The following is a 60,948-nucleotide window of genomic DNA, read 5'->3' on the forward strand; positions in this document are numbered from 1 at the left end:
AGACGAATTTCCAGGCCAAACTTAACACGGCACCATGCTCAGCAACCCCTTTTGCTTCGTGCTGCAGGTTAGTTATTATCGGTATACGAAATGTTACCGGAGTGATGACCGTTTTTTGATTCTGCGGCCATGCCCACTTTGTGTTAAGTGCATTTTTCGCTGCATTCTTGGTTTCCCTGATGACTTATTATCTTGCGGCGACATAGAGGCTAATCCAGGGCCTTCGAAAACAGATAGAGATATACTGTTAGAACTGGTAGAGGGACAGAGTAAAATGACTGCAACAATTGAAGCCGTACTCTCCGCGGAAAACAAAATCGAAGATAAGCTCTCAACCTTAACGGAACGTCTGGATAGATTTGAAAAACAGTTGACTGACCTAAATGCTGTTACTAATCAAGTGAAGGTTCTGGAAACCTCAGTGTCTAAGTTTGATGAACAGATTTCACAGCTGATGCTTAAGGTTGATGATTTGGAAAATAGGGGACGTCGGAACAACCTCATCATTTATGGTTTAAAGGAGCCTAACAAAGAGATGTACGAGGAACTGGAGGCGACAGTCAAAAATAACATTTTCCGTGAAATATTGGGTATAACCGTGAATGGTATTGAGAGGTGTCACAGGCTCGGACGAAAAACGTCTGAGAAACCTCGACCTGTTATCGTAAAGTTTGTCGACTACCGTGAGAAAATGGCGGTACTAAAAGCTTTTCCTCAACTTAAGAACACCAATTTTTCACTCTCTGATGATTTTTCGAAAAGAATTCGGGAAATCCGGAAGCAGTTATGGAGGAGTGCAGCTCAAGAAAAAGAACAGGGCGCTAAGGTCAAAATACTCTTCGACAAGTTAAGCGTAGACGGTGTGCTTTTTGGTAGGAACGAGGAAAAGGCGACACGGTTTAGGCTGAATAAGAAAAGAGCATGACAACATAGTACTAAAAATCAGTCATTAAAAATATTGAACATCAACTACAGAAGTGTAATCAATAAAGCTGCTAAACTCGAAAGTATATTACTAGTACACGATGCCGACATCGCAGTTCTCACTGAGACTTGGCTACATGAATCAATATACGACAGCGAATTCGTTCCTGCCGGATATACTATAATTCGAAAAGACCGAGGCAGCAAAGGAGGAGGTGTTTGCATTCTTTTTAAAAAACGTTTGCGTATAGTGAGAATGTCTGACTTGACTGACGTTGAGTGCATATTCTGCAAAGCGTACCACGGTAAGGTTAAATATGTAATAGCAGTCATTTATAGACCCCCTAACTCGTCTATTGACATGTTGGAATCGTTAAAGGAGTATCTACATTCGAATATAAAACCTGGTGACAAAGTTATTCTGGCTGGAGATTTCAACTTGCCGAATATAGACTGGCCGAATTTCTCACTCAATAATCCAAATGATGACTTGGGAGAAGCAATGCTAAACATTGCTTTCACTTTTGACCTATTTCAAGTTGTAACAGACTTCACTAGAATCCAAGAAAATTGCAAATCAGTACTAGATCTTTTTCTAGTAAGTGAATCCATTAGTGCCAAAAGCTACTGCGAAGTAGCTCCGGGAATTTCAGACCACAAGGCCGTGTTGCTTACTCTAGCCAATACTTATATAAACAATAATCGTACAATTTTGTCCTTTCCGAATTTCTCTCTTACTGATGATGTGTCAATAATTGACCTGCTTTCCTTTATTTTGATGATTTCTGCAATAGCACTTGTGATGTACACCACCTTTGGGACAGATTTAAACAGATTGTGAATGAATGTATCGATTGTTTTGTATCCAAGATTACACAAAAATGTAAGGGTAAAAACCCATGCATTTCGAGGGAGACATATCAATCTAAAAGGTGACTGAAGCGCTTAAAGAAAAGGTTAACAAACAACAGAACATCATTTATAATGCAAGAAATATCGAAACTTTCTTTACAAATTAAAGACCAAGTAGCTGCTGATAAAAAGCGCTATTACGGTGAATCATTACCAAGCTTTATCGCCACGTCTCCTGAGAAATTTTGGCGTTCGATTTCTCCACACTCTGCTGAATGTGATACATTTGAAGTTGATGGCCGCCTAACTCACGATAGCGCAAAAATTTCCCATGCCTTTAACAACCATTTTAAATCGGTGTTCACCCAAGATAATGGTATATCCCCCGTGTTTCATGCATCCCTACCACCGATGTCTGATGTCATTGTTTCTGAACGTGGTATATTTAATCTTCTGCTAAGGCTTGATGCCAAAACTCACCAGGGCCTGATAATATTCCTAATAGCTTCTTGAAAAGGTACGCTGAGTGGGTGTCAAAATACCTTCATGTCATTTTTTGCAAGTCTTTACAAAATAGAGAAATACCAAGAGACTGGGGAACCGCTAGAATTAAACCAGTTCACAAGACCGGAAATAACTCCGTTAAAAATTATCGTCCAATTTTATTAACATGTACGTTATGCAAGATTCTGGAACATATCATTTACAATCACGTCTGCGAATTTCTAGACAACTATAACGTTCTTACCAAATTCCAGCATGGTTTTAGGAAAGGTTATTCGACAAACACTCAGTTAGTTGAAACAATACATCACTTTGCCAAATCAATAAATAGTAGAACACAGACTGTCGTTATTTTTATGGACTTTTCGAAAGCCTTTGATAAAGTATCCCACACTAAACTGATATATAAGACAGGTAGAATAATCAATAATTCCCAAGTAGTTAACTGGATTCCTGCATATCTCACAAAACGCGAACAATTTGTTGTTTTTGCCAATTCCTGCTCACATAGACAGCTTGTTGACTCTGGCGTTCTTCAGGGCTCAGTGCTAGGACCACTTCTTTTTCCCCTGTTTATTAACGATATTGTTGATGGCATCCCTGTTAAAATCAAACTCTACGCTGATGACTGTGTACTTTATAACGAAATATGCTGTCCTGCAGACCAACACGTGTTAAATGATGCTCTACAAAAAGTGTCCTCCTGGTGTGATGAATGACAAATGGCTATTAACTTCGAAAAAACAGTGTTTATGCAAATAACTAATAAAAGGAATCCTTTAGAATACGAGTACTCACTACCCATACTAAACTTTCCCAAGTCCCACATTACAAGTATCTTGGCATATGGATCACAGATGACCCAAATTGGACGAAACACATTAATAGAGTAACTAACACTGCGATGCCTAAGCTGTTCTTCCTCAGAGGGCATTGAAACTCTCAACCCCCTCCGTCCGCCTTCTGGCTTATAAAACAATAGTTATACCGACTATGGGTTATGCTTCCATTATATGGGACCCTTTTACCAAAACTAATATCAACAAGCTAGAAAGAGTACAAAAAAAGGCCATTCGATTTATTTATAACAGCTTCGGGCGCACTTCAATCACGGAACTTTCAGCTCGAGCTAATCTACCAACACTAACAGAAAGAAACCGCGTATCTAGACTAAAATTTCTATATCAACTAATAAAGGGACATAACAAGATAGAAATTTCTGAAATTCTTTTATTTTCGTCTGGATATGCAACTCAACAAAGGCATGAGCGCACAATAACACCCTATGCAACCCGTAACAACTGCTTTAAATATTCATTCTTTCCACGAACTATAAACGACTGGAACAAAATAACCAACACCGAAGTTTTACAGCCATCCTTAACACTGTTTTCTTCTAGCCTCGATAACAGTGTTTAATATAGCATGCCAATTAAGCTCTGTCCCCATAAACATTCGAATTTTTGCATATTTAGGTTGCTGTGTGCGTACTTTAGTTTCTGTGTGTTTTTATCTTCCTGTTTTGAAAATTTGTCTGCATATTGAGCATTCATGTAATTCATGTAACCCACTCTGCGAAAATCCCTAGTAGGGATTGCAGTATTCATAAATAAATAAAATAAAATCTTTGTTTCGGTGGCCAACCACCGAAACTTTGTTTTGTGCACACGGGAGAACTCCGTCAGAACCACTGGCAAGGACAAACCCCACATATCGATCGATATGTGGGGTTCAACGTGCCGAAACCGCCATACGATTATGAGAGACGCCGTAGCGAAGGGCTCCAGAAGTTTCGACCACCCGGGGTTCTTTAACGCGCCCCCAAATCTGAGCACATGGGCCTATATTTCCGCCTCCACCGGAAATGCAGCCGGGATTCGATCCCGGGACCTGCGGTTCAGCAGCCAAGTACCTTAGCCACTAGACCACCGCGGCGGGGCGGCAAGGACAAGTGGATGGAGGAGTCAAAATTATGTAGCATCATAACCATACCGTACAGCCTTTGCTATTTCTGCACATTGGGTAAGCAGAAGCCAAACAACAAAAAAAAAATGAGGGAGAATACAGGCTACCAAACAAGTCAAATATTGTTTTATTTCACACTAATGCAGGCAAACATGACTCGGAAAAAGAACAGCGATTGATAACAATACTTGTATAACAATAAATACAGCAGTGTCACTAGCAATATTCAACACAACAAAGTTTAAGGGCTCCGTCAGATGTCAGTTTCGTAAACAAATTCAGGTACTGGACGGTTCCACTTTGAAACTGCAATCAATGGCAACGTATTTAAATAACACTGAGAAAATTATAATGAAGAACGAAAAGTGACAACACACATTGCATATATAGCACTCTCACATTGCTGCAAGAATGCTGCAATGTGAAGGTGTGTCTTTTTATTTCCAACATACATCTCATCATTTCGTCTTGTCTGTAAGTGAAGCCAGTAGCTTTCCAACTTCTTCGAGAGCATTTCTGGGGAAAAAAAAGAGAGGTTTACTCATGTGGCACTGGCCCTCCTAGGTGCCACCAAAGTATTTAAAGAATGCTTGTTTGTAAAATATCACATGCAAAAGAGCTGGCATCCTACAGTCATTTCAAAGAATTTTTTGTTCAAAACACTTGCCACATATATACCTTGCATGCATATCTGGTCCCAGGTTGGAAGAACCAGAGACACCCTCCAGGTGTTGCAGGTAGAGTCGTAGAAAGCGTGTTAACAACTCCAGCTGTGGAAGCTGGCTCTCGCGCAGCCATGGTGTCGGCAGCGTTGACACCAGCTGCATAAGCATGTGACACAATTGCAGTCAATGGACACACTTCAACTGCTGCCGAACTCTTCTTTTTTTTGCAAGCCAACTTTCCATGAAGCCATTCATTTAATTTCTTTCATCCAGCTAGAGGTCAAACCAAAACATCACTGAGTAATGCCTGCACTGGCAGACTTGGCCCAGTGCAGTTGCTTCCCAGGACATTTTATTCAATGTGAACCTCCTAAAGTGCAAAAAATATCAAACAATTTTCACTAAATACCATGAGGATACGTTCCTTGGAAAAAATAACAAACAAAATAAACTACAAATGAGCCTTAAAATGGCCACGGAAAGGCAAGTCACTCACGCGAGTGCATTTTTCAACTGTGTCCCTTTGAGAGAGGCCAGCCTGGAGGGCCACAATGAGATAACGGCTCAAGAGGCTGCACAAGAAGAGCTCCTTGAGTGGTTCTTCAGCCAGCAGACCTTGCCAGCTGGCACATTCTTCATAAGGTGCAACACATCATGAACATTCATCTTTTATGCTGTTGTGATGACCCCGCAGTTATGGTGCATGGCTACTCACTCGAAAGGAATGGGTTCAATCCCAGCCATGGCAGTTGACGGCAACTCGCATAAGCTCGGTTGATAACAGACATTAAACTCCATAAACCAAACTAATCATAGAGTTTGGTCACAGTTAGCCAGCTAACTAAGAGAGTAAGTGCAGTTTGAGATCTGCAACCTCATTTTCTAGAGATTGTTTTTTGAGCCGTGAGCACAATATGTGAGCGGTGGTCAGCTAGCTAACTAGCCACCTTGGCAGGTGCACACACTGATGTCATTAGTGTACATTTATGCAAGCTTTGTTTTGATAAGATGAAAGGTTGTTCGTCTTCTCGCTGTCAATACAAACCTTAAGGCAGGACCAGAACTGGCGGTGAAAAAAGGCTGCAGGTGTGCCCGGCCTGTTCTCCAACACCCTGTAAAGACAGCAGAATGTGTGAGGCCACAACAGAAAAGACCAGCAGTGTCACTTACTCTTTAGGGTATAATGGAATGTAGACATCTTCATCTAGAGCTCGGCCAATGCGTGCAGCCATCTTGGCCATGAAGTTCTGCAAGTTGTACGACAAGGAAAAAAAACAAGTTCTTCAGAATCATTTGAAAAAAAGAGATTAGTAACCTGGATTCCAGGTTGTTCCTGATTAAAGATCACGCAAATTTTTGTATTGCGCACTGCATTTTTCAAGGCCAGCTTGTGATGAGGCACTAGCTTGCACCTTGATAAGAAAGCACAGTAGAATGATGTACCAGGTGCACAGGAAGACACGCACACAAAAACAGCAAAGAAAAGTGAGGCAAACCTGTAAGTGCCGACTCTGGGCATTGACAGTTGGGTAATCCTCAACCAGCTTCTTGGCTGTCCACACCAGGTTCAGTGTCTGGGTGCTGGACATGCGGTGCCAGACATTTTCGCTAGTGCTGCGCACAACAAACTAATTTACAACTTCCATCCGTCACTTCCAACCTTAGTAAGTACAACAATTAGGTGTGTTTAGTAAGGTCAAATTCCACACAGTCTCTCAGTTATACTCTGGCCAACATGTTTTAAAACAAATTTGGTAGCCTTGTTCTATGCTTCACAAAATGTGCATCAAGATGAAAACTGTTTTGTGTTTCACTAAAGTGCATCATGAGACAACACAGCGACAGCCACGAGACACATACTATATGTTGTCACTGTGCTATCAATCTGTTTTTGTTTCTACTTGTCTAGCCTTTTTTAGCACATATATATATTCATCTAGCTGTCTTGTATCAGTCCTAGAAAAGGTTTTTCCTTTACTTTCTTTATAGAGCTTCATCGAAAGAGTGAGCTTCCCACAAAGCTCATTAAAAGTTTCAGAGCTCATGATCGAGACCGCTTATCGAGACCTGTAAAATCTGTTCAATGCAGCAATGACCTGAAGACAACCACAGGGGTTGAAGGACAGGACTTCTGGAGCAAGCTCAACACAAGCTTGATATAAAATGGAAACTTAGCTGTTACAAATTTACTCATATGCTCCTTGTTTTTCATTTCGAGCACACAGCCAATTCGGTTGTGCACCTTTTACTCCAAGTGTGCTCACTTGTCACGGAACAGTTGCTTCACAAAGAGAAAGTTGACAGACCAGCCATCTTTGGAAGGAGGACACGCTCCACAATGCGGGGCAGGAGGCACAGATCAGGGTCTTCAGGTGTGTCTTCACCACAGAACAGGAGTGCATTATACCACCCACAGCTTTCAGGACTCTCGGGCTTCTGCACAAGGTACTGCCACGCAATTAGATGAATGTGGGCAGGTGAAGAACTTCCAAGGACAGAGTTCTTGCTGATCAAAATTGGCAGCTGCAAAAAAACGTACAATATGGCAGTGACCACGGCAATACAGAAAGCACAGATTATAATCGTTTAAGCTATACTGATTCTGGTCATCCCAAGTGGTTTTAAATTAAAACCAATCATTGTCCATTGCCACCATTCCGAATTGTGCTCGCTACCTCTCATACACCCGCTAAAAATAAGCTCATCGTGCTGGAACCTACAGCATCTGCAAGACAATATCAATTTGCTCCCAAAAATATATCTTGTGCAGAAGCTGTAGCTTAGAACTTTGAGAATTGACAAAAAGCAGACATAACATTTACAGCACGGTAAAAATTTGACGTGGAATGTGAGATAGTGTAGGCCTCCCACTATTTCAAAAAATAAAAATAAATAAATAAATAAATAATTGCAAAGTGGAGACAGTTGAGGAATGGAAGTTTAGGCAAAGTGCAGCTCACAAGAGAACACAATGCAGACTCTAAGAAATGCTGGTTAAATTCTACTTTTCTCAATATACACAACATTAAAACTCAGACTATGACATTACCAAATCAAAGATGATAATTAGGGTTCTGGCCCTTGAATGTGAATGGGGGGGGGGATGAGCCACCAGAATATCACAATAGCATTGAACAATAGATGCCATGTCAGGTCTTTGGCATGCAGTGCCATTTAATGTAACATTTCTTTTCTTCTGCCAAATAAACCTGATGTACAAATAAAAATAGCACACTGAGCTAACCTACTAGTCTAATTGGCGGCATGAAAATACCCGTGATCACAATGACGCTGCGCTTACTGCTCTGAAAAAAGGGGGGGGGGGGAGGGAATAAAAAATAAAGGAAGCCAATTTAATGTTGGTGGGTCCGGGCCAGTCCAAAACTCCACAGCTGGCAACCATAATGACAATACATCTCCCATATCACTGAGCTTTGAGTGCACACACTGACACTTCATATATTTAAGCATTACTTTGATCTGGCAAACAACAAACTTTGCTCTATAATCCCCTTTTTGCTACTGAGTTTTAAGTAGAGAAACATCGCTTTAATGAAATGCTGCAAAGCAATATGTAGAATAGAACCCTTTGGAGACAAAAGTACTACACTCAACAAACTGTGCTACAGTTTAACAGAATGAATCCACCACCAAGTCGCATAGAACAGACAGGAAGCAGGTTGCAGAAGTCTATGACAAGCTGCATCTTTGCTATCCTTAAACAAAGACATTGATCAATAAGTTTTATTTAGAAGACTATTTCATGTGGACACACTATAGACAGAAATCAAATATTCCAGATTTCACAATAACAAATTTTTATTGATCTTGTTATTGCAAGAAGTGCTCCCAGAAATCACTTTCAGCAGCAATTTTTTTTTACTTAGTTTTATATAGTTAGTTAGTTTTATTAAAGCGTATTTCAATGGTCACCTTAAAGATACTTGGATGATAGCATTATGATTGTAATTAAATCCTGACTGAACTGAATGTCACTGAAAGCAAGCACTGTTTAGATGTTTAGACAGACAGACGGACAAACGGACGGACAACCAGACTAGTGGACGGACAGATGATGATATGTGGGGTTTACCATCCCGAAACCACCATATGAATATGAGAGACACTGTAGTGGAGGTCTCCGGAAATTTCGACCACCTGGGGTTTTTTAACGTGCACCCAAATCTGAGCACACGGGCCTACAACATTTCCGCCTCCATCGGAAATGCAGCCGCCACAGCCGGGATTCGATCCCGCGACCTGCGGGTCAGCAGCCGAGTACCTTAGCCACTAGACCACCGCGGCGGGGCAGACGGACGGACGGACGATCGGACAGACAGACAGGCAGGCAGGCAGGCAGGCAGACAGACAGACGGACGGATGGACGGACAGACAGACAGACAGACAGACAGACAGGCAGACAGACAGACAGACAGACAGATAATGTTGGGTTCAACGTCCCAAAACCACCATATGATTATAAGAGACGCCGTAGTGGAGGGCTCTGAAAATTTCGACCACCTGGGGTTCTTTAACGTGCACCCAAACCTGAGCTCAGGGGCCTACAGCATTTTCACATCCATTGAAAATGCAGCCGCCGCAGCCGAGAGTCGATCCCGTGACCTGCGGGTCAGCAGCCGAGTACCTTAGCTACTAGACACCGCGGCGGAGCCAAACATTGTTTACACATTTCACCTAATTAAGAATACACCCTCATGGCAAGGAATCAGAACTTGACACCAACAGCAGAACCACATACGATTGAGCTATTGCTGTAGTCCATTCATTGAATTCTTCACCCCTCTGTTCCTTTCCAGTGAACAATGCAAAAGTACATCTGAAAATAGAGAACCACATACGACTGAGCTATTGCTGTAGTCCATTCATTGAATTCTTCACCCCTCTGTTCCTTTCCAGTGAACAATGCAAAAGTACATCTGAAAAAAAGTCCCACCTCAATGGGATTCCAAGCAACCATCTGAAGTCGCACAAAGGACACCAGGAGCTTGACCAAGCACAAAGGAATGTATGCCTGCTCGTAAGATTTACCGAAGTCTCCCTTCCAGCGCTCAAACTTCTGCTTCAGGGCAGTCACACTGCTGAACTGCTCAGTTACATCTTCAAAGACGTGCCTTGCATCATCCAGGATTAGCTCTGCAATCCCAGACCCACCGATTAGCTGCTGAAAGGAGACTGATAAGCAAAATGGCAAATCGGTGCTTATTCATTTCTCGAACAGCATGTGGAAAGTGAATACAGGAGAGAGGGCAGACACACAGTGTTGCCTCACTACTGAAAAACTATTTGGGCCAAAAGCGTGAACCTATACACACAACTGCACATGTCAAATTAGGCCAACTGCAGGCAAAATTTGTTTTCTGAAGTAGCACACTAATTATTTTTATGTGTACAACATCACTGGAGTTTGCTTAACACAAGCATCAAGTAGACTTACAAATGTAAAAAGCTTTGCACACGTCTTGGCGAATTGATCGTAGCTTTTTGAACAGAAGAATGGTATTCGAAAAAATGTGTGTACGACTGCACAAGGCACAGTGAGATGCTGAATGAGAATGTGAACCAATCTGCAATTAAGATAGTGTTTGTGCAGGCTATAATTGAATAAAATGAGCATAGTATACAAAAATTGAGGATAAACGAGAAAAGAAGGGTCACGTACAGGAAGAATTGTTGTACGCTCATTTTAAGAACTAAGCTGCAAAGGAAATTCATGTAGATTTTTTAGAAAGCTTTGCACAGAAGGCGAACTAGTTGGTTTTTGCTGCAAAGTGATACATTATGGGCAGTACCAGCACACACACTCATGGGATGATGAGAAGAGACAAAAGCAGCGCTTGTTTGTTTCTCTTCTCGTTGTCCCGCGATTTTGTGCACTGGCACTGCCCATAATCACCAACTAGCCCAACTATCAGTCCTGCTGTAAAGTGATAACCAAGAAACTGGCATTCACTGAGGTGTCAGGCTGACATCATGGCAAAGTATTTTACAACCGCTTTAAATCAGCTGCCAAGGAATAAGCCACGCCCAGTGTTTCTGTTCTCGTGTCAGCATTATTCTACCCCGGGCTGCCTGGCCAAAAAACTAGGCATACCTACAGGATTATAGTTATAGCAGTTTAGATGAGTTATGGCAAAACAGCATAAACAACTGGAGAGCAAAAGAAAAAAAAAAGAGGACAAAGCACTAATCGTTGACACTATTTTGTCATAAATTACAGTGCTCAGGAAGTCAAATTCTTTAGTATAATGATTAGTGTATGCAAGAGCTCAAGACAACAGAGTCATGCCACTGCAAATATGGCTGGTAAATGTTGGCTCTGATGCAAGTATTCAAGTCTAATCTACACAGATATGAAAGTAACTGAAAACAGAAGAAACGAAAGTGTGCATGTGCATCACATATCACTAAAATGTTAAGTTTCAATTTTTAGCAGTGTAAGTAAACTGACTAGCTGAGCTAAGAACTCGTGTATTTAATTTCTTCACTTTTTCCTGTTTGTTCTCTTGTTGTTCAGCCATTCACACTATTTTATCATAAAGTTTTACAGCTCAAGAAAGGTTAAATTTGGTCTAGTAACTTTTTACTTGGCTACAAAACTTTCACAAAAATTAATATGGGTTTGATTTGTAGCTTTGTGGAACACACAGGCAGATGACAGTTTTCCTTTTTGAACAACTAAGCTAAGTTACACTTCTGTAGCAAAAAATGAAAACACTTTGCCGTGCCCGCATCACAAATTAGCAAACCCACCTCGCTCCTTGTCGAAGGACAGCCTGTCGGCATCGAGCTGCTCATCATCGGTGGACATGCCACCGTGATGCACCAAATTCCGTGGTTGTGCTAAGCTTTGATGCTGGGCCTCACGAGCCTTGTGTCTGCGCACTCTACAAACAACACATCAGGTTACCTGGCCATTCTGACAACCATTTCTTGATATTAGTTATTGGCAATTCATTAGCTATGTCAATTGAAACATATAAATACATTCAGCACAAGGAGGCATGGACTAAATGAGACCACACTAAGATGCGAGGTCAACACTGAGCAAACTGCATGCTACATGAATGACTGTCCATGGGTTTATTAGCAAATGATAAAGAATAACTGGCTAATTCACCAGTCGACTGTTTTGCCTGCAAGTGAAGATAAGAGGGCTCATAGGAGGATAGCACATTTGGAATAATGGTTTTGACCGTGGGAGCAACTATTAAACCCTGTACTAGGGCTATTTACCATTGTAAACCCTTCCTGGTAATGCCCAGATAGTCTCTGACGCGTGTATATAAAAGCCTTTTCAAATGTCTGTCTGTGCAATCATAGTGTACTGTTACATTGATTCTGTTCCAAAGTAGACAATAAAATTATCTGGCTAATTGTACTTGCCCTGTTTACGTAAACTTGTGCAGCTTGTTCTTGCCGAATTCGCCAGGCAACAGAAATACACTGACCAGCTCACAAATTTCGAACTGGCGGGTAAATGCACTAGCAATGACGGCATATTATTGTCAAATGTGATCTCAAGAAGATAAAACCCACCTGCGGCCTTCTCGTTCAGCTGCCCGCCAACTTCGTTGCTGGCTGCCTTGATTATTAGCCTCTACGGGCTGGCCTCGCATCGCCTTCACTGTAGAAAGAAAAAATTTTTTTAAGAAACTCTGACTTCAGTGACTTCACTAGACAGCAGGATAATGAAAAGGTAAAAACAGGATGATACACAGAACAGAGCTGGTTCTTTTCCCCAAAGATCATGTACATGACAGGAAGAAAAAGGGCTCATGTTGATACTGTTCAGTAGTTTGCTATTTGAAAAGATGTACCAACCAGCCCAAATGGACACATGGCTGACATCAAGTGACTCTCCTATTTCAATCACTGAACCCTGTGTGCTTATATTTAAATGCATGTTAAGGAACCTCCCAGGGGGCCAAAATTTCCTGATCCCTCCACTATAGCATTCCTCATAAGTATATCTAGTGGTTTTGCAACATAAAACCCAAACAATCATGTTATTAGGGAGTTTTGAGGGAGGCTCAAAAGTTTGGGGAACCAAAGCCGTATGCATGCTTTGGGTCAAGCCGGGGAGTGAAGAGTTTTCGAATTGGGTCTGCGGCGCTTTGGACACTCCCCCTATATTTTATGTCATTCCCGTCTTAGCTGAGAGCCGTCACTTCAGAGGGTGCCATCACGTTTGTCTGACGCAAAGCTTTTGGGGCAGGCTTTGGGGCTGCTGCTTAATTCGAGAAATAGCGTCCCCAATGCAAAACCCAAAGCCTGTTTGGGTACCGCGCATGCACAGTGGGCTCGATGCTATTTCTTTGGGTCCCAAAACGATTGGAGCCCCCACTCGAAAACTCTCTATTATTGCCTGAATTACTACAAACACCAAGCTTATAGAAAAATACTATACATTTCTAGTCATCATGGCAGGTGCACAGTGACCGGGCAGGCATTGTAAATATGCAAGCAGCTATGTCTGTACATGCCAGTGCTTAACATCTGGTAGTAAGCCTGGGATGCAAATAGCACCAGAAGTGCTACTGCGCTCATTGCTTTGTGTACTGTGTCCAATTCAATCCCAGATGTACTCTATCCATAACGTTGTGGAAAGTCGCAGGTGCTGAGCAAAAGACCTAAGACCTTGAACTCAAAGAGGCTGTCTTTTGTTGTAAAAGCAGTCTTCTCACATTACCTCTCGTCTAGGCTTGTGCAAATAGTCAAATGCTTCAAATATTCGAATGAACAATGCACCATTCGAATTTGCTTAGAATCGAATACAAATTATTGAAAATTTCAAATTATTTCGAACGATCAAATACATGCATATTAATCCGCATGTAACATACTGTAAAAGTAGTTTCACTTCAGTGAAGAAAAGCTAAACCGTGAAAACGCCTTATGTAAAAGTAGTTTCACTGCAGTATTGTAGTGATAAGCCATGAAAACGCATACCTAGAAGAAATCCGCTCTGCCACGAAGCCTCACTTCAATATTAAATAAAAATATTACTCTCACATTGATTCATTTTTTTAAGTTCGAAAGCTTGTTATACCGACTTGCATGCTAAAGTATAGCAAGTTTTAAAATGTCACTTATTTTACAGTTCATCCCTTGCATTCTAACGCAACTCAAATACTGCTACTATTCAAAGTTGTTTCCACTTCTATTGATGCAAAAATATGAGAATTTGCACAGGCCTTCTCCCTTTTTTTAAAAAACATTGTGCTGCTGTGTCGGGCCATGACAAATATGCCCATTTTACTTTATAATATACGATATATATACCATTCAAATTCAATTTAAAGTTGTTTGACCAAAACTACTATTCTTCTTGACTTTGCTTTGAACCTAAAATCATCACCTAAAATCATCTCACCATTTGCACAAGCCTACTCTCGTCGACTTCGATTTGATAATAGGCGGCCCTGAGGTGCATCGATGAAAGATACTTCTTGCTGTAGAGTCAATCCAGGGCATCGTATGTCCGCGAGAGAAAGTACAAGTTCTTTTTCATGATAATACTCAAGCAGCAATAATCGATGCAGAAACATAAGAGTCCCATCCTCTTTCACTAGCACCACGGGAGATGCCCATGAACTGGATGGATGATGATGTAGTGCAGAATCTCGCCGACTTGTTTTCTTACAGTCTCATGTTCTTGCTCTAAAACTGTACTGGCTCTGACGAAGTGGTCTGGTGCTTTCCGCTGTTGCGATGCGGTGTTTCGCAACTGGAGTCTGCCAAATACTTGACAATGAGAAGAAGTCCTTGTATAGCAAGAGCCGGGTTTTAGGCTGTTTTTAGTTATGCTTCGGATGTCTGAGATAAACATCAAAAAAGTGTTGATGATCTTGACATTTAATTTCATTCATGCTATGTTTGCATTCATTTGTCTGATTTTTATTCATCCTATGTCTTAGCGAACTATTGGAGATGAATCAACACCAACTAGCCCACCTTATAGCTCCCCTGGGGCGCAAAGTTTCCATAAAGCTTTTGCCTTACCCACAACATATCGCCACACACTGCCCTTTCTTTCTCTACAAGTTGTACGTTGCTGGCCTATTGCACTTATTGATAATGCCTTACTCAAACCACGTCAGAATGTCTGACAGCATTCCAAATTACGCATTGACAGCCTTTTTCGGCCTCCTGTTCACTGAAGAGCCAATACAAGTGCTTTCTTTTCACGCATTCATTTAGTCCAAATTATCGGTCATCGACTGTATTTCAGGATCATCTCATAGGCTTGAGCAAGCAAACACAAAAAGTTTAGTTCATTCTCAAACAAACACGGCCACCAGTCAAAATACTTGAATGTTATCTGCCGCATCTATAAATGCCGACACGCCCCTTTGCAGATCAAATTATCGATGGCCGTGCCCTGCACGCTGCAATCAGTGCCAATGTATACTGCTGTAATCTAACTTTTTATTTACCAGCCACAAGTTCAGCCAAATTAACAGTTTCATTTTGGACTGCCAGCTGCTGCTTTTGTCAACATCTCAACCATGTGACAATATATACATGCACAACATGAGTAAAAGAGCGACAGAGAGTAGTGTGTTACAATGAATTTTAACAAGTCACCACCTGCGATGTTGCATTCTTCGGCCTGGTCTTTGATGTCCTGGTGCCTACGCTGCACAAGCTTCTCACTGCGCTGACAAAGCAGAGACATCATACACTCCTCCAAGGCCAGGATCACGGGTGTCTGCAACGTGTGACAGAGGACACAATATGCACCAAACTCTCTTCTGTGTGCTTCCTTAACTAATAACATGAAGTGTTAGGAGGATCATGTCACAGATGTCAACAACAGAAAACCCCACAGACCTACATTAAATCGGTTTATACATGGGTGAAATATGATTTAAAAGCTCTCTTTCTAAATTCCATTGGCTGGAAAAAAAATTCCAACAGAAAAAGACAAGCTCAACTAATGTTTCCTCGCTGCAATATCGTTCCAGAACCTCTGTGATGGAAATAAAACTGGTGTCACTGATTTCAATATCATCTCTGACAGCTTGGCCTATCTGACATAGAAACATTTTTTAAAATATGAGTTCCAGTCCTCCTTTCTGATCTAAATATTATCATAGAAGAGCAAAATGTATGTACACACGTCTGCAGGACAACCTTCAAGAAAATTCTTACTGAACTTCATAGTTAAAAAATCTAAGAATTTTCATATGAACCCAATCTTTCCTAGTAGCATACCATTTTTATAACTTTTCAATTCACAATGATAATGGCATAAAACTCTATGCTGAAATTGAGCAAAAATGCTATTCTAACACCTTTCTATTAAACCATACCTTGTGGTGGCTTATACAATTTTGCAAAAACAAACAACAAAATAGCCGGCTACTGAAACATTACAAAAATATAAAAAATCGTTGCACACCACAATAAACCCAGCTGCCTTACTTTTTCTTCCTTGCTCACAAGTTAAACTAAACATAAGCGGACAGCAGCAAAGGAGTACCATGGGATAATACTTGTGATTACTTCATTCCAGGAAAGCTTAACTTGATCATAACTGTCCTGAATCAAGCAACATTTCATCTGAGTATCGCACATTCATATCCTGGTTCTTCCGCAGCAGCCCCCAACTCCCAACTCACTCTCTTACAGATAGTTGCAGCAGATTTTCCTCAAGGTACACATACTGTAAAAAACCTTTCTACAGAAATTTCGTAACACTAAGATTGTGTGAATATTTTAGCACTTTGACTATTTGAACGGATGTTACATTATTAGAAATTTATTTCATTAAAATTTATATTATTAAAAATTTTAAAGCATTAAAATTAAACTAATTAATGTACAGTATATTAGTCTTCATTTACCTCCCTGTAAGAGTGGTTTCACTACAGTGGAGGGGTGCTATACCATAAATAAACTGAAATAAAACCCTCACTGCAAAGCCTAACCTTATGGTTAAATGAACACGCTAGCCTCACACTGATTCAACATTCTTTAAGTTTGAAAGCTTTTTATAGAAGCTTATACAGGTTTTTATACAGGTTGTCACTTGCATTTTACCGAAAGTCAAACCCTGCTACTACTATTCAAGGTTGCTTCCAGTTCCCTTTGAGACAAAAATAATACGTTCACACGTTTGTCTCTTTTTTTCTCTCTTTTTTTTTCTTTTTTTCGTTTTGGAGGGCTTCAAACTCTGATGGTGGCCCTCTGCTACGGGAACTTGTATCATATCGCTTAGCTCCTCTGAAGAAGGCTGGTCCACCGGCCGAAACTGTTAGGATTAAACAGACATTTTATTGTTTCGCTTTCTATACTGCACAATTCTCGAAGTTTATAACTATATATATATATATATATATATATATAATGAAATCTAACAGACAGTAATGCCAAGGAATGTACAGGGGAAGTTATTAGAACCAAAGGAATGTAAATAAGAAGAAAGAAAAGTGGATGAAAACATAACCAGCCGTGAGCAGGAATCAAACCTATGACCTTCGAATAACCCATTCGATGCTCTAACCACTGAGCTACCACAGCGGCCTTCCCTCCATCCACTTTTTTGGGTTTTATATGTGAATTTAGAAGTAGGAGTGTCAGTCAGCACCATCTATAAGCCAAGCGACGAGTGTGAAAACACTCTTTTTTGCGCATGTTTGGCGTCACGTAGCACGTGAACTTATTATGAGCGGGCAGCTGATTAACAGTCCCTCGTATACAACCTAACGACACCAAGTCTGCCAGTACGAGACCCTCGTTTTTTAACGAAATAAGGGAAAGAAGTGTATACCTAAGGGCTCGTTTTTCCGTGTTTTAAAACAATATTAATGAGATCTAACAGACAGTAATGCCAAAGAATGTACAGGGGAAGTTATCAGAGCCAATGGAATGTAAGTAAGAAGAAAGAAAAGTGGATGAAAAAATAACTAGCCGTGAGCAGGAATCGAACCTACGACCTTCGAATAACGCGTTCGATGCTTTAACCACTGAGCTACCACAGTGGCCTTCCCTCCATCCACTTTTTTGGGTTTTGTATGTGAATTTAGAAGTAGGAGTGTCAGTCAGCGCCATCTATAAGCTAAGCGACGAGTGTGAAAACACTTTTTTGCGGATGTTTGGCGTCACGTAGCACGGCGCATAAGCACCGGCATCCACCAAGATGGCTGCCAGGGCGCCTCTTGGTCTGGGCCAGCAAACCGTCGGCTTCTTCCCGCACTGGCATGTGCGAGAGTCGTCGCGCCCTAGGCAAGCGTACTTGCTCGGTCTTGCGGAGTTCCCTATACAGCCTGCAGTTCCCTATACAGCCTGCAAGCCCATGAGTGTCGCACTATGCTGCATCTTGGGTTAATAAACACGTTGTCGTTATCCTGCCTCGTGCGTGGTTTCTGCGCTGTGCCGGAAAAAACGACGAACCCGGCCGCAACGTCTTCGCACGCAGCGACAGTGGAGGACGTCGCATCCCTACACGGTTGCGCATAGTAGGTAAGCCTAGTGCAAACCCATCTCCACAAGGCAAGGACCTTGCCAGCAAAAAATGTACTTCAGAACTACGTAACATGTGAGCCACCTCTTGGGTATGTATACACACCAAATAAACAAAATTATTGAAGATAAAAGCTGCATCATCTAGGCGAGAAAAAACTAAGACGTGTGAGCTGTTGCATGCGTTCCACCCTTTCCACCATCACCCATCACCATCCATCACAAAACAATCGGTTCTAGCATAAAATACCTTAGTCGAGATGGCACCAGAATTTTTATGCTGAAAGTTATATTTTCTATGAGTACTTGAAAGGCAGCACACATTTCGTGACTCAGTTGCTCGAAGTTTTTCGGTATGACGAGAATTCGTGACACTGGGCAGTAAAGGTTTAATTTTTGCTCGGAAGTCACTGAAGCTATGCGTACAGTAAAAATAAACAAAAATGCAATATAAGGTGACATCAGAATGCTTTCAGTTTGCCTTGCCCACTTAGATTTATGCACGCAAACATGGCCGCAAGAAATTAGATTTGCAAGAGAGTGTCTCACCGATCTGTTATTCGCTCGAGCACAGCCTGTGAGCTGAGGTTTTGCCGGTCCTGGACCGACACAGCAGTGGGCTGCTCTGTGAAGCATGTTGGCACCACACACTGTCCCTTTGGTGTTGGGACGGCTGCAACCTGCATACGAGAGCTTGTTGGCATTGTAGCACACTGTTGGATGCAATTAGACATGAAGACACAGTGTCAAGCTACAGTAAACGTTCACAGTAAAGAAGTACTTATCCCCCTAGGGCAGGAAATTTAAATTCGTTATAACCAGTGTTTCACTAACAGTGAAATAGTTATATAGAAGTCACACAGTTGAAACATGGGGCCACGAAGAACTTCGAATCGAGCACTGTTCGAAATAACAAAGATCTGCTAAAATCACTGTGATTTGAAGTTTACCCATCAGAAATGAAACACGTGAATCTATCTTTCTCACGCTGGATTATAACCATTCAAGAAATAGTGTATCTGTTCTTTTTATGTTATTTTGGCAGTGCACATGGGCATTTCGTACTGAAGAAAAGCAAGGGGTAGTATGGTAGTTTGATACTGCTTTCCTAAAATGGCTACATCACTTTGACACTAGCCCTTCAGTGAGATTTCATCACTTAATCCAAAATGATAATAAAAGGCTAATCATTCAAGCACTGCCCTATATGAACGAACCTCAGAAAGTAGAGATTGCAATGTAATTAGTTCACAGAAGTTGTTCCCATTTGCGTTCTACAGAGTGCACAGATGTGGGACACCTTTCCTGTCTATTAGATGCTATTGGTTCATAACTCAGCAAGCAGGAAGATTTTCATACTTTTTAAATTTTCCTTTCAAAACCTTGCCCTTAGGGGCAGTACAACCGAGCATCATAGATACACTAACAAATTTGCTTCATGCAAAAATTTGAACAGCCAGGAATCAAACGGTCCAAAAGTCATACAATGAAATTCATGACTTAAAGGAGCAATGACACAAAATTTCAAAGGCGAGATAATGAGCGAGATAGATTTGTGTGGAGACATACACAACATCTACGAGATACCAAGGGCAAATATAGCCTAGACCATATTCAAAATTAATATAAAAGTGCACACAGTGCAACCCAGCTGTGTTTACCTTGCCCCCGGCAGTGCTCCTATCTAGCTCGATGCTCTTTTGAAAGCAAAGTTGAGATGGGCACTTAAAACCTCACTAAATAAGTAACTGTCGCGCACTCGCGCAAACGAGGTTTCTAGCCGCTATAAGTGGGTCATAACCTACCTATTCCAACAAAAAAAACAAAAAAAAAACAGGGTGCAATATTTTTGTCTAAGTGCTTTTTTAAGATGATATTTAGGGGAGAGAAATGAGAGTTTTCTTTACAGAAACATGGTCATAGCCGAGCTATTTGAATCCAACTTTGCGCAGCAAGAACTGCAGCTGGTGAATAAAAGAAACACTCTCAACTTACCGGTGCAGTGCTGACAACCTTCTTCATCTGCTCCTGCTCCCAACGCTCCAACTCAGCAACATCCTCACGAGCCATCTCATCACCACTTTGCTCTGCAGAAATGGCATTCGTCAGCACAGTTTCGTGAGCCTCTTAATACCGATACACTGGTACAAGAAAGGCAACTCATACAACCAGAGTAACGATGGAAAGAATTTTTTCAAGTCACCAAAAAGGCTTCATTCGACCTCACCCTGGGGGTGAAAGCTAGTATGTAGTTCCAAAAAATATAGATCACGTCAACTGCATCAACTAAAGTTAACTGCAGCAAAACAGGTTATGTTCATTTATGTTTTAACTTGATAGTCTTCCTGGACTGTCGAAAAATAATAGAGTAAAGGTCCACATGCTGTTAGTTCTTCAAGATAAGATTATTAACAAAAACATCTCATTGTAGAAGCCCACTGTGAAAGCAACGTGTGATTAATTACACTTTCACTGTCTACTCTTGACTTAAAAACTCAAGCATCTGCCAAGTCTTTGGTGTTAAAAAGAATTGCGTACCTGTCTACCATTAATAACTTACCTACCAGCAACCCCACTTGGCCCACTGAAAGCTGCCTTAGCGGCACTGCCACTAGCGAAATTGAAGTGGGTCCGAGTGCACTTACAAGTGATGCATACTGACCTAGTCACAAGGACAGCCAATGCGTGAATGAAAGGTTTCAGAGAGGGTGGGCAACATGAACTGATAATCATCTTTTTTTCTTTCAGTTTAATTTAGAGCCCCCCGATGAGTTGCTGAGCAAAGTAAAGGTGGTCGTTGTTTGCGAAGGTGCTGATAATTTGCTGCTCAAATTCATCCCATAAAGACAACATTGCCCCGTGGTTCTCATACCACGTATGAGCACTGTCTGCTAAAGCAAAGTAGGCGCGTGAAAGCTTTAGCTCGGTGGTCCAGCGGTTTGCCTTAGTGACTCGCTCATACTGGGCTAACCAGTCCTCGACGTCTTCATACGCCTCACCATGGAATGTCTCCGGAATCTGAGGCTGCTCAAAAGTCAGCTGGGAAGCACCTGCAGTTGCCATTTCTCCAGGCAGAGTGCTTTGCTGGGAAAGTTCCAGGGGAATCACTTCAGGACTAAGGCCTCCCTGTCGGCGACTGTAGTGGTGGACGGGGGTATCCACTGAAGGAACAGGTTCCGGTGTCGGACTTGAAGTGCCGGACCGTGGAGGAGTCTCGAGCATCAGTCATAGAAGCCCCGCACCTCCCCCAGTGTCGCAACATGCAAAGAACAGGACACAAGGCTTCCTTTCGATGTTAACAGCAAGGCTCTATTCACATACAAAAACAAAGTGCAAGAGCAGACGCGCAACGTTGTCTTCCTCGAAAAACGCCAGAGACTGCCGCTCATGATGCTGGCTTCTTCGTCCTTTTGTGTTTACGGCTAATAACCGTGACAATATCATGGTTTGAGTGTATTGCAACGAACACAAGAGCAGGTGAAGAAGGCAGAAAGGAGGCATGCGTCCCCGAAGAGGAGACAACGGCTCCTTCAGCCATATTCAAATATTAACAGCTCCACAGCACACCTATTCACAATTATCATCTGCATGTTTCAGTGACATTTTTATTTATTAAGCATTTTATTCTTTTAAATTGATAAAGTTTAGGGTACCGCACGATTGGATGACAGAGACTCTGTCGATGATCCAGAAGAAGATTGAAGCGATTTGGTGAGTGGTGGATTCAGGCCACTCTGAAAACAAAGAGAATTTTGTAAACGACGGGCCATAGTTAAAACCCAGGTCATTATCAATTATTAAATGTCATCTTATGTCAGCTTTTTAGCACAAAACAACACAAGTAATTCAACAGTATAAGGAATTTTTCTTTTACTGAATAACACCCATATTTCACAGAAAATCAGATCATAGGCAGCCATTACTAGCATGCATATAAAGTTATACAAACTCAAAAACAGCTTTGTCAATTTTAACGATTCTTATAAATAATGTTGCCCTGTGATTACTAAAAATTTTGTATATTTCGAAATTTCTCAGAAAAATTTTGTCTGAGATATTGCTTCATATTCAAATAAAATTTTTGAAATTTCTTCATTTTGTTTGTATACAAATTTTTTTCACCAGATAAATTTTCTTTATTGTTTTAAAATAAAAAGCTTTCAAAAGTACATTAATTCTTCTTCATTTTGATGTATTGCATGGCACTGTAAATCTAGTAGCGACGGCACAGAAAATTCCTAGCTGCAACATACAAAAATAGGCCAATTTTCCCGTGGTAAGGAAAGAGTTAAGAAAGTGGAGTAAAGAGGCCGAACAAAATCGAGTGTCGCGCAGGAATTCAGAATCCCTTTGCCTATGCTTTCGACGGTGCTGAGAAACAAGCAGAAGGTGCTGGATAAACTTTAGCAGAGCTTTTTCAGCCAGCGGAAGCGGGTTGACAAAGAAAATAAGGAAAAAGAAAACTCGCACATAACAGAACCCTCAGCAGAAAGACTGGAGACACACAAATTGAAACGTTTCAATAGAGTGAAAGGAAGCATTGCATACAGAGCTCCCATAATAAACACAAAAATGAAAAAGCTATTAGGGTTGGTTCTAGAGAACTGAAGGAACCCATCTCCTTCATTCAAAATATAAATTGATCGATAAAGAGCTGAGCATAGATTAGATATGTTCATTTATTTGAAAAAAATTAGAAAAGCAAAAAGAAAAAAGAGCAACGTACACATAACAATTATATGTACATGATGAAACTTTCCCATAAACACATCGTGCAATATATACACATCGTGCAATATATATATATATATATATATATATATATATATATATATATATATATATATATATATATATATATATATATATATATATATGCATATTGTATCGGCCACCAGCACTATAACAAATATAACCACTTTTCTTTGTATATGTATATGTCGTGTATACTATTCAAAATCGACTTGAAATCATTCAACCAAAGCACTATTCGTTTCACATTTGCCTTGAACCTGAATTTCACTATTTACACAAGCCTAATTTTCAGTAAACAGCTATCGGGGCTGCTCTCTTGACATGCGCGGTTTAGTAAACATAAGAAAATATACATGGGTTGGCAGGTCTGCAACAATATCGAATTGAAGAAGCTGAATGAATTTACCTGTTGTCACAAAACGAGCGCTCAAAAAAGGGGGCGCCGCCAAATTCTTGCGACGAAGCGCTGGAGAGACACCTCAAAGTCAACGATAAAGAAGAAAACAAGCATCGAAAGACTCCCTGGGTGCGCCGTCCCTCTCCCCTCGGAAGCATAGGCTCGCCGACGAACCTTCTTACATCGGCGGCCGAGCAAGCCCTGGAAGGTTCTCGAGGAAAAAGGGCGTGGTGATGCAGAGTTGCGTTATCTGTCGCGGTCGGCCCTCGAACCGTTTCGCGCTTTCTCCAGCCTTCGCTGCGTATCGCGCCAACGAAACGATGAGAATTTTCTGGAATGTTGCGTGGAAGGTATTTAACCGAGCAGCAGAGGTTGGAGATTAGGAGAAGAAGAAAGTATGCGCCAGAGTGCGTAGGGTGTTCCGCCGAGTAGTCGGCGAAGGTTTTGTCCTCAGTGACAAAGCAGGAGAAGAACGAAGTTAGCGCTAGTGTGCATAGGGTGTTTTTGCCTTGTCGTCGGCGAAAGTTTTGTCCTTAGTGACAAAGCAAGAGAAGAAGGAATATTACGCCAGAGTGTATAGGGTGTTCCGCCTTGTGGGTGAAGCCTTTTGTCTTCAGTGACAAAGAAGGAGAAGAAGAGGATTTCCACCTAAGGGGTGAAGACTCGTGCTACAGGCAATAAAGAGTGTGTGTCTACCGCCAGCGAGCCAAGACGCGGGGCAACAGCTGCGTGTGGGAAGCCGACGTGTTACCGGCGAATAAGTTTGGTGCTTGGTGAACGGCCAATTGAAGACGCGAGGTTTCCTGGAAGAGAAACTTCGAGGGCAGCAGAATGACAACAGCGCTGGACTTTGAATGATACTCTTCCGAGAATCTTTCACTCAGACTTTTGTTCCAAGAACTTTGGACTGAATAATTTTTCGAACTCTTTAGTCTTCAAGTGTCTTGGTTGTTCGATGCATGCGACTGCATTGTAGTGTGTATTGTTGTTTGTGTCCGTTGTTTCGAGTGTGGCTGATTGTACTGTGTAGCACGTTGCTTGATTGGTGACGTATCGTATTCATCTATTGTCGAGTGTGCATATTTTTGTATCGATTTGATCTGCCATAATTGAGAATATAATTTTGTTCTGTTTATCAACTCTCGGCTCTGACTTTTTCTTTGGGCCACAGCCGGCGTCCGCTGGTGCGCCAAATAGGACCACTTCTAAATTGTCCACGCTTTCGTGGTGCGGTTCGGGGGGCCGATACTTCGGCCCTTGAAATTAGCCCTGCGATTGCCTCCCTAATTAACGGGACCTGTGACACCTGTGCATCATTCAATATTTGATGACAAAAATTTATTTCAAGGAAATAACCCTAGCAACAGTAATTCACAATGTGCATGGCACAAGAAACTGTCCTATCACCACAGTCCTTAACACTGTTCTGTCATAGTTAAGCTGCAAGGCACTTACCAAGCGAGCCACCCACGCCACCGAGGACATTCCGCTGAGAAGCAAGCCGTTCGGTGAAGCTGGCTTCAATTTTACCAAAATACGAAATCAAGGTGGACACAAAGGCAAACTGCCGCTCCTTGTTCGCCTGGTGTATGGCGAAAGTGTGCTCAAGCTTTTGCTGTAGCAGGTCAATGTCAGCTGTAGTGGTTTTTGACACACCAACTGGAGAACAAAGAAAAATAAGGCACCATTGTGTGAACAGTTGTAGCAGCAGTGTAGATGGGCCACAACAAATGATCACTGATGGTTTAGCCAGTTTTGAATTTGGAGAAATTTTCGAAGCAGGAAAAAAGTTATTCAGAAGCAGATTTGTACCAGAAGAAACCGTGTTTAAGAGCAGGTTCAGAGCTGGAAAGATTTGCGTTTCAAAGCAGGTTAGGAACGACAAAATGGAGTTCGGGATCACATCACTTGGAGTTGTACAGTAGGAAGTCTGCAAATTTTGAGAGCACATTCTTGATCATTAATTAAGAACATTACTAATGTACATGTGTTGCGTACTTCACTGCAACATAGATGTGCATTGTGTTGGGGCATTAATGATAAAGCAAGCCTAGAATAGCAAGCATGACACCTGCGAGTGGCAGGTGTCAAAATGTCATTCCATTCTAGTTTTCGAGAGAGGTAGGGTTTGATCTCAACCTACGGATTCCCCTCTTTCCCCTCCCTACGGCCATCATTACCCAATGTTTCAAAATCTCAAACTGGGTTCCGCAAAAGTTTGATAGGAGTTTTGTGAGTGCTAATTCAAATATATATTGTTTATTTCTCACTACACTCAAACCTCAATATAACAAACACAGATATAACAAAGTAAATAGTCTTGCAGTAGAGTTGGCAATAAGTTTTATAATGAATTTTTGGATATAACAAACTTATTTTCTTGTAAGATTTGAGTTTGTTCTAAGAAGATTAGAGTGTAGTTTAGATTTTATTATTTTGAGAAACCATATTGTGTTGATTTTTGGATTTCACGAAGAAGCCACCATGAGTCATTTTTGTTGTCTCTGGGAACAGGAAGGAACTTGCAAGGCAATGGCACTCCGCATTCATTATTGCGCCAAACCGGGCGCTGAGAACACTCGCAACCGTAGTTTGTAACAGGTAAGACTCAATTGTAAAAAATTGCAGAGTGAGAGCAACTTGTATGAACTTTTTTTGGCAGTTGACGGCAAGATTGGCTGTTAGAAAGAAGAAACGTGTTACTTGTGGCTCACTGCAGTACATCTGGGTTCACATGACTCAATTTCTATGACATGCTGGTTCACCATCACATTATGTTGGTTTCACAATAAAGACCCATGAGGTGCACTACAATGCTATCTTGTACTTTGGGACCCTCGTGTGATTATTTATGCTCTGTAATAACCCTGTTATATCATAACAAATACTGATTGATTAGGGGTGTGCAAACATTCAAAAATTTCAATTAGCGAATCGAATAGTGCTGCATTCGATTTGGTAATCGGATCGAATGCTAGTGCATATTCGAAAATATTCAACACACCGAATATTTTTTTAATAATCAGTAACGACAGAAGAACCCTAAAACAACGAATCTTGGAAATAGCTAAAGGTCATTCTCCTAATCCATTCTATCCCTGAAGTGATCTGTATGCAGCCCAAGCTTTCACGAGACTACAGACACTACAATAAAACCTTGTTAATTCAATTTCACTGGGACTGAGAGAAATCTTCTCATAACAGGGTTTTTCAATTTACCCAAACAAACAAAAAGTGGGATGCAAAGAACTTGGAAACATTCGACGTACAGTGGACTCCCATTAAGCGAAGCTTTGTTAATTGGAAAAGCCGCATAAACGGAACTACCTGGGAAAAGTTTGGTTGGTCTCCTATATATTTAATGATAAAAATTGTTGGGTAATCAGAACATTTTATTTAGCTTACATCGGTTAAATAAAACTAAAACGGGTAAATCCATGAAAAGCGGAAGTGGCCACGACAGTCTAGCAATCATGAATCAAATGCCAAAGCTAGCCTGGCCAAGCCGATCAAGCGATTGCACATATTCGCGCATGCCAAGCAGCAATCGACGTCTTTTCGTGAACTTGAGGACAGCCTTGAGGAACCTATAGCTGAAGTTCAGGATGAGGACCCGTGCTCCAGTGGTATTGAGATGGTGTGTGATCTCGAGCCCATTTCAGTGGCTTGACAGTGCAGCAAGAGATGCTGTCATCCTGTTGCACCTCTACTTTGAACACAACGGTGGCACAAAGTTCCTGCCCAGCCTTTCAGCAATGCACTCCTACTAAGCGAGAAAGTGTTTGAACAAGGTCAATCAATTGTTATCACCTCCTTTTTTCCGAGTCAGCAATATTAGAAAAATTTTTTTCGAATACTATGGTAGTGTTGTATACTTCAAAATGTTTTGTTCAGTCATCTACAGTTGGTGCTTTTGAAATAAAGTCGTATTTCATTCATTTTTGTGGGCCTTGTCTAAATGAAACTCCTCATAATTGCAACAAACTTTCTTGCCACTTCGAGTTACGTTTAAGAGGAGTCCACTGTAATCGGTACTAATCGTTTGCTGTGCTGGCTAGTTTAAGACTCCGAGGGATTTGTTTTCTAGCGATACCTGGTCCAAATTTTGCCGCAAACACAGGGGAACTGTGGGCCTCATTACTGCTGTTACCGAAAAATAAACAAAAAAGTTGTGATTAACTGAAATGCATGCCTGTGGAGAAGAAGAAATTTTCACTGAAACACAGTAATGACATGTTGGCAGCAACTGGCCATAAATATAAAAAAGGAATTTAACAATGGCCAGTGTGACAAAATTCATGATGTGTTCTGGCTGGAAAACATAATCACTGAAGCATTCGAACAGAGTTTTCTAAGTAGATGTTGCAGAGCAAGAGCTCTGCCAGGAGTGCAAGTGCCAAAATTGCTGGAGCAACTGGCAATTGGAGGTTTGCATACATCACAAACTCCGCTAGACTATCCTTTATTATTTTCTTTATATTTCAAGTAAGCAAAGATAAATCATGGCACGCTGATATTGCGAGAAGCATGCCACATGCTGCCCGCATGTCACTTCTGTGTTGCAGCAAAGCACAACTTGTTTTCTGCAAGCGCACATTTGAGCTGACCTCCCCCCTTTTTTTTTTGTGTTGAAAGTAGCGAGGCTGGGGGGCTTCAGCTGCCACTTATTTGTATCGCTACAGTGCATTACCTTGTGGCTCTTAAGAGCCGCTGTTTTTGCGGATTGGCGGCAAAAAATGCATCGGGCATCAGCGCATGGCACCCAAAGTTTTTGAATTACCCGGATTGGTGTTAACAGCCACTTCAAATTATCCGCTCAGACTTGGATCGCAATCTACAAGACCGTGAAAATATGTTTAATTAAACTAGATTTCAAAATAACCAAGTTCGAATTAACGAGGTTTTACCGTATATTGATTGACACTATAAGTGTTCCTGAAAATTATACTATTCCTCGCTTTTTAGTATGCTGAAGCTGTATCGCATTAATCAGCTCATGTCTTCATCTTGTAATAAATGCTTGCAGGCTCATGACTAACAACAAATGTGAGTGTTTCATTTGCATAATTTCTTCTTACATGCTTTTAGTGCGCAGGCCATGTTGCGATGACAGGTTGATCTGCTTCATTAACTCTTTAGCTGTATCCGCGGTGTATGGTTGGAAATTTAGTTTTTGTGTCCCAATTTTATTTTCAGAATGAGGCAACAAAGTCTCAGTCATAACCTTAGTGGTACATATTTCACTGATGCTATCCCATTCAAAGGTAAGTAATAATATAAGTAGTATTTTTACCTCCTCAGCAGTTGCGGTAAGTGTTGCCTCCGTCTTGCTGTGGGCTTGCACAAGGTAGGCCTGCTCTTCTTTTCCCACACTTGTTTTTGACAGCACCTGCAATGAATGGGTTGATTAATTGATATGTAGGGTTTAACGTCCCAAAACCACCATATGATTATGAGAGACGCCGTAGTGGAGGGCTCCGGAAATTTCGACCACCCGGGGTTCTTTAACGTGCACCCAAATGCAATGAATGGGTAACGAGAATGATTACTCGAGACGACACTGTGGCAAGTTTTCACAATACATCTGCTCTTTCAAAAAAAAAAAAAAACAAAAAAAAAGTCCACAAGCCCTTTACAGTTGAATCCCTTTATAAGAGGCATGCACCGGGGAGCATTTTTTCTCCTTTATAGGAGGCGCTTCTTATAAGCAGGGTACCACGTATGCTTTTGATAGCAACATCTATTTCAACATAGCAGAGACGGAAGAAACATTCCAATTTTTGAAGCAGATTCTGGACAAAAAAAGAATGCCGCTTTGCAGCACCCTTTCTTGTCTTTGGAGCAGACAAAACTCTAGCCTGCAGCAGCTATTGGTGTTTTCGGAGGAGATCGCGAAATATTCCAAATGACTCCTGGAGTTTAATGCATCAAATAAGCCTCTTACAAATATTCATATTTATTATCTAATATATTGCACATACAGTAATCACTGAATATTACAATAAACATAATTAGGCAGGTGGATGGTCTGAACACAAAATGTTATTCTCATATTTTGCGAAAGTAGCCAGCATTGAATTTTTCGAAAATCGAGTAGGTTAAATGAACTAACATTTAAAATTTTAAATTGCTTGTTCTTAAGACATAAATGAGATAAAAGCTGATGAAAGTGCTAAAACATATCAATGTCGTCACACTAGCGGCTAGTATGACAAGAAAGTCTCGCACGCATTTCACCAAAATAGCCTGCTTGTAAGGCAGGCACAAATATATAACTAGTATATCAGATATATATAAAAATGCTACTACATGTAGCATTGTCAATATTTTAGTATACAGCTACTATGCAAGATGTATACTAGACGACAGTATACAGCTGGCTCTTGTTTTCATTTAGGTTTGCTGTATGATCGCATGGTTTAACTCAATTGTTTTTAGTTTCCCCAATGCCATTTTGGAGCAAGTTTGGAGCAGTTACTAACAAATAGTATTGCATTTTCGAGCACCATGGCGCAGCAACTATTTTTTAGAGAAGGTTGGTACAATTGGAGCAGCACTTCTATCACTAATGTCGGCCCACTGGTGTCTCCTAAACTCATTTGCCTCTTACATCAGAATCTCTCATAAAGGGGTTCGACTAACAATGTTTTTCCTGACAAATGTATTGAGCATCAAGCTTTTGCTCTGCCGGGTTAATTTTATATAATAAGCATCACTCATTATCTGAAACCATTTCCCATGCGCAAATGAAATCACACTTGCCCTCAGGAACAATAAGAGTCCTTCAAAAATTCTGGACTCATTCAGAGCCAATTTGAAGTGCCTAGCGATATTTACATTGAATGTACTCCAATAAACTTCTTTCCTCGGAAAATCTGTTAATAGCATTCCTCACAGTTGCCATCATTTTAAGATATAAAATAACAAGCCAGAGGCACCAAACTTACTTTGGACCTCTGACCACCTTGTGTGTAGAAAATTAAAGTTCATGCCAACCTTTAACTACTTTTCTGGTGATACTATCAGTACAACCTCCAATGTTGAGCAGAGCTTGGGCCCAGAGATTAAAAAGCTCAAGAGACTTGCCTGCTCTGTTGCATCCAAAATTCTCTTCGTGCTGTGGAGCTCAGCTGCTGTTGCCTGCAGCTGCTCGGTTGTCTCTGCAACTTCTTGCTTAGTTCTCTCAAAAAGTTCTGTCATCTACAGAGCAAGAACCAAGCACATATTCTCAAGCGATTTTGTTCTGCTGTCATAGGAACTTTTAGCCTAATTTATTCAGGAAATGTAGACCATTTTAAAAGATACAGCCACAGTTATGAGAGACTAGTAACAACCTTTGAAAATATTCTTTTACAGCATGCATTCACCAATGAATACCCAAAAGCAGTTTCTCTAAATGACATGCACATTGAGAGTCGCCCATTTTGACAAGTATGTGCCACCATTATGAACCATGTCGAACACAATCGCACTATGTACAGCACTCACGAATTCAGCAATGGCATCTTTGGTTAGCATGACAAGTGCTACTAGAACTGCTGTTAGAGTCAAAATTACATCAATGTGACCCAAACTGTAGGAGGTAAAAACAAAAGTATGAGCATTACTGGGCACTATATTTTTTTAGTTTCCATCTGCAATTGCTGTAGAACATAGTATAGTATGCATAAGTAGAACATGTTTGCCAGCTTTGAAACAACAAGTGTACTTGATTGCACGAATGACTGAGAGAAGAAAAAGCACCCCAAAAGTGAGTCAAGGTTCTTTGGTAAATACGAAGCCCCTATTACTTCTTCCTGTGCACATACACACGCACACACAGAAATTGAAAGAAAGAAATCGTATAGAACTCACGGTGGAAATCTTTGCGTTCAGGGACTCTACTTGTGCTTCTTTTTCTAGGATGTCTTGTGATTGGCTGGTCAGCCTCACTTCCATCATTCTTGTAAAAAATAAAAAGTGCGGTGTCAAAATATAAAACTGATGCAGCAGTAATAGTAAGCAATAATGAACTTGTTCAAACAATAAGCAGGCTGTGTTCAGATATGTTCAGATAAAAACGTCAGTGCATGTCCACCGACCACCTTTTTTCGCCAGAAAATATGTTTTGTTTTCCGAATTCCCATGACCAGGAAACCACTTTCTGCCTTTTTAAACCTTCTTAAAAAAATTCAGAGGTGTTCAGTAAGCTGCAACTAATTCAGTTTTGGTGTAAGTGACATTTCGATGAAACCTCAAAAAAAAAAAAAAACTGTTGTAGCTGTACTAACTGTAGGTCTGAGAAGTTTACGCCACATACTAAGAATAGTTTTTTTTGATAAACCCTTATTAGTTTGCAGTTTGGGCGCTGTTTTTTAAGAAGCAAAAAAAAATCCGGAAATCGGCACACAGACTAATATTGCTTAAATTTTAAAAAATTTTTTTTCCACCGCACACATAAATGTCAGACTTTCCAAAAATTTCAAGAGCACTGCAAAGTGTGAGAACAAATTTGCAGAACGTGATTGCTGAGAGTGGGGTCAAATGTTGATGATTGATTGATATGTGGGGATCAACGTCTCATAACCACCATATGATTACAAGAGACGCCATAGTGGAGGGCTCCTGGAATTTCGACCACCTGGGGTTCTTTAACGTGCACCCAAACCTGAGCACACAGACCTACAACATTTCCGCCTCCACCGGAAATGCAGCCGCCGCAGCCGGGATTCGAAACCCGCGACCTGCGGGTCAGCAGTGAGGTCAAATGTTAGCAGAAGCGTTTAACTGAGGACATGTCTTTTATGATGCAATATCTTGAAGACCAATAATAGGAAAAAGAGCCATCTTCGGTTTTCTTCAGAATTGAATCCAAGCAGATGCTCTAACTCAATTTGTAAAAACATGTTGCATTACTTTTGTGAGAACGGAGTTACAAAGCACGAAAAATATTAAAAGTGATGCAAACTGAGTGACCGTGGCATCGAGCTCGCTCGATGCCATTTGAAGAGTTGATAGAAAATCAAAAATGCCTTTTTTTTTATTAATGGACTTTAAAATATTGCATTTTCTGAGACATGTTCTCAGTGAAATTTTCTGCTAACGTTTGACGTCACTCTCAGCAATCACGTTCTGCAAATTCGTTCACCTAACACGTGGCAGTGCTCTAGAAATTTTTGGAAAGTCTGACATTTATATGTAGGGAGAAAGAAAATCTGAAATTCGCAATTTTCTCAGTTGAAAGAACAGCGCTCAAAAATAATAACTCTTTATTTAAAATAAAACTATTCTCAGTATGTGGCCTAAACTATTCAGACCTACAGTTACAACAGTTATTTTGTGGGATCTCATCGAAATATCATTTTCACGAAATCTGAAGTAACAGTTACAGCTTAGTGGACCCTTCCAAATTTTTTTCAAGACGAGACGGCAAATTTTTTTTTTTCTGGAAACCAAACGTGGTTTTCTGGTCCTGGAAACTCTGATATATATATATATATATATATATATATATATATATATATATATATATATATATGTATATATATATATATTTGTGTGTGCAGAATTAGAGAGGGTTGGCAGACATGCACTGATGTTTTTATCTGAGCACAGCCAGCAAGAAAGAACTTCACAAGAAGTGATGGTACGAAAGGTTCTTAAAGCTGCTATTGTATGCAAGATGCATGTGAAGTCTTATAAATAAAAGCATGGTTTCTCAAACAACTGAAGTTGCACACGCACACGAATTTAATACATATAAAGTGTGCATGAGCAGGCAACAATCTTCATAAAGCATTTTGTTCAATGATAGCTAGTGCATATATTCACAGAAGAAAAGAAAAAGCATGTCCCATGATAGTAATTTTCATTGTCTAGCCTCGCATGTCACTGGGAAGGTTCACTGACTTGAACTAAAGCCTCTTGTAATATCCAGAAAAAGCAGTGCTCACTAAATGACCCCAGACTGAAATTTTTGTTTAAGACATCTTGATGCAATTTGTAGCTTAGTGTCTGGTAATGCAGAAATTGAATTGTAAATGCTACAACATGTATGATGAAAAAAAGCATCAATAATTACAATAAATTTTAGCATCACTTTAAACTACCGGCCTGAAATCGTAAGAAAAAAATTGGCCCGAATATGCACGTTTTATTGCAAATGTCGTAGAAAGACGATAGTCTTGTGCCTGAAGAGAATGGACAAAATGTTTTCTCTATGTTCTGCGCGAGAAAACTGGAGAATTGTATTCTGAAGGCGCTGCGTTAGAGCGCCTCGAGCGTGTAGCGGAGACGAATGAGCGCATCGAAGCACATTAGACACAAGCGCCATCTGGCAGTTATCTTCGAAAACAAAGGCGTGCACACCCGCGGAGAAAGATTCGCGCAATCTCTGAGGTGATAAGGTGTAGAACGCAAAGCGACGGGCAGGTGCCGCCACCATGTCGTCGTAGCAAAGCGTTGGAAACACTTACCTTTTTCAACATCGTATTGCACTGTCAGCACAGCGCGACAAATGCTACAGTCCTTAGAATTACTTGTGTGCGCCTTCTTTAGTATAAAGGCAGACATACAAAACATCAACACGTTGTTATGGTGCCACCGATATGCGCAATAATGGCTTTTTAATTGACAATCGCACAACAATGAACGCTAAACCTTGAGCAATATTGGTGGGCGCTGTGGTTGGGGTTGGCCGTTTAATGCTGTTTGAAGAATCGATTAGGGTGGACAAACAGACAAATTTACAGACAGACAGACAGACAGACAGACAGACCAAAATTTCTTTTTCGTCGAAGGTCCCCAAGAATGACTATCGTTCTTAAAACAGTGCCCCACTATGGAAAAGTAGCTCAGACCATGTGCACTCAAGCCTTGGTGACACTTGGGCACGTGGGCACAGAAGAATGCAACAACGTGGGTGTTCTAAGAGTGTCGCACCCGGGGGAAAAAAAAGCATTTCTGCCGTAAGCAGCCAAAACCACCCAAGAGAGAGCATCCCAAGAACAAAGAAGTGCGAGGAACAAAATCCCTCGCCGGGAGCCAGTCGTGGTTTTGCGCGTACCACGTGTATGTTCTGCAACATTAAAAATACGTACTCATTCTTTTCATGGAACATCACACGAGGCAATATTAGAGGCAATGTCACAAGGTTCTGAAAACTCAGATGAGAACTCACGCTTTAAAACAAAAGTAAAATATCTTAAAGGCAATGTTTGCTAGCCATAATTGGTCAGAATGCAGGACTGTCTAACAAGCACCTGGAGTTTCCAAATATCAGTACTAGATATCAGTGAAATTCGCTGAGTACATTCATTTGCAGGTTTTCATCATTCGTCTCCAACTCAGGCTGAAGAGATATGCAAATTTTTCACAAATGAATTTTAAAGATTACCTAGCCTGTCTCAACTGGCTTCCAACAAACTACTGGCCACATTGCGAGTGTGTGTCCCAGCGCTTACATCAAAGCGACAGAACTGAGGCGCCACTACATCGTCCGCTGTGCACAAGGGAATGATCGGGTGAGTGGCCTGCTAGCGATGGGTGGAAGGTCGGGTTGCGTTGTGATTGTAAAGGATTCCCCGTATAATTACCCGAACATTCATTAAACACTCAAAGGTTACAATTACCCATCGTCTCGATATTATATATTGTTTTAGCTAGCAGTGCCGACCCACTTCACAGAAACTTGATGCCGTACCGGCAGAAGAGGGTCAAATGCGTGAACATTACGGTAGCGTTCTAAGCGAGCACATAACCGTATGGAAACCCTTTTTATAATGGATACAGGGCGCACCCTGATCGGGCCCAGCACGTCCTGCGAAAGCGGGTGTATACTTGGCCTAAATTAATTTCCCTCAGCCCTGCCAGCACAATTTTAAACTCAGCTATGACATATGCATTCTTCCTATAGATATATTGAGAAGCTTCAGTTAGTCCGCAAACTTTTCAGCAATAGCATTTTACCAATCACAGCCCCACAAACTTGAGCGGCCTGGACAGGTGGCGCCATCTGACAGTGGAATCCACAACCAGCAATCGCCATTCCTCTCCGTCGAGTTTACTTGGCCTTCACATGCGTCCAAATCTCAGCTGTTATTTTTCGACAGATCTGAGGAGCTTGTGCACATAGCACAGTCAGTAACAGACATAGTGCGGCTGTTGGGATGGAGTCGCCTTTCCCCTGAGCATCTGCTATTGGCCACTGCGCGCTGGCGAGACCAGCTTGCTTTGCACGATTTCCGGTTTGCATGGTTTTTACCAACGCTTACATCACATGAAGATACTACTGCGGTCGGGTTTCAGTGTTGCACTATTTTGCTTATTTAAAATTATTCTAACTTTGCCAAGTATTTTTGCTATCAGGCCCACGACAAGAGCATCTGAGGAACATAAAAGCACCATTACGTTGACATGGTCAAAAAGTCGCCGCAGTTGACCTTCAAGGAATCTCGAATACAAGCTTGACGAGATAAAAACAAACCCCTCGTTTACGAATTTTTTGCTATCTTTTCAAGCTCATTGTGCATCATGTGGGCATTGTGTAAAAAAAAAGGTTCCAAGGATCTAGCATGAAAAAAAGAGGGCTTCTCAAGTTGCTAGAACGTAATTACAGAGCTTTCACCCCCAGTAACTGTTAAGTGACAAACAATTTGACACAGTTCCCTGGTTCGCTGAATACCAAAGCATCACTAAACCATTACAGACGAAACAGACAGGAAAAGGCCTCTAGATGACCCACCTTCACTTAAAAAGGATGCTTACCTATAGTGCTCCTGGTCCACGAAAATTCTATTCCTGTCTCTGGTTGCTGCCAGGTCACTTTGGGGACGCTGTATCTCCTCTGTGTACTTCTGTCACAGTAAAGCAGAAGTGAATTGCAGTGCATTTTAAGCACCGAGAAAAAGAAACGCAGGTCATTTTGCAATTAAAGAACAATACACCACTCATTGCTTACACACAAGTTGCTTCACAAATAAAGGAGTCAGAATCGAGCAAGTTGATTCATGGTGAATATAAACGAAAAGCATGCTTAAAACAAATGCAATGTTATGTCAAAGCAAGGCATGAAGATACTACTGCGGTCGGGTTTCAGTGTTGCACTATTTTGCTTATTTAAAATTATTCTAACTTTGCCAAGTATTTTTGCTATCAGGCCCACGACAAGAGCATCTGAGGAACATAAAAGCACCATTACGTTGACATGGTCAAAAAGTCGCCGCAGTTGACCTTCAAGGAATCTCGAATACAAGCTTGATGAGATAAAAACAAACCCCTCGTTTACGAATTTTTTGCTATCTTTTCAAGCTCATTGTGCATCATGTGGGCATTGTGTAAAAAAAAAGGTTCCAAGGATCTAGCATGAAAAAAAGAGGGCTTCTCAAGTTGCTAGAACGTAATTACAGAGCTTTCACCCCCAGTAACTGTTAAGTGACAAACAATTTGACACAGTTCCCTGGTTCGCTGAATACCAAAGCATCACTAAACCATTACAGACGAAACAGACAGGAAAAGGCCTCTAGATGACCCACCTTCACTTAAAAAGGATGCTTACCTATAGTGCTCCTGGTCCACGAAAATTCTATTCCTGTCTCTGGTTGCTGCCAGGTCCCTTTGGGGACGCTGTATCTCCTCTGTGTACTTCTGTCACAGTAAAGCAGAAGTGAATTGCAGTGCATTCTAAGCACCGAGAAAAAGAAACGCAGGTCATTTTGCAATTAAAGAACAATACACCACTCATTGCTTACACACAAGTTGCTTCACAAATAAAGGAGTCAGAATCGAGCAAGTTGATTCATGGTGAATATAAACGAAAAGCATGCTTAAAACAAATGCAATGTTATGTCAAAGCAAGGCTTTGTGATGGTTTTAAGTGCACCATTTGCTTACATTTTTTTCACAAGTCAGGTACATAAACATGGAATTGTTAGTATGGATCAATGCTAACTAAAAAGCCCCCCCCCCCCCTTTCCTCTTCAAGTAACAGAATAAACTCAGTATCGGGGTTTACAAGAATAATCATCATCAACCTGACTATGCCCACTGCAAGGCAAAGTTCCTCTCACATGTTCCGCCAGTCAACTTAGTCCTATGCTTGCTGCTGCCATTTTATACCCGCTAACTTCCTAATCTTATCTACCAACCTAACCCACTTGCCTTCTCTTGGGATCTAGTCTGTGGTCCTTAATAAATAGCAGTTATCTTGCCTTCACGTGTACAAATACATGTGAAGTTGTCAAGATAAAAATGTTGATCAGGAATTGAGCAGTTAACCCCATTGATGGATATTGTGAAGCTGAAGAAACAAGCAAACAAAACGTAAGGTACTAAAAAAAGACCCATTAGCCAAAGTAAGCACCACAGAGAAATGAGAATTATTCGATAGATTACATCTAAAAGTACAGTAAGGCCAGCCTTGCCTTTATGAGTGCCTGCTTGGTCATCTTTTGATTGACCTCCGGACGATTGGTGATGTTCTTGGCACGGTGAGCGTAGTCCAAGGTGCTCAGCGTCTCATCCAGATTAGTCATGTCGGGTGAGATTGTCGCAATGATGGAAGTCTTTGTGCGGCCACCAAGAGAGTCTTGCAAGAGCCGAGTCAGCTTGCTTTCTCTGCAAAGAAAAAGGAAAATAAGCGATCAATGTATATTAAGGGCATTGAAAATTCACAGATTGCTGTGAATGCTGTGAAAATGCTGTAAGCCCCCCTCCTCTCCCTTCATCAGGAGATTTTAAATATGCGGCATCTGCTCCATACCTCCCCCCCCCCCCCCCCCGCAACTTTCACTGTTTTTTATTCACAGTTTTCACTCGCCCAATGAGGGCAAACGAAAGCCATGAATCCATGCGTATTTAATGAAGCATTTAACTAAAAGCATGGGTGTGCTCTCTTTATTCTTAGCGGATCTTCTGCTGCCACCTTGAATTTCGGGCCATAGCTCGAGACAGCTAGGGAAGGTCCCAGCTATTAACCTGGCAGCTTTTGGAGTCCCACTATGTTCCTATCATGAATATACATTGTGTGCAAAATATTTATCTTATTTTTTCTCAAAACAACATTTTTAGTTATTTCTTATTGCGTCAAAAGCCATAAGTTCTGAATTATCCAATATATTTTACTGAAACTTCCAATGCTTCTTCCTGGAACGTTAATCTATGCAATCAACTAGGACAATTGAAAATAAGAAGTAACTTAATGTTTTAAGGTTTTGACTGAAATGCAACCATCTAAAATTACATAATTTCAGGCTTTTCTAGCCATACTATACTTAATATTCACGACAGCACAACAATTCTAGTTCATTGCACAAGCTGGAAGTATAGCTACATTGTTGCCAAGCAATTTTCATTTAATGTCACAGGATCAGTACTTATTACTATTTGTGTGATGGGCATATTTTATGCAATATGCATAATTAAACTGCAATTAACTGCACTTTTTTTGCATAAAATATTTAATGTGTCATTTGAAACAGCCCTTGTCAAACACAAGGCAATCAGCTTACGATCAAAATCTAAAAATATTTTATAAAAAGTGGCAACGTACATAGTGCAGAGTTCTCTGTAAATTTCAACATTAATTTCCTGTCCTAGGACTGGTCCAATAGCTAGAAAGAAATGACGCATAGTTTACCTCTCAACCAAATTGAAGTTTTGACGATTGCAGATACCATATGACATATGTCTGCACTTAAAGAAGCACAGTGCAGATTTTATAGCCAACACTGTTTTCTATATCGGCGCCTGCTGTTTCAGATTTTACTCAGTTTTGCAAACAGCAGAAATTGTGATAATTAAAGTGGTTTTCAAGATACTTGGTGTATAACGCTCATACAATCGCATCACATTTTTACAAAAAAGCTCAAGTTGAAAAAATCCCACAACGTTGTGTGCGGTATCATTCACAAACAAAGGCTGTATAAATTGAAATATGATGGACCACAAATACCTGTAGGGAACATGCGGTGCCTTGTCAACAAGAGCCGTTATGATGCGACCCAGAGTCAGGAGAGACTGGTTGATGTTGCCTGCGAGAGTCATGCAAATGGCAATGAGACACCAGACCTTGAACGTCAAAACTTGCATACTTGACAAGTGATAAAGTGCATGCAAGGGCTGAAGGTACAACAAGTAAACCGGGATAGTGCGGAGTAAACGCATAGAAAACTGAGACACTGGTACTGCGAGAAATATCTTGGTATAGTTATTCATGCATTTGTGCACAGAGAAATCCTGGTTGCATTCCTAAAAAATATGCAGGACTATCAGCACCCTTTATCTATTAAATACACTTAAAATTATGAACTTTAAACTTATATAAACTCTGAAAATAAATTCTAGTATGTTACTTTCCAGAACCACAACGCAGTTGGAAGCACATCATAGAGTAGACAGAATTATTTTGAGCCCTCATCAAAATGTGGTTGAGAAGTGCACTCAAAACTTTACCCATAGCATCATAATACCATCAAAACTGATAAAAACAGATAAAACGCTTATTAAGCCTACAGAACACAACAAAACGTGCCGTTTCGATTACCAGAGGTACGTACTCCACAAGTGTCTGAAGAACAAGAATCTTGCCTGCTTCACGTGCTCACCTCTCAATGGCACCTGATCGGCCTATGTTCTCACTCCCCGCAAGATCAAGGTGTGAAATGGTATGAAAAACGAATCAATACAGGCTTGAGCAGGAATAAACCGATACAAAAGATAGGCAAGAAGGAACTATGCTACTGTTATACTGAGATGATCAAATGGACAATAAAAATGCAATAGCTGCACAGACAATTTGAACTAATTAGAGTGGAGAGTTAACTGCAGAGATCTTAGAGGCCAAATTTAGAATATTTAGAGTCAACATAGCATAGCAAACAAAGGAACTAAGTAAACAGCACATGTGAGAATGCTTTGCGTGTGTTGTGTTAAAGTAGGTCACACCATTACTCACGAGGTTGAGTTTTCCAGTTTTTACTACATCCTCGCCATCTTCCGTTGTCTCGCGGATGTGAACTGTGACCAAGAATACTGTGTGGCTGCGCGATGACGTTTCATTGAGAAGTGTAGCAGCAGTCTTACGCTTTGCTGCACCCTTTTGGAGGATGAAGAACACCTATTCGCGGTTGGGCACCGTGATCTCCTCGAGCCCCTTGATTATCACCGAGCCCTGAAAAAATACAGCAGAAACAGTTAACTCCCAGACAAGAAGTTCCCGTGCCGGAAGAAGAATATCACACTACGTTAAATTACTTTAATGACATCCCTGTTGCAAGAAAACATTTAGATGTAAATACAGATGGTCTCACACAATTGGCTTTAAATTGTTGGCTGGTTTGTGGGATTCAATCGACTAAAACAACTCAAGCTATGACACGTTGTAGTGGAGTGATTTCAACCACATGTGGATCTTTATTGTCCACTGTAATGGGCCTCTAGCACTTGTGCCCCCATTCAATGGAGGCAAAATACTGGAAGTCCATGTGATCAGATTCAGATGCACATTTAGGGAAACCCAGGTAGTCCAAATTTTCATTAGAGTCCTTCACGTGAAGCCCCAAGAATTATTATTAATTATTACTGTGCCACTATCGAAACGAGACCACCGAGACTGGGTTTGAACTTGCCATCTTTCAGGCGAGCAGCCAAGTGCAGCAACCACTATGCCACTGCAGTGACTCATCTGCTTACATAAAGCAGCAAAACTTGTTCAAAGCTCTGCTGAAAATATACTAAAACACAAAGCCGAAAAGAAAACCTAAATTTGTTTTTATTAGATGCAGTCTGCCAGCCTGATGTTTAAGGACAAGAACATTCCTGCACAAGGCCCCCATGTACTTGCATGCATTCATAAGCTAACTTCCACTCAGCAACCAGTAACCACCACCGTATGGTATGGGAGGAGGAAGGACAGGGAGGTATGGGAGTATGGGCACAACCCATAGGTGCTGCCTATCATAGGGCCTAACGTCCAGAGGTGGGAGGCCCAGCTTGCAGGCTCAAGCCTTGGAGAACAGAAATTTCTCGTGAACCGGGTCAAGTGGTTGGCTAGGGGCCCATAAAATCGTGGAGTAGGAATGTGCCCACCTTGGATGACTGCCGTCGGCTCACTCTTTTATTCTTCTTTCCTATTCCTCCTTCCTAAATGGTTGCCAGATAGGCAGTGCAATTGAGAGATCAGCAATTATTCACTTCCGTTATTCCCATTCCACGATACAGCCAAACATTAGTAGAAAAAAAAAAACAATTAAATTCTATGTGCACATGGGTTAAAAAAGATAAGCTTAGAATAAGAAGGCAATAGGAAGCCAGGCAATTCCAGTGGTGTTCAAGTAGAAAAGAAACTACATCTCCAATTGTCTTAGAGGGACCACTAAAAGCAAGTAATTTGTCAGAGAGAAAACAATGTATGACAACATCTAAAACGGCAATATTATCAACAGCAGTGCCCTACTTAATGAGGATTCAAGCTAAATATATCACACGACGTGCCCCGCAAGTGGGACATTTCGAAAATCATCTCGATGATGCGCTAGCGTCCGACTATAATTGTTCACTAATATTCGAACCACTGCAATAAAAAAACCTTCTGTGCATCAAGAGACTTAATAGAGTGCTGCTTGTTCGTTCCTGCTTGATTTATAGAAAGAACCGCTTGGCGTTACTATGAGAAATGACATGAGTGGTTCGAAAGTTCCGTTTTTGCTTGGTTAGGCTGGATAGATGGTGCCATCTAGCGGGCTCCAATTCAACCAAACTAGCAGAAAATGGTTCAATGGCCTTTGCTGCTGCCTTGGCGCCCGCTACTTTCGTTCTGCTGCTAATAGTGTTGGCATCCATGCAGTAAAAGCGAGCACTGTCAAGTCGTCGAGATTTCATTGCCGGCATCGCCTTTCACCGTCAACGCCATTGACACCCGACAGTCCAGCAGCGAGCTTGCACGCTGTGTCGACGAAATCACCCGTCAGCTGGACTCAATTCAAAGGCGCCTGGATCAAAGCCCAAAGCTGCATCCACAAAAACGCTCCCAAAGCCAAGACAACAACGCCGCTTTATCGCACGGAAATGATAACGGCCCCTGCTACTACCATCGCCGCTTCGGGGACAAAGCCCGAAAATGTCAACCACCTTGCTCAGCTGGACGTCAGGGAAACTTCAACGGAAGCCCGTAGAGACGGCCGCGAGCTGCCAACTTAGAGGTCGTCACATATTCGTCACCGACCAAGTCACAAAGCGGCGGTTCCTCGTCGACTGTGGCTCCGACATCTGTTGCTTTCCCTGAACCTTCCTGCGTGACAAGCGTCCTTGCACGTCTTTTGAGCTCAGCGCGGCAAACCATTCGACCATCAAGACCTACGACTCGCTCCGCCTTAACGTCAACTTCAAAGACCTGTGTCGAGATTTTCCATGGAATTTCGTCATCGCCGACGTCGCAGAGCCGATCATCGGGTCCAACTTCTTGGCGTACTACAATCTTCTACCTGACTGCCGATATGGCCGACTTATCGACGCTAAAACAGGCCTCTTCACACTGGGCCAACGTGCGACCACCCAACAGCCTAACGTCAAGGCACTCACCATTGGGAACCAGTCGCCATACCATGACATCTTCGCAGAATTTCCCGACCTGACTCGACCTAGCGGGCGTTCGCGAGAGGTGCGCCACTCCACCGTGCACTACATTCGTACTACTCCCGGCCCCCCGGTCTCATGCCGCGCCCGTCGGCTAGCCCCGGACCACCTACGAATCGCACAGGCCAAATTCGAAGCCATGCTCTGCGAAGGTACTGCCCGCCGCTCGGAGGGACCTTACGCCCCACTGCTTCATCTGGTACCAAATAAGACCAATGGCTGGCGCCCCTGCGGAGATTGTCGCGCCCTCAACGCCCGCACCGTCCCCAACAGGTACCCCGTCCATCATATACAGGACTTTACACACCGCTTAGACGGCAGCACTTTCTTCTCAGTGGTGGACCTCGTAAAGACCTACACACAAATTCCTGTAAACCCGGATGACATCCCAAAGACCGCAATTATCACCCCTTTCGGTCTATTCGAATTCCCTTTCATGAGTTTTTTTAATTGGTCTCCGCAACGCGGGAAAAACCTTTCAACGCTTCAACAACGACGTCGTCCGCGACCTGGACTTCTGTTTCGTCTACCTAGACGACATCTTGATCTTCTCCTGCAACAAAACATCGCCAACACCTTCGTCAACTGTTCCAGCGTCTCGACGAACACGGCTTACTCATAAACGTTCAGAAGAGCACGCTCGGCGTCCCCGTCGTCACGTTTCTTGGCCATGAAATCTCTTCAGGAGGAACTAGACTCTTGCCTGACCGCATCCTGGCCCTGCAAAATTACACGCTGCCTGCCACAGCGAAGGACCTCCACCGTTTCCTGGGCATGTTCAACTTTTACAGGTGCTTCGTGTCTAAAGCGGCCACATATCAGGCCCCTCTCTATGATGCGTTGGCCGGCCACCGCGGCAACCATCCTGTCATTTGTACCCCAGCCTTAACGCAAGCGTTCAAAGACTGCAACGCTACGCTGCTCTCCCATCCCAAGCCAGAGGCGCCCCTGGGTCTTTCCACAGACGCCTCTAGCACCTCCGTCGGAGCCTCTCTCATGCAGCGTGTGGGAAACAACTGGCGCCCCTTGGCGTTTTTCTCGAAGAAACTCTCTTCCCCGAAGCCGCCCTCGCCTTCTGGCAGCATCGGCGATGCAACCTCGCCCCCTGCGGAGACGACCTGGCCAGCCTACTACAGAGAGCTCCTAGCCATCTACGAAGCACAACACTTTCGCCACATCCTCGAGATACAGCACTGCACCATATACACCCACCATAAACCTATCACTTACGCCTTCTCCCAACGCCACGAAAAACTTCCACCGGTCCAGCAGAACCAGCTATCCATCGCTCAACTCACCACAGATATCTGCCACATCAGCGGAAAGGAAAACGTGGTCGCCGACGCACTCTCTCGCGTCTCGGCTGTCGAGCTACCAACCGTTACAACCGACGCCCTCACCGAAGCTCAGAAAACGGACACTAAACTCCAGCAGCTTCTCGAGAATGGCTCTTCCTTTCAACTTCAAAAAGTTACCATCCCTGGGTCAACGGACGCTCTCTACTGTGACATATCAACAGGACGAGTGAGACCATACGTTCCTTCTTTGCATCACCAAAGCCTCTTCAACCAGTTACACAACCTCAGTCATCCCGGTATCCGAGCTTCTACACGCCTCGTGACTGATCGGTATACGTAGCCCTCAATGCAACGGGACTGCCGCACCTGGGCACGCACATGCATTCAATGCCAGCACGCCAAAATCACCCGGCACGTCACGTCGCCACTGGAGAATTCCCCCTTCCGATGGAACGGATCCAGCACGTCCACATCAACATCATTAGCCCCCTCCCACCACCCGGCCCTTACCGCTATTGCCTCACCGCCATCGATCGTTACACTCGTTGGCCCGAGGTGTGGCCGCTCGAAAGGATCACCGCAGAAGACGTCGCATCAGCCTTCTTCTCCAGCTGGGTTTCACGCTTCGGCACTCCTCGTCGATGATTGATTGATTGATTGATATGTGGGGTTTAACGTCCCAAAACTACTGATGATTATGAGAGACGCCGTAGTGGAGGGCTCCTGAAATTTCGACCACCTGGGGTTCTTTAACGTACACCCAAATCTGAGTACACGGGCCTACAACATTTCCGCCTCTATTGGAAATGCAGCCGCTGCAGCCGGGATTCGAACCCGCGACCTGCGGGTCAGCAGCCGAGTACTTTAGCCACTAGAACACCGCGGCGGGGCCACTCCTCGTCGAGTCACCACCGATAAAGGAAGGCAATTCGAATCTCAACTCTTCAGGCTCCTCGGGCTCTCCACCAGGTTCGAGCGTTCACAGACAACTAGCTACCACCCTTGCGCCAGCGAGATGATTGAACGGTTTCACCGGCAGTTCAAGGCAGCCATCATGTGCCACCCTCACTCAATCTGGCTCGAAGCTCTTCCCGCCGTCGCTCTCGGTCTGCGCGCAACTTTCAAGCCAGACATTCAAGCCACGCCTGCGGAACTCGTCTACGGGGAACCGCTTCGCCTACCTGGAGAACTCCTCTCCGCACCGACCTCTGATGTAATCAGCTCGGACCCTGCAGACTTCGTCGCACAATGGGCGCGCTGCGCCCCTCACCAGCGACTCGCCACACCAAGCCGACCCAGTTCGTGTTTAAGGACCTGGCAACATGCTCGCATGCCTTCCTCCGCGACACCCTGCAAATCAGTGGAAAGGATGTACGGGTTTCCATCGACCACATAAAGCCATCATACATCTTTTACCCAGGAGCCTACCAACCCCCGCACGCCTCCCGTAATTCGCCGACAACAGCCCGCAACAACTAGACTCGCACCCTACACCATCCGCCTTGGACGCCAGGTGCGGGTCCCCAAACCTCTTCAACCCTGACGGCTCCTATCTGCGTGGGGGGGGGGGGGGGGGGGGGTAGGGTGGCGAAACAGGTGGTGGTGGTAGTGGTTAGAAGATGAGAAAAGGCACCTAATTTCTGCAACCCGGTCGGGAGCATGGCGCCGTGCCTCGAAACAGGTCGGCGCCGCTTCTGCGCGTCGTGGCGATGCCTCCAAACACGGGCGCCGGCGATAAGAACACTCTCGCCCAAAATAAGCAAGAAAACTGGTGTGTGCCCCGATTCAGGGGCAGTCGTTGTAGAACCTTCAGTGCGGAAACATTAAAGTTATGTTATCCCACAAGTCGCTGTTGACAACGAACGCAACGTTAAAAAGTCTTAGTTTTGCAGTTCCCTACATCACGATAACGGATTTAGACGCGCTACGAACAACAGAAACGGTCGTAAGCTTACCGGCACCACACGAAAACTTGGATGTGCTGGTTACCCAGCCTTTTCGTAGCCATGGGACGCGTGGAAATGAAGTCCATGATATGAAACCGCTAAAATGAGCTCCTTGCAGCACGCACACCTAGAAAACAGAACTACAAGCAGCCACAGAGGACGCCACCGTGAGCCTTTTTTTGAACGCACCACACTTCAACCGTGTCAATCTGCCATTGGCCATAATTTTACCACGTGATAAGGCGATGTTGATGACAACCGATGGAAATACAACGGTACAGTGTACTAGAATTCTTCTAGTACTAGTACACTCTGCTCGGCTGCGATGTAACAACGTCAACGACGCTACCATCGAAAATCCTTAGATCAAAAAATCCCCCCCCCCCCAAAAAAAAAAAAAAAAAAAACTCTTCCTAGGTACGGACGAATACTGGTGCATGTGCAGAGCGAAAACACTCCTTGGCAACGTTGTGGGCATCATGGAGGAACTTCCTCCATAGCACTTCCTTCCTCCGTAGAGGTGTGCGCCGACTGGTCGGCGCGCCGACGCCAAAAGTTTTCGCTGCGCCGCCGCCGCCGACGCGAACTGATCGGCGCGCCGCCGCCGCCGACGTTTTTCATCGGCGCAATCGGCGCGCCATTTATGCGCCAGTACTGACTTTTCCCAGATTTGTCTTCTTTTTCACCGTGATTTATAGCTTCGTTTCACATTTTATGTAGCCAGTAAAAACCAGGCTTCTTAGTTATCTTCATCCAGCTTCAGAGACCGAGAGTACCACTATGAACAGCGGAACGAGTTCGACGGCCGCTGCATGAACTGACATATTGGACAAATTGACAAAAAATAAATGTAACAGTTACAGTAAAGCATAGACACTGCCATCTTAGGCTTAGAAGCAACTTATCTGTTTTTGTGTAGTAATTAGCTATGATTATGGTGATACGACGTTGAATGTAATGGCCCAGCGTTTTGATGCGTGCGAGTTCGCCATAGCACAATTCGAATATTCATACGGATGGAAAACGGCATCATTATCAGTCCAAGATGGCAGCCTATAATTATGCCCGAAACAGGGCGTACATAAAGAAAAAATGAAGTGGTAGCAGTGCAGCACGAATGCAGCGCGTTAGATGAAGGGAGGAGGAGGAATAAATGAGGAAGGACATGGAGGTTAGGCGTTAAATGAAGAACTACACAAAACCCCGAAGGATGAAATCGAAAGGGAGAAGTTTAATGAAGATTAAAAGCGTCGAGGCATAATACATGCTCGAACCTACTCAGGGTATATCAGCACCTGTCTGCGGTGTTAAAGTTGATAATTTTCTAGGATGACCACTTATATGCAGCGTCTGAACATGCTGCAGAAAACATTCACCATCTGTTTTATTAACTTGTCTGTTTGTACCGGCCTTTTAAGACATTGGATACCCGGGATGAAGATGCCAAGGCAGTAAGATGGCAAGAGAGAGAAAGGAAGGCTGCGGGATTAACCCTATCTTGGCATCCGGTTTGCTGCCTAGCACTGAGGGTTGAGAAATAGGGGCAAGAAAGGGCGTGTAGAGAGACAGAAAAGAAAACGCATGTGCACTCAGGAGTAAGATGGCAAACTTAACAGAGTATTTATTACATTCTGTACAGACAGGGCGAAAGGTCTCTTGCGAATGAGCTGGGTGGCTCACTATAAAGTGTACGTTTTGACTTAATCAGGGAATCGGTCCAGAATGCGCTGTTGAATCACGAGACACACACACCATTTCTGACGGTGCCGCTCACACTCGCTCAAGTCAAGGTCTTTGATTAGGGCGTGGCCACCACACTGCACCTGTGACACCAAGAAACCATTGTGGTCGTCTCGTCGAACGTCTTATGGTGTCGGAATGCCACCTCACTTCCCGGCTAAGATGGACAGTACACGGCGGACAGCAGGCTGGCAGCCCTTCGGTGACTTGTTTGATGAACAAAGAACGCGGCCCTCCCCCGTCGGCCCAGGCGCCGCGCGTAACAACGGCTATCCAGTGGTGAAAAGAGGCGTAATAAGCTTGTCTGAGACCACCAGTTTTAAAAAGAACAAAACAAAATTTTAAAAAACTTGCCAGTAGACAATTTACAAAAGACGGCTGGATTCATCAAAAATGCAGAGACCGACATTTGAGCCACATGTCATATATGACATAGTTCAGCAAACTGGTTTTCATCACGTAACTTGAACGGACCTACTGGCACTGGGAGAGGTTAAGAATGATTGTCGCTGACAGATGTACTTCTGTTGCGAAGGTAATGCTCAGAGTCAACCAAATAAAATTTAACATTATATTCAAGTCTTGATAAAAAAACAAGTCAAGTTAGAAAGCTCCTCAGGTGGCCAAATAATAAATTACTTCACCATACTTTATAAAGAAGTAATTTGCAAATAAATAATGCAACCGCTGTTTAAATGACATTCAATGGCGTGACCGCAATCAACGGTGTGTCGTCGCTATAAAACGGTAAAGTTATATGTGGATACGATCGGGCGAATGCGGCGGAGAACGAATATGTCACGTAATAAAAGCGATGTGATGTTGCACATTTTCATATTTACAACTCCGTGCCCTTTTGCTTGCTCGTGATGTGTTCGAAGGAGCTTCTGAGAGCTGGTTCAGAGCGTCTCGGTGCTCGCGTTTTAAGCCGTGATCTTCCTAAAATTCTCTGCAGGAGAAAACAATAGACAGTTTGCAATAATCTGCAAGGCAGCTTTTCTGTAAGGTTAGTTTTCCAACCATAAACTCTCGTTCACAGACTGCTTTTCTCGCTCACATTGTTTTTGCCATTCACCTTTTTGAGATCTTGTGCTCGCGTGCCTTTGCTGGAATTTGGAGAGGTGACATTTTGTTGTACTCACGTGCATTCACTGGAATTCGGAGAGGTAAAGACACAATGAGAGAGAAAAGCAGTCTGTGAACGATAGTTTTTGGCTAGAAAATAAACCTTACAGGAAAGCCGCCTTGCAGATCACTGTAAATGGACAGACTGCATGTCCATTCAGTCCAGGGCAGTCTTGTCTTGTCTTGTCTCCTAGGAGATCTTGGCTCATCAGGGCAGTCCAAAGAAATTGTCGTCTTCATCTCCGTCCCCCAAATGGTGGGGGTAATGGTTAGAAGAAGGCGCCTAATTTCTGCAGCCCAGCAGGGAGCACAGCGCAGCGAATAAAGATAAAAAAAAAAGAGAAGGAGAAATAGAGAGAAAGTCAAACACTGCCTTCTTTTCTACCCAGGAAATAAAAAGGATGCACGTTCAGTTCGTCACACGGCGAGAGAGAAGCACAACGTAGGTCATAATGCAATAATACGCACAACACAGCACAGTGCGATAACGTTGCATCGCACGTGCAGAATAGGACCTGCAGCGCTAGGCAGGCTAGGGCGTGGGGGAGTGAAAGACTTGAAAGCACCACAGAGTGTGGGAAACATACCTGACGACGAATCCCAACCTCTCGGCTAATTATTCAGCGCGTCTCGTGGCACGTCGAACAAATCAAGCTGCCTCGATTTCCGACAGCTCTTCCTAGGCCGTCAGTCAGTCAGGCGTGTCCAAAGAGTTTTTGACTAGGGGAGCCAACAGCCCTAAAGAATTCGAAGTATGACTTTCGTGTTGTCGCCTCTTTTGGCGCACCTTGAGAGCGTTGACCCGGAACAAATCAGGGTAGGTGAGGTGACTTTCCGCGAACCTTACCTGCTTTCCAAACCAGTTACTGCATGCAAGCTTCCCCTGAATGGATGAATGTGTGGTTGAAGAAAAAGAAAAAGACACTATCTTTCCTTGCGAGACCACGGCTCAGTCCCTTGAAGGGAAAGGTGAGAGGGGAGAAAATAGTTTAGAAGTAGGTAGGAGGAGAAGGTTTGGAAGAACGTGACGGTCATGGCTGCTAGAGCAGAAAGAGAATAGGGGCCATCGGCAGGGCAGTCCGAGTCGTACAACTTGGAAATGTGGAGCTGCAATCATGTACGCAGATACCTATGGTCATTCCCACGAAAAAAAAAAGAATACAGAAAACTAGCTAAACGAGAAAGCTAAAATAAGTAAAGAAATAACCGATAATCTAACCACCAATTGTCACCACAGCTGCGGAAGGAAAGAAGCAAAAACGTAATCCGTGACCTCGGCACCAGCGGCTACACAGAGGCATTTCTTCGTAGAACACTGTGTATAAGAAAAGACACGGGAAACACAACACCAATGGCGCCGCAACGACGCCACGTGTCGACCAAACTTGAGCTCACGGAACAGGGAACGAAGCACAATGGCAGAACACTGCGAGACCACTCGCAACATATTTGCGTCATGCATACCAGTCCCGACAGCACGGTGTACAGCTCGTTGGGTTGTATTGTAGTCTTTCTGAATTCCTTGATGTGCACAAAGAGCGCGAAAGGTTGGGTACAAGGAACATGAACATAGAAAACGACTTTGCCATCAAGCCTTTTGCAGTGTGTACTGGACGAACGCAGTGACGGGTGACGAACGACAGGAATTCAGTTCTTATGCGCTTCAAAAATGACTATGAATAGAAAAGTTTTTGAATGGGAATGAAAAAATCATCAAAAACATGGGTGTTGCTATGTCGGTGCAACAGAACTGCAAGCCTGTTGGAAAAAGATGGCAGCAATATCTCATAAAGAGACTGGAGAATTAAAAGCCTCCTTGATTGCCGAGAAGTAACAGAATTCTTCAATCACGTTACAGCTTGAATAAATTGATTTCCACGAGTGATGAAGGATCACGTATGGCATGAACGGTGCGTTTCTGCCTCCTTCGTTCTTGAAATATGGCCGCGACAATTTTCATGGTAACCTAAATTACGCAGCCACTGTTTAATTGGTAGCAAATGACATGACAAAACCCATGATCTGTGTCATCGCTACATTGTAACAAAACTTGAAATCCTGCCAGATGGCGCATTACTATCGGGAAATTTCGAGCGCTAATGCCTCCACGTGACGTTCACAGGCACCCGTCCTGTCTCTCTCATTCTTGTTAGCGCCTTGTTTGGCGCTCACAACTTTCCAGATCGCCACATTTATTCAAAAAGAAATTGAAGTGGCATCTCAGGGCACAAGCAGTTCAACGAAATAGAGAGAGAGAACGGGCGCTCAATTGCTCGCGAATCATGCTGTTTTCTCGTCTTTGAAGCCACATTAATAATGAATCCGGAGCTTAGCTCTTATTCTCCGTTGATTAGGTACATAATCATAGATCAAGCTCAGTGTAGATTCCGATGTCATGTAATAAAGGTGACCTGGAGTGGCCCATGTGTCACAACATGCTGCAGAACCCAATTTCATGCCTTCGTACCGTCATGCTCGTTTATTACGAACGTTTGTAGATTGGACTACAGAAACAACATGAAAAGACCGAGAAATATTTAATTCTTCCGTTCGTTAGTAATGTACTTCGTTATGCGTTTTTCTGTTCTCTGGGAGCATATCACGAGAGTTGTGTAGCATGAATGAACATAAATTGCTGTTTCTATTTCACCACAGTCGTTGAACGGTGTACTCTATAAACGCATCATCTACAATAAACTTCGTGCCAGCACAATGCATAAAATGCTCAATTACATCGCCAAAAAAAAAACGCGGATTTCACCGAAAGAAACTCGTAAGCCTCGTTAGATATTCAAACGTCAAATTTAGAAATAGCACTGCCATGAACGAGATTAACTCTATGGCCAAATTTCACTGCAAAAAGCGCTCGAATAACTGCACCTTGCAGGTATGCAATATACATTGCATGAGGTTTTAGAAGTGGGGTGACATTATTAGCTAAGGTTACATTGTTTTAGCGTTGAATTAGCTTTTTAGTCACGTTTACTGGGCTTTTAAAGTTAATATTTCACCTCATAGGTAATTTAGTGACGTCATTTCATTTCCACATCTTTAAATGAGAGTTATGAATAGTTGATATCCAAGCATTTCTTTAAAGATATGTGACTGGTGTTTATCAAAGGACCAACCCTAGAACGAGTGCCGGGGAGTGGAGGGGGGGGGGGAGATATGAACAGTTTATAATTTGAAAAATAAAGTTTTCGGCTTTACAAGCCAGAACGTCAATACGACACCAAGGCACGCCACAGTGGGAGGTTTTAAATATTCGAAACCATAGGTCGGCAAAATAAATAGAGCCTATACATAGACTCTCTCAGTAAATAGGCTTTTATCTTAGGACTCAATATAGGGCCCAGCCTATAGCTGAAATTTCAGTCACATATAGGTCACCAAAAATATTTTTCTCTCGAAAGAATTTTCGCGATAGACTGATTTCAATGAAGTAAATCAGCCCGACCTTTTTTTTTTTTCGAATACACCTGAGATAGTCGACAAAACGTTTAGGACGTTTTGCGGGGAACGACCGATCAAACTTTACGTCGATACCTATCACTTTTCGTCTCCACTGTCTCTTTCTAAGTTCATGTTATTCCTTTCTTGACATTCAACTTCACAGTATTTTAACAAATCCGCATCATATTGGTTCTATAGAAGACAATAGCTTGTGGTATACGCATCTTAAACAAAACTTGGCCATGCACTTACGCCCCATCTCACTGTTTTGTATCAACCATTTCAGCGTTCTCATTTCACTTACGGTATTGCCGCGTGGTTGCGACGTCAAAGAAAATGGTACGTGGGTTGCTCAAGACGACACTTTTTATTGAGCGAACATGTGCATAGGAAAGTGCAAAGTGCTCGAAATTTGTGCTTTACACAGATAGCGGTAATCAGAGCATTGGTCGTTGGTAATATGATCTGCGCGAAGGTACGTCGCCATTTATACACGTAGCATCCATATCGTAGGTGTCTCAAGCTTATCAGAAAATTCTAAAATAATCTAGAGTGTTCGCAGACGGCCAAGCCTCCTTTGCGCAAGGCAACTGATTAATATGTGGTGTTTAACGTTTCAAAACCACCACGTGATTATGAGAGATGCCTCCGGAAATTTTGACAACCTGGGTTTCTTTAACATGCACCCAAATCGCAGCACATAGGCCTACAGCATTTTCGCTTCTATCGAAAATAAAGCAGCCGCAGGTGGGACTTGATCCCGCGACCTGCGGGTCAGCAGCCGAGTACCTTAGCTACTGAACCACTACGGCAGTGCCTTTGCGCAAGACTGTGACATAAAAATACAAGCGAGCGTGGCAGTATAATAATGTTGTGATAAAATTTCAGCAGATGCAACATGTTTCACTGTGGATGCCATTTTCATACAGAACCGTCATCGGGTGGCCACGCGTTGCACGGTGGATCGACGTCTTCGGGTATTTTGAGAAGGCTAAGTTTCTACCTAAAACATACCGCGTGACGACCGCACTGACGTTGACTGTAAACTTTAGCGAAACGAAGTGCACGCTTCGGTGGGATGATATGCATATCATTAATTATCAACCCTTCTGGATGAAAGGAATATATCTCCATGTAATGTTTACAGCCAGCCTGTAGACCGCAACAACTAACGGTGTGGGCCGACATCACTCCTGTAAGTCTATTTAGTGATGTATTCGTTACAGTAAAAAGTAACTAAATACCTCACTAGTTCCTTAAATAAGAAAAAGGGGAACGTTTCACGGCTCCACGTTATATAGATACATAAAAAAGGTAACGCATTACCGTTACCGTAACCGAAAAAAACAGAACGAATGTTACCTCTGCCGTAGCTCCGGAGTCATCAGTTTTAATCAATGTGTCTTTGCTGCAGAAACCCACAATGATAATTTTAAATCTCAAATTTATGTTTCACACATACTAACCCAAGCAAGGATTATACTCAAAATGTTCAATTAACGAAAATTATTTGTACAAATGTACTGAACCTTAGCAATGTCATATAGAAGCTTAATGATGCCTGCACATGTGATGGCTTCTGACTCTGCAGTTACACAGGATGAAACCATTTTTTTTTTTCATTGGAGCATTATACACAAAGTGAGGTCCAATAATCCACGGTATTCATGAAAAACTATCACTGAACTCTCAAGAAATTTACAAATATCGGCCTTTTCTTGATCCTTCAGCACCTCCAATAAAGCAAGTCGAAATCGCCACTGTTGGATCTAGCCACCGGAATGGCCCGCCGCGCGCCAGTAGGCAATCACGGAGGCCTACGGAGGCCCACATTGGTGCCTTTTTATTAGAGGGGGGGAATCGGTAGATGTCGTGGGGAAAAGGGGGGGACACTTACAAGTTTGTGACACCAGATGTGCCTTGCAGAGACTTAAGTCTAGAAAAATCACGTCTTGCAACACACATCTTGCAAGAGCAGCCTTTTTTTAATATGTTGCAGGTTTTATTTTTGTTTATATAAGAATTCAAATCATGCCTAGAAATCAAATATACAAAAGAACAAAGGTTCCCAGCACTCGTAATTGCATTGTTCTATTGTGTCTTTTCCGGAACAAGTCGAGAGTGGCAGTTGCTATTTCGATTTCTTACACATCTTATGGGTATTGAGCACGTGAACACGCTACAAAAAAGCATTGAAAAGTTGAATGTTTTAGACATACTTATCAAGCATTCTTATTTGTGACGTTTTTAAAGAGAAATTTTAATGGGGCCCACTTGGAAGGGGTGTCCCCCTGCCCTAACCAAACACAAAGGGGTCGGGGAGTCAACGTTCTCTGCAGGCGTGGTCAACGGACGCCCAGCTCGTGACCAGTATGGGCTGTCTATCTGAGCAAATATTGCATTTGCTCTCATTTGCACATATGACCATCGACAGGCTTTTGTCTTGGGGGGATGCAAAGCCTTCTTTCAACTTGCATCACGACTGAGGGAGTACGTAGGTCGTGTTGGTGTCGCTAGAGTGGGTAGCAAGTGCTGGTGGAGCTTCAAGGGTTCAAGTGTCCTTTTTGCACCACCCGCCTCGCCCACGCCCATGTCTACACTTCATTTATTGAACACCGCGCTGAGAACTAGTTGAATAAATGCGCAGATTTGTCTCCTTCCGCATCCTATACCGCTGCATAAAAGATTCTCACATTGTGAAAAGTAGGTATTTTGGTTCGTTTGAAGGAAAGTTACATTCAAAGCATGACAGATACTCAAAAAAGCGGTTTCATGCAATCGTAATAAGAAAACTCGAAGCAGAGGTGCTTCTTCTTTTGTGCAGCGTGCAATGTAAAAGTAAGATCAGATCCGGAAAAAGCGAAATGAGTGACGTGCGTCACTGCTTGCTCATTGTTCAATGAAAAAAGGTTTCATGAAGTATGACGTTGCCAACAACAACAACAACAAACTGATGCATCTTAAATTAAAAAAAAAAAAGCAAAGTGCTGCACATTTACCGTAGAACATGGACATAGATTGAAATACGCGTTATTTTTTCATGAAAGCGACATAAAAACTATTTTACAAAACGCTTTGCATTCATCGGGATGTCGACACATCTGTGTAGTGTCATTTATGCTATTTGGATTAAAATTCCTGAATTTCCACTAATTCAGTAACCTGTGGCGGAAGAGCCTTTTGAATTTTCAGTTTCGGTTTCTGCGCCGCCGACGCCGCCGCCGCCGACGAAAATTGGCCGCACGCCGCCGCCGATGAAAAAACCGGCGTGCGCCGACAACGCCGCCGCCGCCGACTCTGGACGACCCCCACGCCGCCGCCGGTCAAAACCGCCTCGGCGCACACCTCTCGCAGGCGGGTGCGCTTTTCTGCGGGCACTCACAAGTTGTGAGTGCCCGCAGAAAAGCGCACCCGCCTGCGAGCACTGGCGACATCTACCAGAGCATAGCAAAGTATTGCAGTGAGTTGCCAGACCAGGACGGCGCCGCTGGCTTAACAATATGACAGCGCCTACATTAAAAAAAGTTTATAAAAACTTTCAGTTGTAAAACGTGCTTAAAATGTTGTAAATAAATAGAAATAAGTATATGTTTGTTTCTAAATGTGTGATTATTTTAAAAATAAGGCAAACAAATTAGGTTGCCAGAATGTTATTAAAAGTTACTAAATTTAACCACACAATACTCGTAGTTGCCAAATTTTTGTGCAGTGTTGCCATACTTTATTACATTTTACCAGGGTTGCCAGTTTTTTGTGATTGCATTGTTGCCAAAATAGTTTTTACAATTGTCAAACATGCGAAAATAGTTTATGTACGCGTTATTTGTCACGTGGACACTTACTTGGTGCTTTCTACCTCTCTCAGCACGTTGCATGTTGTTTCAAAAAACGAAAACCTTAATGCACTTTTTATTATGAAACATATTTATCATTATTTCTCAACAACGTCTTCCTTTACTGCGCGGGCCACTCAACGTACTTCACCCATAGAGTAACATATGCTTCACCAGCCCGTGGCGAAATGTGGACTTTGTGCCAGACTACGAGCATGGAAGCTGCGTGGTCCCCTATGCGTTTGCCTAAGACGACTGAGACAGGACTGGGACTCGAAAGTGATCGTCTTCTGTGTTGATTCCCCATCCCACCCGCCGATGCTTTCTGTATCTCGATTGGATTTTGCACTTGAACGTCACGTGCGTTATTTGACATTATAACATCGCAGGGTGACGCTGTCGTGCGATAACCTTTTGCAACAACTTGTGGTAATTGCGACGGTCACCTTTTGTGTTTGATAAGTGTGATGACACTACTTGGTGCTTGAAGAAGAACTATTTACTAAGAAGACGTGGTTACATTAATACTAATTGAGAGATCACGAAGGGCTTCTACAGAACGCCGTTTAAGGCAGGTCGGGATAGCATTGATCATGCTACGAAAATATAAATGTGGCGGTCATACCGCAAATAAGTGGTTCGCGTGAAAACTATAAACTATGCGCAACGCGGCAGTAGAAAATTGAAAAGCTAGTGAATAATAAGAGCCTTTTTCGAGCTCAGCACTGCAGTGCAATAGATGGCGCACCACTACATCTTAGAAATTATCCATTCTAAATAAGTGCTAATCATCAGGTACTGCCTTGCCAAAGTAAGGTACTTTGGGCTGTTAATACTTGAGAAAACTGAAGCATTTTTTTTGTGTCCTTAATATTCTAAGAAAATAGCATGAGATATTACTGCATATATGCCATTTAAAAAATTGTATGCATGATGTCCGAATGGTAAAAAGTAAAAGGAATGCTCCGACTAAATATGCAATGAATTTAATAATCAAAAGGCATCTTGACTCTCATACGGAGCCTTGTTCACAATATATACGTTTTGGCTCGCACCACACGAGAGCCTAAACATATTTTCATATTCGGTTGGCATATTCCTTTTACCTTGGCCATAAGTATTCCCAATCAGACGAGTTTCCGTCAAACTCTTGATTTCATGATGACAAAATGCTAAATTTAGCAGTGTTTTGGCAGATAGTCCTTATCTTTGCACCTTGATGACTGTTGTACACTGTTCCATATGAAATGTAACACGGGAGCACATTGCTTGCGCTCTGTGGCAGCTGCCCACAGCACCATCAACCAACAGCTAAAGAATGTAGGTCTATTCTTAGCAACGTCGTCTATTGCGAGGCCAGAGTGAGAAAGTAATTTATCAGCGCTTTTCTAATAGCCATAACTTTTTATTTTGTTTGCAAATAGATGATGCCAAAAGCACACGTTTTCTTGAGTTGTCACTTGAAAGTGCTGTAGGCAGCCGCCACAGAGAACAGGCCATGCATTAACAAGTTCCATTTCATAGAGCACAACAGTGTATGTAGCATAACAGCTGCACAAACAGGCCCATCTGAGACTGCTAAATCAAACTTTGTCTCAAAAAATAACCTGTGAGGTGGAAAAAGACATGCGATTCTTATAAGTGCTTCAAGGCATATAATTTTGTTAGTAGCCTTGGTCACCAAACTGCCCCAAGCATACAGATCCCTGCTCACATGAACAGACCAACATTACAGCCATTTACAGGCATGCAAAGCACAGATACAAGAAGAATAAGAAGGACAACGCAAATACTATGAAGTGAAATAGAATGATTGCCACCAATGTGCAACTTCCAAGTACGTGATAATCGGCATTTGGGGTTGGTCTTTTTGTCCTTCTGTGCAATGTTTCAAATGCTTGTACCTTTGTACCACAATTCTCTACCATCTCACTCAGCTTTTGTCATTCTCAAGCTCCTTTGCCAAATTGTATGTAGAACTTTCATACAGATTTTTCTCCTGGCCATCCTCCTAGCATAACAGATGATTTGTTCCTATTAACATTCTTTCTAGTATATTTCACACTAAGTAGTATTCCTTTTTTTTTTTCATCTTTGTAGTCATTTAGTCGAGCTTCCTCTGATGTGATGGTATTTATCTTAACAGCATTTCCTCTGAAACGAAAGGAGGCTCAATAATGACAGGCATACAGCATCACTCGTCCGTTTTTGCACTATTACTGGCTAGCAATGTGGGCTGCGACTTCACTGGTTTTTTTGGAAACAATTCCTGGAGATGTCTTTATTGATCTTTTTTTAGTGCCCATAGTGTGTGACATGAATGCTTTTTCATTAGAGTGATTTGTTATGTTCATGCCTCTATTATTGCATGGATATCATGTGGCACAATATACTCCAAAGAAATAAATAGTTAAAAATGCATAGTTTAAACTTTCACATATTTGTAACAGTGGCACAAATGCATGATCAAGCACTCGGCAACATATATTTAGTGAAGGTACTCAGGGTTACGCAACTTCAAAACAAGTGCCAATTTGCTTGGCAACTGCCATCTGAACAATGCAGGAAGCTTGATTGATTTTATGCAGTACATGACCCCAAAAACACCTATAGACAGTGCTACTGTTTTATAGAGAGCAGTGTTAAAATAATAAACGGCAGAGCATAAGCTCACTCTAGCAAGAGTCATTCCTGCTAGATCATAACTGACCTCTAGTTTATATTCTAAGTGTGCCTTTTTTATATTCTACATGTGCTGCTACAGTAATCCACAATAGTTTGTACCTAGAGCTCTGCGTTTTCAAAGCTTATTTTTTCTTAACTTCAGAGGGTGTTTCTCAGAGTTTACTTTTTGGAGAAAATTCAGCATTCATCGGAGTTTATTTCTCAATTTCTCATAAATTTCCTATTCTCTGAAATATGGGATTTTAAGTTTGCATTATAAGTTGCTGCAGTAGGTTTTTATGTATTTTTTCCACAAAAATGCCTTGTATTGTTATTTATAACCATGCTTCTATCTTTTCACTTTTTGATTTACCCTGTTAATAAGGCTCTTGTTGTATAGTGCTGCAAACATGCCAAAGTGTACTTTTGGGTGAGGCGGAGGAGCTAGTGAACCTGCTTCTCAGCTTTTTCTCGCAGCCTCCCCCATTTTCTTGGGGAAAATTAAAGGACATATTATCAGTATTATTCACAATACTCCAATATCTTAAATAAAATATCTTAACACAAAACATGCCAACACATAAAGTGTATGCCTGGAAGGCTTGAACACGCATACACATACGAGTAAAAATACTTGAATACAAAACAGTTGTTTTTTTATATTATTCTTAAGGCTCCTTGTAAAAAACACAGGTATACATTATGAGGTAGTTGCCACTTATGGGGATGTGCGCCTTGGAGTCATGATTCTCAGCTTTTAAAACATTCTTTGAACGTTGAAAATGAGCTTTAAAATTGGCGTTTATTGGTGAATCCGAATTGTCAATAATTTACCGGCTAGTGTTTATTGTATTTTTTGATTTATTCAAAAACAGGGAGTCCTTTTTATAGCTTTGAAATTTAATTGCAGAATGTGTAGCGGACAAGGTTTCCAAGGGGGGGGGGGGGTGCTCACCAGTGTTGCCAACCAATTTTAGGAAAATATCCTACGTCTTGGTCAGAATTACACCCATCTACACAATTTTTTTCACAATTCTACATATTTTATCTTACACCTGAAAACAGGTGCAGTGTGACAATAAAAATGTGTAGGCTATAAAGTCGATAGCTATTTTGAGATTTGGTTTGAAAAAATTGTGAAGAGAGAATAAGGCACATTCAAGGAACATTCAAGAGAGACAATAGGAAAAGAAAGTGTTCCGGTATTTGTATGAGAAGAGAATTGACTCACAGTTCAGAAAAAAAAAACTGGCAGACTCACCATCGAGTATACGGCTTCCAGTCTAAGAGATATGGTGAAAAATAGCGTTGTTAATCAAAAGGTTGGAGGCAGAAAAAAGGTATCGGGTAGCAATGATGGAGAGAAATCCAGCTTTGAGTGATCACTGAAAGCAAAGATTAAATAAGCAAGGGTACACTTTATCATAATTCAAGGTGATGTGCTATGCTGTTTGAAGCGAGTTAGGGTTGCCTTAATAGGCATGATTTTCAAGCTAGGTTGAAGGGGCCCTGAAACAAGTTTTTAAAATTTTGTCAGCGTTTAGACTAGAGCATTAACAAACAATTCGCACGGACAATTGTACACACCCTCCTCTTCAGCTCTGTCTTGCCTCCTCAACTCATGCGACATGCTGCCGTTCGCAGAGCTCTCATGGTTGCACTCGATGATTTGAGCTTCAGCCACTATAGACGTCCGAGATTGTACACAGACAGATTGATCTTGGAGGCCAT

The 60,948-nt window shown here is 42.4% G+C and overlaps 2 protein-coding genes across 7 annotated transcripts; both read right to left on the reverse strand.

Moving 5' to 3' along the window:
- Window positions 1–4,349: 4,349 nt before the first annotated feature.
- On the reverse strand, window positions 4,350–21,821 carry LOC119175839 (PAX3- and PAX7-binding protein 1-like). The gene is made up of 13 exons (XM_075876277.1): window positions 21,398–21,821; window positions 20,394–20,485; window positions 18,948–19,091; window positions 15,522–15,642; window positions 12,468–12,555; window positions 11,682–11,815; window positions 9,865–10,064; window positions 7,213–7,346; window positions 6,407–6,524; window positions 6,081–6,157; window positions 5,956–6,022; window positions 4,924–5,066; window positions 4,350–4,761 (listed from the first exon to the last, which is right to left on the reverse strand). The coding sequence occupies exons 1-13, from the start codon at window positions 21,618–21,620 to the stop codon at window positions 4,704–4,706; spliced, it is 1,599 nt and encodes a 532-aa protein (XP_075732392.1). The 5' UTR covers window positions 21,621–21,821; the 3' UTR covers window positions 4,350–4,703.
- A 147-nt stretch (window positions 21,822–21,968) lies between these two features.
- Window positions 21,969–54,288, reverse strand: LOC119175840 (kinesin-like protein Klp61F). Of its 6 annotated transcripts, none has more exons than XR_012886638.1 (11): window positions 46,412–46,604; window positions 41,614–41,667; window positions 40,609–40,696; window positions 39,479–39,557; window positions 37,950–38,142; window positions 37,085–37,173; window positions 31,405–31,492; window positions 30,637–30,750; window positions 28,844–28,939; window positions 25,006–25,209; window positions 21,969–22,132 (listed from the first exon to the last, which is right to left on the reverse strand). XR_012886638.1 is itself a non-coding variant. In XM_075876275.1 (9 exons), the coding sequence occupies exons 4-9, from the start codon at window positions 38,058–38,060 to the stop codon at window positions 22,043–22,045; spliced, it is 588 nt and encodes a 195-aa protein (XP_075732390.1). In that variant the 5' UTR covers window positions 38,061–38,142; window positions 39,479–39,557; window positions 40,481–40,696; window positions 46,412–46,610; the 3' UTR covers window positions 21,969–22,042. The 6 variants fall into 6 exon arrangements, 1 of the variants encoding a protein (XP_075732390.1); XR_012886635.1 differs by having other exon boundaries at window positions 40,481–40,696; XR_012886636.1 differs by lacking the exons at window positions 41,614–41,667; window positions 46,412–46,604 and adding an exon at window positions 54,083–54,288 and having other exon boundaries at window positions 40,481–40,696.
- Window positions 54,289–60,948: the final 6,660 nt, after the last annotated feature.

This window comes from Rhipicephalus microplus, chromosome X (assembly GCF_043290135.1).
Source record: "Rhipicephalus microplus isolate Deutch F79 chromosome X, USDA_Rmic, whole genome shotgun sequence".
Classification (NCBI taxonomy): domain Eukaryota; kingdom Metazoa; phylum Arthropoda; class Arachnida; order Ixodida; family Ixodidae; genus Rhipicephalus; species Rhipicephalus microplus.

What these genes read in the sequence shown, in the direction of transcription:
- LOC119175839 (XM_075876277.1), bottom strand. Translation starts at nt 21,620, where the DNA reads ATGCTCGAGACTCCTCCACGGTCCGGCACTTCAAGTCCGACACCGGAA. An exon ending in CCCAGAGTCGGCACTTACAG is followed by an intron (nt 6,158 to 6,406) that starts GTTTGCCTCACT and finishes TACAACTTGCAG; the next exon opens with AACTTCATGGCCAAGATGGC. An exon ending in ATTCCATTATACCCTAAAGA is followed by an intron (nt 6,023 to 6,080) that starts GTAAGTGACACT and finishes CTGTCTTTACAG; the next exon opens with GGTGTTGGAGAACAGGCCGG.
- LOC119175840 (XM_075876275.1), bottom strand. Translation starts at nt 38,060, where the DNA reads ATGACTAATCTGGATGAGACGCTGAGCACCTTGGACTACGCTCACCGT. An exon ending in GTGGACCAGGAGCACTATAG is followed by an intron (nt 31,493 to 37,084) that starts GTAAGCATCCTT and finishes ATTTTTTACAAG; the next exon opens with AATGATGGAAGTGAGGCTGA. An exon ending in TTACCGCAACTGCTGAGGAG is followed by an intron (nt 22,133 to 28,843) that starts GTAAAAATACTA and finishes CTTTGTTTTCAG; the next exon opens with AGTGGCCTGAATCCACCACT.